Source organism: Apium graveolens, chromosome 5, assembly GCF_009905375.1.
Source record: "Apium graveolens cultivar Ventura chromosome 5, ASM990537v1, whole genome shotgun sequence".
NCBI classification, from domain to species: domain Eukaryota; kingdom Viridiplantae; phylum Streptophyta; class Magnoliopsida; order Apiales; family Apiaceae; genus Apium; species Apium graveolens.
This window is the reverse complement of record NC_133651.1, coordinates 172,454,499-172,526,587: the sequence shown is the minus strand read 5'-3', so window position 1 is coordinate 172,526,587 and position 72,089 is coordinate 172,454,499. Positions and strand designations below refer to the sequence as shown.

The 72,089-nt window shown below is 37.1% G+C and overlaps 2 non-coding genes across 2 annotated transcripts; both read left to right on the top strand.

The window, feature by feature from the left end:
• Positions 1-50,222: 50,222 nt before the first annotated feature.
• On the top strand, positions 50,223-50,329 carry LOC141662333 (small nucleolar RNA R71). The gene has a single exon (XR_012550454.1). It is a non-coding gene; the product is annotated as a small nucleolar RNA R71 (small nucleolar RNA).
• A 19,857-nt stretch (positions 50,330-70,186) lies between these two features.
• LOC141662874 (small nucleolar RNA R71) lies at positions 70,187-70,293 on the top strand. Its single transcript, XR_012550974.1, has one exon. It is a non-coding gene; the product is annotated as a small nucleolar RNA R71 (small nucleolar RNA).
• Positions 70,294-72,089: the final 1,796 nt, after the last annotated feature.

The following is a 72,089-nucleotide window of genomic DNA, read 5'->3' as shown; positions in this document are numbered from 1 at the left end:
ATGCCACTCCTGTTGCCAATCATCACAACTCAACTCGATATTGAAAGTTTCATAGTTCATGAACAAGTTGAAACGAACCATTTTTGTTTATGAAAAAGAAAAATGATGAGAATTAAAAGAGAGAGTGTTTGTGAAAAAATAGAAGATGTTTTGGCTGGGATGAATAGTCGGTTTAAATAGCCAATAGAATACCAAGGGATGCGAGGACTGTTTAACAATTACAAGTAAGAATAATGATCCCTCGACTCCCTAGACCGATGTGTAATAATAACAGTTATTGTGCACATGCAGCTTTTCCAGACCAACACATTTACCACTAACCCAAAATGATTATGACTATTTTTATTTTACCCAAATATATTCTGATTTAAACATGACTGTTTCAGATTTTACCACAAATAAGTCAAGTAAAGAATAATGCCACATAAGCATCAAAGAGTCCATCAGGATTTAATATCATAACTTAACTTATATCAGATTTTACCAGTCATCAAAATTTGGCTTCTGTACTCAAAAAGTGAATGTTTGTTTCTGTAATTCTTCGTACAAAGACTGACTTGTTTTCTTCAGAGTTAATCATCAGAACTTCCATCAGAAATTGTCCTTAGAATTTATGCAAATGACACTTAACTGTTTGTCAAAAACAACTTAATCACCACAGTAATTTTCATCATTCATATGGAGTGAAAGTGTGGGCATTCAGCAAAATATCAGATAAAGATTAAAGTCTGATAAACTTCAGTACATCTTAGAAATAAGGCATAACTCAGAAAAGTGCTTAAAATCTGTCATCAATGATGAAGTCTACTATAGAACAAATTTATGCATGAGTCCAACTCAACTGTTTGTGCTCATTTTATGCATCTTTTGAAATTCCTTTTTACAGTGGCTTCTCAGTGTAAGTGAGTCACGACTGCTTATCAGAATTTATACTGTTGTCAGAGTATTTCTCCAGTCATCAGAGAATGTGAAAAGTCATCAAGAAATTTTATTTGCTTTTCTAATGCATATTACTTAATATCAGCAATGCACTTGGGTCTTCCCTTCCACATATTTACTCTAGATCTCAAAGGAGTACCTGATTTTTATTCTTTTCTTTTCTTTTCTTTTGATAAGTGAGGCTTATCAGCATGTAATTCATCCTTAAGATTTACTGACATCAGAATCTAACAGATAGGAAACAAGATTCTAGTTTGTGACTTAGTAATAAGATACACAAAGTAAACTTGACTAAGCTCAATATCAGAATTTGCTTGTGTTAATGAGTTTCCACATGAACAACTAATTCAAACATGGGATATCTAGTATGTTAAAGACTACTAGGTCAGCATCTAGCACAATTATCCTCATTGGATTGAATAGTCACAGAACATTCAAAACACTTATCAGAGTATAAAGATCCATATCAGATAACAATCAGCATTTAATGAATTTCCAAATTTTAAGCACAGATTACATAGAGATAGTACAATCTGTAAATACTGATCATAAAGTCTGATGCATGAAAACAGAAACTAAGCAGATTTAGAGAAAGAACCTGAAACCATTCCAAGTTCATTTACCAATCTTATAAAAGTAGCTTCACAGAGTGGTTTTGTGAAGATATCTGCTAGCTGTTGATCTGTTGGAACAAAATGCAATTCCATTGTACCTTCATCCACATTTTCCCTTATGAAATGGTACCCAATGCTGATGTGCTTTATCATTGAGTGTTGAACTGGATTACCTGTCATAGCAATAGCACTTTGATTATCACAGTAAATTGGGATTTTAGAAAATTCTAACCCATAATCCAGTAACTGATTCTTTATCAAAAGAATCTGTGCACAACAGCTTCCTGCAGAAATATATTCTGTTTATGCAGTTGATGTGGAAATTGACTTATGTTTCTTGCTAAACCAAGAAACCAATTTGCCTCCAAGAAATTGGCAGCTTCCACTAGTGCTTTTCCTGTCTATTTTACATCCTGCAAAATCTTCATCTGAGTAACCAATTAGCTTAAAATCTGATTCTCTAGGATACCACAATCCCAGATCAGCTGTACCCTTAAGGTACTTAAAAATTCTTTTCACAACTATTAAGTGAGGTTCTCTTGGATCAGCCTGAAATCTTGCGCAAAGACAGGTAGCATACATGATATCAGGTCTACTTGCAGTTAAATAGAGTAAAGAGCCAATCATACCTCTGTAGTTAGTAATATCTACTGATTTACCAGTATCCTTATCTAACTTGGTTGCAGTGGCCATGGGAGTGGATGCAGTTGAACAATCTTGCATTCCAAATTTTTTTAGTAAATTTGTGATGTACTTGGATTGACAGATAAAAGTGCTTTCTTCATTTTGCTTGACTTGAAGGCCCAGAAAATAGCTGAGTTCTCCCATCATACTCATTTGATATCTTGACTGCATTAGCTTTGCAAACTTCTCACAGAGTTTGGCATTTGTAGAACCAAATATGATATCATCAACATATCTGTATACCAAAAGTAAGTCCTTTCCATGGTTGAGGTAGAATAAAGTCTTGTCAATTGTGCCTCTGTGAAATCCACTTTCCAGAAGGAATTGAGCTAAAGTCTCATACCATGCTCTTGGAGCTCGCTTAAGGCCATAAAGTGCTTTGTCAAGCCTGTAGATATGATTGGGAAATTTAGGATCTACAAAGCCTGGAGGTTGTTCAACATATACCTCTTTTTCCAATTCTCCATTAAGAAAAGCACTTTTCACATCCATTTGAAAGACTTTAAACTTTTTGTGAGCAGCATAAGCCAAAAAGATCCTTATGGCTTCTAATCTAGCAACTGGTGCAAATGTTTCATCATAATTAATACCCTCCTATTGAGAGTAGCCTTTAGCAACCAGCCTTGTTTTATTCCTTGTAATTATGCCATCACTATCAGTTTTGTTTCTGAACACCCATTTTGTGCTAACAACTAATCTATTCTTTGGTGTTGGCACTAGGCTCCAGACTTTATTTCTTTCAAATTCATTGAAATCAGGTGTGTGTGATTTAGTCCACTTTCTTGCAGATGGAAGTTGATCTCTAGATTGGATCCTCCCCCATGATCCATGCTGTCTCCATCAACATTTTCTGATGCTCCCCCTATAGTTATGCTCTCTGAGACTTCAGAATTTGAGTTTGAATTTTCAGGATTTGAAGTATTAGAGCTTCCAGAATTATCAGCATTTAGCTCATCAGAACTAGATGAATCAACACTTGAAGAGCCAGTGACAGGTTTCGATGCTTCTTTAGAGTCTTGAGATGTGGTAGGATCCTCAGTTTGCGCCCCTTGGACATGTGTATTTTCCTTTGGTGTTGTTACCACAGATTTAATGACATCAGTACTTACAGGTTCAAAGTTTCAGTCATCAGAATTTACAGAATCAGAATTTAAGTCTTCATTCTCAAATCTCAGCTGATCATGATCATTGAAATCTTCAAGTCTAGTAATCTTCTTATCATCAAAAGAGACATTGATAGATTCCATGACAACCCTTGTTCTTAAATTCTAGACTCTGAAGGCTTTTGTGGAAAGTGGATATCCAACAAAAATTATTTCATCAACTTTTAGATCGAATTTTGACAGATGATTAGGATGAGTCTTAAGAACAAAACACTTGCAACCAAATACATGAAAGTATTTCAGATTTGGCTTCTTTTTCTTCACCATCTCATATGGTGTTTTTCCATGCTTGTTTATGAGTGTAGCATTCTGTGTAAAACAAGTAGTCTGCATAACTTCAGCCCAAAAATAGGTTGGCAGCTTTGCTTCATCAAGCATAGTTCATGCAACTTCAATGAGAGTCATGTTCTTTCTTTCTACAACTCCATTTTGTTGTGGAGTTCCAGGTGCAAAAAATTCTTGTTTGATTCCATGCTCTTTGCAGAACTCTTCCATAATCGAATTCTTGAACTCAGTGCCATTATCACTCCTTATTATTTTAACAGAATCTTTGACCAACTTATCCACCTGTCTGACATGATCAGTTAGAGTAAATGCAGTTTGATTCTTCTTGTGCAAGAAGTACACCCAAGTATACCTTGTGAACTCATCCACTATAACCATAGCATATTTCTTATTTGCAATAGACATGACATTGACTGGACCAAATAGATCAACATGCAGTAAGTGAAAAGTGTAATAACCCCAATTTTTGGAATTTTTGAAACCCTGATGAATAGTAACTTTTGTTGATGATGCTGATTAAGGAAAATTATCAGACCACACTATATAGGAGTACTTTTATGGAAATTCTAAGATCGTATTAGTATTCCATAAAGTAAATGAGTGTATGTAAAGGTCGTTAGAATTCGAATCCGGACACTTTGATTTTTCCCGCAAATCCGCCAGATACCGAAAGAAAAGATTTAAATTCAAGGATTATAAGAGAGGATCATAAAAGAAATATAAAATATTGAGAAAGGTTTAGGGGAACCCAAGTAATAAGATCCCAGATATGATCCCTCAAACGACGAACGAGAACGAAAGTTAAGCGAACCATAAAACAAATAAGCGACCAAGAGACAAGCTTGTACAAGAAGCCAAGGATTATGACATCATCAAACCACAAGGAAATGACATGTGTTAAAAAGGTGACACAAGCATGGTGACATAAGCATGACAAAAAGAAGTGTTTTGTTGGTTGATTCTTGGCCATGCAAAACTTACCATGGTAAAAGATCAAAATTTGCCAAGCCAAAAAGGAAATCAACCAAGCAAAATATCATAACACAAAAATTAAAAATTTGACTTTGCTCCCATGAAGAGAAGCTCTCGGCCAAAACAAACCCAGCAACTTGAAATTGTCATATCTCCTTCAATACTCACTCAAATGTTATGTTCTATAGCTCGTTGGAAAGGTATTGAGATAGCCTACAACTCTTGTTCACAAGTATCGTCCAAATAAGCATGTTAAGACCCTCATTTTTACAGTTCTGTAAATCGTACTTATAGAAATTTCAAAGCCTAACTTTGTGTTCTTGATTTCTTTGGAAAGATCAAGCTTGTTGGAGGCTCCCTAAGGCTTCCTAGCAACTTAAAACCTACCAAGAAAGGTATAAACTTCAAACCATAGCCTTTACTTTTACTATTAGTGAGTTTGATGGTTGGTTTTCAAAATGAGAAGCATGATCTTTGATTATTAGTAGTTTAATTTGAAATTGGAGTGATTTGGTGAATGAATCTTGTTATAGTTAATAGAACTTGATTGTGGTTGGTTGAGATGAAGAATCTGGAGAATAAGGACTGATATAGTATTATGTAGTTGAGGTTTTGATGTGTTAATAATTGTGGGTTGTTTGGTGAGGTTTTGGTGTAGTGAGAAACTTGGAAAACTCGTAAATATAGCTGTCGTAATGCCCGTTTTTCTTAGACTGTTGTACATTAATATTGGACCAGATAACTCACTGACCAATCTTTAAATTTTCCATTTTTAGCTAGATCATGTCGTAAGCTTCGTTTTGGTATGTGGTTCGCTTAGATCCGATTTACGGTTTAGGAGAAACGACCGTTTTAGGTAATGGCGTTCCGCGAACGAACCATTTCCCCTCGCCTTACTTTGAAACCTTGGTTAAGGACCTTAAATGACTAATTGGGATATGAAACAATTATGTTAAGTGTATTAGGCAGTTGGTAGGGTACTCGCGAAAGAATCGCCTTAAAACCCTTAATGGTTAATTTATTAAAAATGGTGGAGCCGAGGGTACTCGAGCGACTTAAGAGAATCATTAAGCGCGAAATCGAACGTTAGGGTCTAATTGGTTAAAGTCTAGATTATTAAGCGACTTTGGTTTAATTCCAACTTATGTGTTGTTTATAGGTTACCAGACTCGTTCCAGGTCTTTTACCACCCCCATTCGCTCAGGCAAGTTTTCTACCCGTTATACTGTTGTTGTGATGTATATATGTATATGCATTATCTTGTGATAAGTGCATGATTGTTATTAGCAAATCTTGCGATATATTGGAGCATGTTGATATGGTATATATGCATGCTTGTTTCGTAATCTTGATATCTAATTGTTGATTCAAATGCTTATAGTTGCATAATACCTATACTAGAGATAAGCAGTAGTTGCGTATACCCTTAGTATAGGGGACCCAAAGGTGAACATATTTCTAAACCGGGAGTCGATGTTCCCGAGTATAATATATATATATATATATATTTATATATATATAGATATAGTTTTTAAAACTATTAATCGAATAAGGTTTATTCGATAACTTTATTTTATTTAATGAATATTATTTTGAATATTTATTCGAGGACTTATGACTCCGCTTATTTTATCTAATGAATATTACTTTGAATATTCATTCGAGGACTTATGACTCTGTTTATTCTATTTAATGAATATTATTTTGAATATTCATTCGAGGACTTATGACTCCGATTATTTATTAAATAATATTCTTTAGTTTATTAAAGAATAATGTTTCGATAATCAAACTTATTTTCGATTATTCAAATAAAGAGAGTACTTTCGTATAAGTATATCTTTGGTTATTTAATATTCATTTCAAGTATGAGTTTTAAAACTTCAACTTCAATTCTTTATATAGAGATTATCCTTATGGGAATATTATTTAAATAATAATATTCAGATATTTTGTAATATATCGGGACTGATATATGTCATTAAATCAGCATTACTCCAAACATTCTTAAAAGTGTTTTTGAGTCTTCAAAATGATTTTAAAAGTTAGAGCGGATCCCAAAACTCATTTTTATATTTAAGATCTTGCTTTCGAAGGGGATTTAAATACTCGTCAAAACCTGAGGGATCCGACTCAGTGGTGTATTTTACATTCGCAACGAGGTTCCTGTTTTGAGAAAACATCTTGATTACTTGCCCATTGTTCGGGAAGTAAGTTCATCTATTTGAGTCGGCATAAGCAACATGGGCTCAGTGGGCGTCCATGAAAGTGTAAGTGGCTCAGTGGGAGTCCATCAAATGCGTAAGTGGCTGAGTGGCAGTCCAGCATAAGGTCCTATTCCGGCCAGGGTGATGACCAGTGGGGAATTCGTCCATCTACTAGTAGAAAAGGTTACTTATTGGTATCTTTGCCTGATCAGCAAGATATCAGGTTTATGTTAAGGTTTTCTCCTTTCCAAATTCATTGGATATTGCAACTCTGTTTATAATTTTCATAACAGAGGTTTTCAAGGAGTGTATGAAATATATATATATAGATGTATATATATATATCGGGACTTAATGAAGTATCTCGTATCTTCATTATTTATAATGATATTTCAATGATTGAATCTATTCAAATCTTATCTTGTAGTCTCATCTATGTGATGAACTTTTGAAACGGATTATACCTTGAACGGTGGTAGTTCAAGTAGTATTCGGAAAAGATATAAGTGTATTGGAGTATCTTGTAACTTCATCTTTTAAACTTATATCTAGTAAATGATTATCTTGTGCATGTCAAAGATTTTCAGAAAAACGTTGAGATAAGGTTAGATATATGAGATCACCTTGCAACGATATTTTTATACAGTTATAAACTGGAACTCTGTGTATATTATACATGTCAGAGGATTTCAAAGATTGTGAAAAGTATATATGTATATATATATATGCTGAATATTTTGCGACTTGGTCGCGTTAAGATATCAACTTGGTTCATTTCATCTTGACCAAGACTTTCATTAGTACTATGAGAATGCTCATATATTGTTAATTATTATACATATTATTTCGGTGGGCTTGTTGCTCACCCTTGCTTTTTTCTTTCATCACACAACAACAGATAGACAAGATGAACATGATCAAGCTCCCAATTCGTGAGCGGATAGGAAACGTTCCGCAGTTTCCTGTAGGCGTTGATGCCGCCGTAGCTGAGGTAGGAACTACCAATAGGATAGGTTTTCAACTATTGATGTACCAAACTTATGTATATTATGAATTGTAATAATGGCAAAGAATATGTAAATTTATTCAGAAACCCTTTTGAGGTGTAATGGTTTATAATTGTGGAATAAAATGACTTGTGTTATTTTTGGTATTCATCTCTGAGACTATAACTTGTGGTGTGTGTGTGTATATTGTGGGGTCACAGTACGCAGTAGTTGGTTGACTGTTAAGATTAAGTATTGATAAGGGAAATGGAACTCGTGACAACCCGAATCCCCGACCCCGGATTTGGCGGTGTTACAGAAATGGTATCAGAGCTAAGCGTTATAAACCTCAGAGATGATGTGGCGTTAAGATAATAAGTTCACTAAGATAATAAGAACTCTTTCCAAGTTCATAGTTGGGCTACCTAACATAGTATTGACAGTTAAAACCCTTATAGGAACCCTTATAAATATCGTGATAGAAGCGTAGTTCGTTATCGTATATGGTAGCGGGACTCCGAACCCTGAGGTTGAGGAGCAACAACGCGATGATGTTTTATTACTAATTGGAGATCGGATTGTGGATCCGATAGAGCGTCCTAACGCAGGACCGGATGATGTTCATATTGAGGATGTAGCGGTTGAGGATGTTGTCCTAGAAGGGATTGTTGCTGAGGAGGATCCCCTAGAGGATCCTAACAAGAATGAATAAAGGACCACTGATGAATTGATGATCATGGTTAGGTCGACTACCAGAGGTAGGATTGGTCGGTCACTACCGGAGGTTCGTTCAAGTTTGTAAAGATAGTAGCCCCTTTAACGCGGCTTACTCATAAGACTGAGAAGTTCGAATAGACAGAGAAATGCGAGAACAGCTTTTAAGAACTGAAGCAAAGGTTGGTGACGACCCCTATGTTGGCGTTGCCGGATGGAAAAGGAGATTTTGTGATTTGTAGTGACGCTTCGCATAAGGAATTAGGGTGCTCTTATACAGCACAACAAGGTAAACGCGTACGCGTTAAGATAATTAAGGGAATATAAAATTCGATATCCCCACCCATGAGCTTGGGCTCGTGGCAATAGTTTTGCCCTAAAGATTGGAGGCACTACTGGTATGGAGAGAAGTGCGAGATTTACCTAAGCCATAAGTGCTTTAGTACATTTTCACGCAGAAAGAGCTCAACATGCGCCAGAGGAGGTGGTTAGAGCTAATCAAGGATTACGATTATGAGATTCTTTATCATCCAGGGAAAGCCAAAATGGTGGCTAATGCCCTTAGTGTAAAGGAGAGACTCTAGATGATAATGTCTTTGAGAGAGTTGATAAGAGATTTTGAGGAAATGGAAATAGAAGTGAAGGTAACCGGAGCCGGTACCGAAACGCTATTTGAGATTGCAATACAGCCCGAATTATCGAAAAAGATCATTTTGTGCCAAGAAAAAGTGATGAATGAAGGCAGAGAGTCAATGACTGGAGAAGAGATTAATACCAAGAAAGATGATAAGGGAATAACGAGGTATTCCTACAGAGTTTGGGTTCTAAACGTTTAAGAGCTTAAGGACTGGATCTTAGATAAAATCCATAGCTCGAGGAATAAGATTTAGGGCAAACCCCGAATGTGATAGTCAGGGAGGTTGCCATAAGAAAGAAGGAGCCCATAATATAATAAAGTGGAAAACAAGGATTTTAACGTATAAGATAACCCTGATTATGGGAGAAGGATGAAACATTCCATACTGAGAAAACAGAAGTCGATCAAGATAGGGAGAACCGAGATGGTACTCCTATGGGGCAATTCATGGACATGCCTAAAAAAATTATACTTTTATTCCCAAACACAACCCTGAGGAAACAATGCGGTGGGAAATTCCTTCAGGACCTTTAAGTCACTAAGCTCTCAGAGTTTCAAGGAACAAGTTGACCTAGTCAAGGCAAGAGCCTGGCTAAAGGAAATAGAGGAATCATTTGAGATTCTAAATGATTGATGAAGCGCAAAAGACTATTTTTGTCACCTACCTTCCTAAGAGAGAGGCCCCCCGCTAGTGAAAGACCAAGAAAGGCTCGGAGCCAGAGGTTAGGATAAACTGATTAAAGTTCAGTCAATTGTTCTCGGGAAAGTAATTCCCAAGGTTATGGAGATAGTGTAAAAGCTTTAGAGCCAGAACAAAGGCGGGCGAGTATAATGAATTATGAAGCTAAGTTGTAAAAGTTGTCAAGATTCATTCTGATGACAAGAATCCCAGAACGACGTGATGTTTGAAGTTAATGAGTAGTGGGTTCATGAAATGATTGTAATAGAAAAGAAAATAAAAAGAAACTGAAGTGGAAAGTAAAATAAAGACAATAGAGTTTGAGGAATGATAAGGGAGTTGGGTATGAGGAAACCCTAAAGACTCGTAGCAATAGAAATAGAAAAGTATGTAATCGTCAGGATGAGGGTGATTCCCCATGAGTTAAAGTTGATGGTTGAAGGCATAAGAGATACATATATTTTATCCCCTGTAAGTTGGGAGGATTCGAGGAAACCTTGAGATAGTCCGAAGGATAAATAATGAGACGCAGATAGACTGAGGAGACAAGAAAGTAAGAAATTAGGAAAATTGGATGAAGGAAGTGACCTTCAAGAATGTGAAGTGTAAGACCGGTGACATGATACCCAGAAAGGGAGATGCCTGGTATGAAAGATATCCCAACATTGAGATGTCTGTTAAGATAAACAACAAAAGTAAATGAGGAATTATTAAGAAGAAGTTCACATTGAACACGACCAATATCTTCTAGAACATCCCTGTTATCATTAGCAAATCAGGCAAGAAAAGTGGATAACCGTTATTATCTTTTGGAGGCCATATGGATTGACCTCATTTTGGATAAGGATATTATTATGAAATTAGGCATAGACTAGCGATGTGAGAATGATTGAATAAGATAATCTATCAAGGATATATAAATTGATTTATCCATGGAAGAGTGTAAGTATCTTTTAAAGGTGGAATTAAGGATAAAACCCCGATAACTTGAAATGAATCCTAGGGGAATGCATAAAGGTTGGCATTTCACCCTTAATAGGGACATCATGAGTTTTGACAGTATGAATTGGAAAGGATTAAGGTAACAACAACCTTTAAGGATCAGTGGAGAAATTTTTCAGAAGTATATAGACAATGATTCCGGTATTAGTAAATGGTATCTTGATATGCCCTGTGCCTAGGGCGTACCTGATGAAGGATTTAAGGATAACCTTAGAGGTTTTACAAGGAGAAAGGTAATATTCAAAGTTCTCAAGAATAGAAATTTTGATGAAGGAAATATGACGATATTATAATAATGCCAGGTGGGGCACATGTTGAACCATAAGAAAGTATAGATCGATCCAATGAGGGTCGATATTGGTGAAAACAAGAAGGACCCAATATAAGAGACGTCCTAAGTATGATCGAGAGTCAGTCGTGGCAATGCTCACATCTAAAGACTAAGGCAATGACTTATGGAAAAATGGTGATTTTTTTTTCTCACCAGGACTTAAGAAAAGCATTTTCACATAAGCAGTGATTGAAATGAGGTAGAAAATTTAGTTGAAGGTGGTTAAAAGACATTGATTATAAGGAACTATTACTATCAGGAAAGGCCAATGAGGTGGCCGACACTCTAAGTGCAAGAGACCAATTATAGGCGCTCATACCAGAGGAATGCAGTGATAATGGTTGAAGCCGTGAAGGTTGTATTATGGTTTGGAAGATTGACATTCCTTCTGATGATTGTGCAATACCCAACCGTAATAGTAGTTTGGTAAAGGTTTAATTCGTGTAATCGCCATGAGCGGGTTATCTATCTTAGAAGGAACTATCTTGAGAATAAGCCAGGACCATGTTTCAAAAAGGACTAAATGAACCTTTGAGCTTCATGTCTCCTAATATAGACATAAGATTAAGAATGGTATTAACCTATTATCGTTGCTTTCATTGAAACTCTTTTTCAATTTTATCTGCTTCATGTCATGTATGAACATCAGGATCTAGAGTGTTCTTCATGAATCATGAATGGTAATTATGTTACCTCCTCAGAAGAATCCGATACGGCAGGTATGGACTCCGTATGGTTAGCTATTAAGACTTCATGGAAAACGAACGACTACAGTAGGTCAACGGTGGACTATAGTAATGCATCAACGATTCTTTGAATAATGAGCCGATTACAACCGTGAGAGTTGTAGTGTAATGGATGTTGAGATTGGGCACCACTAATCGGGTTGTGGTGATGTATAAGTTATCATTGATAGACTAATTAAGTCGATTATCTACCTATTGAATACTTATTCCTTCTTATCAATAGAGAGTCGTATTACTATACGAGGAAGGTTGCGGTGCAAGCATAGAATTCTAGTAACGATGATGTCGAGAATTAGATCCCAGATTCAATTTTCGATGTCGAGGGAGTTTCAAAGGTGATTGTGTATAAGCTCGAGCAAGAGCATGGGTCCATAGAATGATGGACAGAATAGCAAAATATTCAGGCACGTGAAATACGATGCTATAATACTTCATGTTGATATAAATACATATATGTTTTGTTCTCCTATGACAAACCTCTATAGTTCAGAGGTAGATTTCAAGCCTGATATTTTATGGCAATATTTTTTACATATATACAATTCTCTTCAGTTCGTCCTTTTCTCTTCTTTTCATTTCATGTAAGCTGAGAAGAACAACCCTTTCAGAAGGGGAGGTATTGCCGAATGACTATCTATCTGTGTGATAGAAGCCTAGTAGGATACCACATGTTGTTTAATTGCTTGTCAAGTACTAAAGGCTGGCCACCTTCTGTACTAACTATGCGATATAACAAGTGTTCATGATCATAGTGATCTCTCAATAAATTCTTTTACTTCTATACAATGGATCAAGCTTTCAAAGATAGAAGCAGCTAGAAAGGAGTAGTATCAGTGCGGTGGTATTCCGAATCTAACGCGTTCGTGATACTAAGGTTGACGCAATTATTAAAAGGTTATAGAATGCTAACGAGCCAAAGTGTAACCATTATAGTATTATGTATGGAAGATAGTAGCGATTACGAATTGGAAAAAAATGGGTATTGAGAAGCAAAAGCTATAATGCTAGAAGCTATGATGAGATTCTGTGCAATGGACTTGAAAGAATTTGGAATGATCACTTAGCACATATCGAGTTTTCTTACGATAATAGATCGTATGTTAGTATCGAGATATCGCCTTATGAGATCCTTGAGGGAAGACAATGTCGATCTCCCTTATGTTAGGATGAAGTTGTAGAGCGCAAGATGCTCGGACCCGCAGTAGTCCAAAGGACCAAGGATATAATAGATCTAATCAGAGGACGGCTGGTAGTAGCCCAAGATGGACATAAGAAGTATGTTGATTTGACATGAAAGGACAAAGAATAGGAAGTAGGGGACCTAGTGCTGTTATAGGTATTCCTTTGGAAAGGATGGATGAGGTTCGGGAAGAAAGGAAAGCTAAGCCCATGAATTGTTGGACCCTTGGATATATTAAGACGTATTGGGAAGTTAGCACATGAGCTAGCCCTACCCCCGAACATGTATCAAGTTCATAACGTGTTCCACGTATCTGTTGGATTTTAATCGCAGCGGAGGCATGGTAAAACACTTTTTACACATACAAAATCCAAATAAAAGCATATAAATTGTGGTAAAAACATATGGATCGATTACTAACCTTTAATATGCGATCCAAAAGCAACGATCGGAGATCCGTAGCAGCTGCTCCTCAAACGTGAAGCACTCCACCGGTATCCACCAAGAAAACGACGTTAAGGAGGAGGAGGAGGTGGAGAGAATTAGGTTTTTCTAAAAAATTGGGGTTTGAATAAAAATAGGGTTTATAATAGTATATTTATAGGCAAAATTTTCAGCTGAAATTTTCCCATAAAATATTTTTATTATTAACCCATTTATTATTCTCATTAATAATTAAAACACCTTTTAATTATTAATCCTTTTTCTAAAAACTTTAGAAATAATTTTCTCTCTTGATTTAATTTCCAAAAATTAAATTCTTAATTAATAATATTAAGAACTTTTCTTAATTAATTTATAATCAATTAAATCTAATTTAATCAATTATTAAATTTTCCAATTAATTATTTATTTCATAAATAAATAATTATTAGCCATTATCAATTAATTCCTCCACCATTAAATCATTCTCTTTTTATGGTGTGACCCTGTAGGTTCAATATTTAGCCGGTAGTAGAAATAAAAAATAATAAAACTATTTTATCATTATTTATATAAATTCTCTAATTTATTAAATATGATTAATTAATTAATCATATTTATTCTACATCGTGAGGGATACTTCTCAGCATATCGCGACTATCCGGATAATATGAATTCACTGCTTAGAATACCAAGAACCTATTCAGTGAATAGTTACCGTACAATAAACTCCTTCTACCCTACAATTTCCCGATTAAATACAAGGCATGGATCTCGTGTCAAGCCTATCTAATTTAATCACCTGCTTACCATTTACTATGCTTAGTTCTATGCAAATCAGAAACTCCTTTCTAATTTCATTCACTCTGGCCAAAGATTCTTGAACTAGCATAAGTGGATCAGCCTTGAACATTCGCTTCCTTCACTGGAAGGGGTAGATCCTTTATTGATCATACACTATCTTCGTGTACAAATTCCTATACCCAGTAGAGCCCTAATAATTGTCCCTGGAGACTAAGAACTAAACCAAAGCATAGTTCAGTATACACAAGATGACTATGATGATCTCAAGTCTAAGGATACTTCTACAACTATCAGTATATGAACAACATGCTGACACGTGAGTGAACTCCATCAGTTGTTCAGCTGGGCGAGTCATGTTCAGTGAACTTATTCTATAATAAGCACCTACATACTAGCTATAGTGTCACCACACAAATGTCTATGAGAACAAACATCCTTCATAATGAAGCAAGCATAATATGTACCGATCTCTGCGGATTATTAATTACCAGTTAGTAATCCTACGACCAGGAACTATTTAAGTTTAGAGTTATCATCTTTTAGGTCTCACTATTATGATCTCATCATAATCCATAAAAGCTTTACTCTAAACTATGGTATATCTTATTTAAACACTTAAATAGATAGAGCCCGTAATAAAAACAAAACAAGTCTTTTATTAATATCAATGAAATCAAAACAGATTACATAAAAGTTATTCCTAAATCCTAATACATGGTATTCCTTTCAATCTCCCACTTGTACTAAAGCCAGTCACTCTGGTATCTAATACCCATCTAGTCTTTATGATGATCAAAGTGACTTTCATAAAGTAGCTTTGTGAGTGGGTCTGCTATGTTGTTATGTGTGTCAACTCTATTTCAATACAATACAAGAAATGTTACCGCGCTCCCACTAACCCTTTTGTAGACACATGGTTCATCTACGTTTTTGATAAAACCAAACTCTTTGATTGTCTCATCAAAACGGATGTTCCATCTATGAGAAGCTTTCTTTAAACCACATATGGTTCGCAACAGCTTACACACTAGGTTTTCATTTCCCTTGGAAAGAAAACCATCTGGCCATTTTCCAGATCTCATAGTCGTAGTAAGCAGCAATCGCAAGCAAAATCCGAACTGATTTTAACAGGGCTACAGGTAAAAGGTTTCATCAAAGTTAATCCATTGCCTTTGTTTGAATCCTTTTGCCACAAGCCTGGCCTTATAGGTCTCCACCTGGCCATCTGCTCTAATCATTCTTTCCTATACCGTATACATAGATTCCTTTTCGGATTTCATGGCACTATGCCATTTCTCTGAGTCAACACTACTCATAGCCTCATTATAGGTCACAGGGTCGTCATTATCAATGATCGACAACTCATTGTCATTCTTAATGACAAGGCCATATTACCTCTCAGGTTGGCAAGACACTCTCCCTGACCTATGAATGGGCTGTTCCACAAAAGGTTGTTCAGTCAGAACAGGTGTTTCCACTTGATCCGTAGCAGTTTGTGCTTCTTGAACTTCATCAAGTTCAATTTTGCTCCCACTGTTTCCTTCAAGGATAAACTCCTTTTCCAAGAAGGTAGCATGTCTGGAGACAAACACCCGATGATCGGTGTAAAAGTAATACCCTAAAGTCTCTTTAGGACATCCCACAAAACTAAATTTTACGGATCGATATTCCAGCTTATCTGGGTCAACTTACTTGACATAAGCTGGACATCCCCAAATCTTAACGTGTTTAAGACTCGGTTTCCTTTCTTTCCATATCTCATACGGAGTTTGAGGAACAGATTTGGAAGGCACCTTATTCAGTAAATATGCTGAGGTTTCCAATGCGTAACCCCATAGGAATACTGGAAGATTCTCATAGCTCATCATGGACCGAACTATGTCTAACAAAGTTCAATTTCTCCTTTCAGATACCAATCTGGAGGAGTCCACTGAGAGACTATACCATTTACTTTGAGATAATCTAGAAACACTCCATTAAAGTATTCACCACCTCGATCTGATCGAAGAGTTATAATACTATGTTTGGTTGTTTCTCCAATTCATACTTATACTCTTTGAACTTTTCAAAGGCTTCAGACTTGTGATTCATCAAACACATATCTGAATCTAGATCTATTATCCATGAAAGTAATGAAGTATGAAAATCCACCCATGTCTTGCGTAGACATTGGTCCACATACATCTGTGTGTACCATTCCTAGCAAATTTGTAGTCCTTTTTCCATGTCCACTAAATGGAGACTGCAGTGCCACAATAAAGTGAGATTTTCATCATCCCTTTTCTTTTATTAGTTTGTTCAATCTGAAGTAAATTATGTCACATATATACAGACCATTATTTAAAGTACCACATCCATAAAAAATATTATCTCTAAGAATAGAACATTCATTATTCTCAATAATAAATGAAAATCCAGCCAAGTCTAATATGGGAATAATATTCCTCACAATCGAGGGAACAAAATAACAATTATTTAAAATAATAGTCTTGCCCGTATGCATATGTAAATGAAATGATTCTACATCTTCAGCAGCAACTCTTGCTCCATTTCCCATCAGTAGAATCACCTCCTCTTCCTCAAGAGTCCTACTTCTCCTTGGTCCCTGCAACAAATTGCAGATTTGAGAACCACAGGCGGTATCTAATACCCAAGTAGAAATTTGATTTAATGACATATTCACTTCTATCATGAACATACCTGAATCAGAAGCGGTAGTCTCACTACCCTTCTTCTTCTTCAATTCTGCAAGGTAAACCTTGCAGTTCCTCTTCCAGTGCCCCACCTTGTTACAGTGAAAGCAAACAACTTTGCTCTTGGGGTCTTCAGCTTTTGGTGGAACCGGCGTTTTCTCACCTACTTTCTTCTTCTTGGAAGAGTTCCTCTTCTTTTTCTTAGGATTGGAACCTTCACCAATTAGAAGAACATAACTCTTCTTAGGGGGGAAATTCGATTCCGCAGTCTTCAACATGTTGTGGAGTTCAGGCAGGCTGACATCCAACTTATTCATGTGAAAGTTCACAACAAACTGCGAGAACGAACTCGGAAGCGATTGCAAGACCATGTCTTGGCTCAGCTCCCCATCCATGGCAAAACCAAGTTGTCCAAGACGTTCAATCAAATTGATCATCTTAAGTACATGGTCATTCACAGATGATCCCTCAGACATCCTACAACCGAACAACTCCTTCGATATCTCATATCGAGCTGTCCTCCCCGCCACATCATACAACTCTTGTAGATGAATGAGGATAGTGTGAGCATCCATATGCTCATATTGCTTCTGTAGCTCAATGTTCTTGGAAGCTAGCATGATGCATTGAGCAACATTTGCATCATCTACCCACTTACGATACACAACATGTTCATCATTATGTGCATCACTAGCAGGTTCAGTAGGCTTAGGTGAGTCAATCACGTATTCCAGCTTCTCAATCCTGAGAACAATTCTCAAGTTTCGAAGCCAGTCAGCATAATTAGGACCAGTCAACTTGTGAGCATCCAGTATGCTCCTGAGTGATAGTGCAGAAGACATAATGTATATTGTAAATCTGTAAATGATAAACACATAACAACACTTAGCAAATATTCGATTTCATTTTAAAACACTATATAAATCGGGTCTTTATTCATAAGTGGCTCCCACTAGTTTACCTAATTTATTCAACCCCCTACATGAAAAATTAAGCATTCATAATGCTAGTGGGAATAGGGATCCTACATTCCATTACACAACCCCGGCTGTGGCACGAAACGCCATGTAATGTTCAATAGGCAGACAACTCTTGTCAATTACATCTAATGTTATTCCCTAATCAAACTTTAGCCTCTTGAATACTTGAGTCACGGCTGTGGCACGACAAACTCAATATTCTAAGTCAAGTCTAACCCAACATTCCGTACAGTTGAAGCAGTCCCCAAAGGCCCACGGCGGTGGCACGTAACGACCTTTAGATTCTTATTCAATGTACACATCTCTATGTAATAGACAAGTATTTCTTATTTCGAAATCAAAGCCCTCGGCTGTGGCACGAAACGACAATGATTTAAAAATAAGAACTACTTTCTATCATGTTGGAAGGCTATGACCGACACAAGCCCGTTGTGTCATTGGCCAATTACTACTTGATATTATTTAATTTTAGAGGGATTATATTATATTACGTTACAATCATAATCATACTATAAAGAGATTCTTCCTTTTAAATTAAATATTTCAAATCAATAATCAATAATCAGATGATTCCCAGATCGGGTGGAGCATTGTCAAGAGGCGTCACTTAATAACCCTTTCTTACAGATAGAAATCTGTTGTTGACAGAATCATCCTTTCTCTCATATCGAAAATTCATATTCAATTACGTGTTTCATAAACACAAGAATCTCATGATTGTATTCATAATATTATTATTAAGGTTATGAAATAATTTCCCTATACTAGGTTGTCTAACAAATGCCTTATGTTCATTTAAGTTCACCTAAATCTATCATCGCATGATAAACTAAGCATATATCACATATATCAACATGAATAAACATCAAGGTAGGCATGTTATATCATCTAGCACATTAGTCTAAGCATTATACATCTCTATGTATCACATGAAGCATTTAAAAGCAGTTAAAACAGTTAAAAAATAGCTTTAAAACACTTTCGGAAATATAAACAGTTCAAAACTTTTATATAAACTAAAATTTAATCACTCCATTAGATCCTTCTCAGAAAAACGAATCCAACGATATATTGTACGCCCAAAACGGAGTTACGAAACTCCCAGAAATCAAATTTAAAATTAACAGACGGGCTGTAACGCATTACATGAACGCGTTACAAGCCCTGTAACGCATTCCGGTGATGCGTTACAACCGTTTTAAGCCATTAAAAGGTGTAACGCATTCCGTGAATGCGCCACAGGGTGTAACGCATTCCCGGAATGTGCGACACCCCTTTCCCTTCTCTTCCAGCAGCCGCCGCCTGATAGTCCTTCTCGATCAGCGTGCCGCCTGACCTATAATTATATTCCACATCAATTAGAAGTTATCTTGTAAGTGTGTACTATATAAACACAGACATAGGTTTACACTATATATGTTATCATTATCGAGAAGATCATACATTATAACCTAGCAGCTCTCGTGATATTTGTTCATCACTGAGAGATGACAGTTCCATTATAACAGAGTTTATTATATCGAATACATCTATTTTCTGTTACTTGTGTTCTAAATCGATTTGATTGTATTATACATTATATTCAACCCCCTTCTACAGTGTTGTGTGACCTAACAAGTGGTATCAGAGCCTATCTGTTAACACACATACAGTAAAGATCCAAAATAATCATGTCTATAGAAGCAGAAAATCCAACCAAGCCCACCAAAACTGAAGAAACTCCGTAGGCTCAAACCCACAATCGATATGAGACTATTAGGGTTCCCATGTTGAGACCTTCTCAGTATCCCATATGGAAAGTGAAGATGGCTATGTTTCTGGAAGCTACACATCCATAATACCTTGACAGAATTAATGAAGGACCACATACGCCAACCAAGCTCTCTGTTGTAGTTGCAGATCAGCCAGCAAAGACCGTACCAAAGGATAAAATTGAGTATACAGCTGAAGATATCTCATCTATTGCCAAGGATGCAAAGGTAAGACATTTGTTGCATAGTGCCATTGATAATATCATGTCAAAAAGGGTAATTCACTGCAAGACTGCAAAGGAGATATGGGATGCTTTAGAGATAAGATGCCAGGGAACTGATGCAATCAAGAAGAACATGAGGACTATACTCACTCAAGAGTATGAGCACTTTGTCTCAAAAAGTGATGAGTCATTAACTGACTTATATGATATGTTTGTCAAACTCTTGAATGATCTGTCACTGGTGGACAAGGAATATGATCTTGAAGATTCGAATCTAAAATTCCTTTTAGCTCTTCCTGAAAGTTGGGAATTGAAGGCTACTATTATAAGAGATAACTATGCTCTTGATGAAACTACTCTTGATGAAATTTATGGTATGCTCAAGACTTATGAACTTGAGATGGATCAAAGAAGCAAGAGATAAGGGAGAAAGTCAAGGACAGTTGCTCTTAAGGCTGAGGAGGAATTCCCCAAAGTGGCTGTCTCAAAGAAAGGCAAAGGAAAAGCTCTCATCATAAAGTCCGATTCAGAATCATCAAGTTCTGATGATGATGATTCAGAAACTGAAAGTTTACCTAAAGTAGATGCTGATGAAGAGATGATGAAATTGTGTGCTCTTATGGTGAATGGTATCACAAAGATAGCCTACAGGAAATTCAGAAGAGGAAAGAAGTTTTCCAGGAAAAGTAAAAGCTCTGATAAGAAGGGTTTCAGAAAATCTGAAGGTAGAGGAAGAAAGTCTGACATAGGAGATTACTCAAATGTTAAATGCTATAGTTGTGGTGAAATAGGCCACATATCTCCTGATTGCAAGAAAGGAAAGAGTGACAATGGTAAAGCACTTGTCATAAAGAAGAAAAGCTGGACAGACACTTCAGATTCTGAAGATGAGGTGAACTATGCCTTGATGGCAAATACTGATGGCAGTCCTGAAACTGTTGAGTTAAAGGTACCTCAAACAATTTATGTCTTTCATACTGATGATATTACTGACTTAAGATTATATCTTAAAACCATATTTATTAGCTACAGAGATCAAACTTTAACATATGAAAGATTAACTTCTGAAAATCTTGCTTTTAAGAAAAGGAATGATTATTTAGAAAAGGAGTTAGTAATGTTCCATCAAACTCCGAAAAGAGAGAGATGATGCTTTTTATGTTAGAGATGAATTGATTAAATTGAATAAATATCAAAAAACTGAGTTAGAAAAAGAAAAAGAGATTATCAGGACTTGGACTAACTCTGGCAGAACAACTCAGAATTTATTAAGTAGTGGAAACTAGAAAGAGGGCTTAGGTTATGGAGATGACAAACGTGAAAAGGGAACTGAACAAATTGAGCCAGTTGTTGTTAAACAAACTGTTAAGCCAAAGGTAAATCCTGTTAAGTTTGTAGCTATAACTGTAAAGTCTGATTCTGAAAAGATGAAAGAGTCTGGGACAAAAGTTAAGGAGAAGTCAACTTCTGACAAATTAGAACAGGATAGACCAACTGAAGTCAACATAGGCTTACTGACAAAGGAATGTCAACAAGGTTAAGGCAGCTAGGAAAAATAGGAATGGAAAGGAAGGTGTGAATAAAACCAATAATTATATGCCTGTTCCTAATGCTCCTAGAAAGAAATGTTATAACTGTGGAAACTCTAACCATCTTGCTTCTTTTTACAGGAAGAATAAGAATATAAACTCTTTATCTCCTAAGTTAGGAGTTAAGAGTTAGTCTGTTAAGTTTAAGCCACAAAATCCTTGTTTTCATTGTCGAAGTTTATGGCATTCCATTTATACTTGTAAGGAATATCATAGTTTATACTATGATTATTATCCAATAAAACCTTCTTTGAAAAAAGTTCCTTTAATTCCTTCTAGTATAAAATATGAAGCAAAGTCTAATATAAGTTCTGATAAACAGCATGTTAGCATAAACTCTGATATTAAATCCGCTACAAATGCTAACAAACTTAATAAGGCCAAAGGATCCAAGCAAGTCTGGGTCCTTAAAACTAACCATTAGTGATCTTTGTGATTGCAGGGCAATAGGAGAAACATCCTAGTACTGGATAGTGGATGTTCAGGACATATGACTGGAAATAAAGCCCTGCTCTCAAACTTTGTGGAGAAAGATGGCCCAAAAGTTTCTTATGGAGATGGAAACATGGGAAAAACTCTGGGATATGGCAATATTAATCTTGGGAATGTTATCATTGAAACAGTAGCTCTGGCCTCAGGACTTAAACACAATCTGTTGAGTATAAGTCAAATCTGTGACAGAGGTTATCATGTGGATTTCTTTGAAGAATACTGTGAAGTTGTAAGCAATTTTACAGGAAAAGTGTTTCTGAAAGGTTACATATATGGTAACATTTATGAAGCCAGACTTTCAAAAAGTACTGATGGTTCTGCAATCTATCTGTTGAGTAGAGCATCAATTGAAGAAAGCTGGAATTGGCACAAAAGACTCTCTCATTTAAACTTCAATAATATAAATGAGCTTGTAAAGAAAGATCTTGTGAGAGGACTCCAAAAATCAGTATTTGCTCCTGATGGCCTTTGTGATTCATGTCAAAAGGCAAAACAAAGAAAATCTTCTTTCAAGAGCAAAAGTGAGTCATCAATTCTTGAGTCTTTTTGTAACACCCCCAAATCCGGGGTCGGGGATTCGGGTTGTCACGAGTTCCATTTCCCTTATCAATACTTAATCTTAGCAGTCAACCAACTACTGCATACTGTGACCCCACAATACACACACACACACCACAAGTTATAGTCTCAGAGATGAATACCAAAAATAACACAAGTCATTTTATTCCACAATTATAAACCATTGCACCTCAAAAGGGTTTCAGAATAAATTTACATAATCTTTGCCATTACTACAATTCATAATATACATAAGTCTGATACATCAATAGTTGAAAACCTATCCTATTGGTAGTTCCTACCTCAGCTACGGCGGCATCAACGCCTACAGGAAACTGCGGAATGTTTCCTATCCGCTCATAAATTGGGAGCTTGGTCCTGTTCATCTTGTCTATCTGTTGTTTTGTGATGAAAGAAAAAAGCAAGGGTGAGCAACAAGCCCACCGAAATAATATGTATAATAATTAACAATATATGAGCATTCTCATAGTACTCATGAAAGTCTTGGTCAAGAAGAAATGAACCAAGTTGATATCTTCACGCGACCAAGTCGCAAAATATTCAGCATATATATATACATATATACTTTTCACAATCTTTGAAATCCTCTGACATGTATAATATACACAGAGTTCCAGTTTATAACTGTATAAAAATATCGTTGCAAGGTGATCTCATATATCTAACCTTGTCTCAACGTTTTTCTGAAAATCTTTGACATGCACAAGATAATCATTTACTAGATATAAGTTTAAAAGATGAAGTTACAAGATACTCCAATATACTTATATCTTTTCCGAATACTACTTGAACTACCACCGTTCAAGGTATAATCCGTTTCAAAAGTTCATCACATAGATGAGACTACAAGATAAGATTTGAATAGATTCAATCATTGAAATATCATTATAAATAATGAAGTTATGAGATACTTCATTAAGTCCCGATATATATATATATACATCTATATATATATTTCATACACTCCTTGAAAACCTTTGTTATGAAAATTATAAACAGAGTTGCAATATCCAATGAATTTGGAAAGGAGAAAACCTTGGCATAAACCTGATATCTTGCTGATCAGGCAAAGATACCAATAAGTAACCTTTTCTACTAATAGATGGACGAATTCCCCACTGGTCATCACCCAGGCCGCAATAGGACCTTATGCTGGACTGCCACTCAGCCACTTACGCATTTGATGGACTCCCACTGAGCCACTTACACTTTCATGGACGCCCACTGAGCCCATGTTGCTTATGCCGACTCAAATAGATCAACTTACTTCCCGAACGATGGGGCAAGTAATCAAGATGTTTTCTCAAAACAGCAACCTCGTTGCGAATGTAAAATACACCACTGAGCCGGATCCCTTAGGTTTTGAGCGAGTATTTAAATCCCCTTCGAAAGGAAGATCTTAAATATAAAAATGAGTTTTTGGATCCGCTCTAACTTTTAAAATCATTTTGAAGACTCAAAAACACTTTTAAGAATGTTTGGAGTAATGCTGATTTAATGACATATATCAGTCCCGATATAGTAGAAAATATCTGAAAATTATTATTTAAATAATATTCCCATAAGGATAATCTCTATATAAAGAATTGAAGTAGAAGTTTTAAAATTCATACTTGAAATGAATATTAAATAACCAAAGATATACTTATACGAAAGTACTATCTTTATTTGAATAATCGAAAATAAGTTTGATTATCGAAACATTATTCTTCAATAAAATAAAGAATATTATTTAGTAAATAATCGGAGTCATAAGTCCTCGAATGAATATTCAAAATAATATTCATTAAATAGAATAAATAGAGTCATAAGTCCTCGAATGAATATTCAAAGTAATATTCATTAGATAAAATAAGCGGAGTCATAAGTCCTCGATTGAATATGCAAAATAATATTCATTAAATAAAATAAAGTTATCGAATAAACCTTATTCGATTAATAGTTTTGAAAACTATATCTATATATAAATAAATATATATATATTATACTCGGGAATATCGACTCCCGGTTTAGAAATATGTTCACCTTTGGGTCCCCTATACTAAGGGTATACGCAACTACTGCTTATCTCTAGCATAGGTATTATGCAACTATAAGCATTTGAATCAACAATTAGATATCAAGATTACAAAACAAGCATGCATATATACCATATCAACATGCTCCAATATATCGCAAGATTTGCTAATAACAATCATGCACTTATCACAAGATAATGCATATACATATATACATCACAACAACAGTATAACGGGTAGAAAACTTGCCTGAGCGAATGGGGGTGGTAAAAGGCCTGGGATGAGTCTGGTAACCTATAAATAACATATAAGTTGGAATTAAACCAAAGTCGCTTAAGAATCTAGAATTTAACCAATTAGACCATAACGTTCGCTTTCGCGCTTAATGATTCTCTTGAGTCGCTCGAGTACCCTCGGCTCCACCATTTTTAATAAATTAACCATTAAGGGTTTTAAGGCGATTCTTTTGCGAGTACCCTACCAACTTCCTAATCCACTTAACATAATTGTTTCATATCTCAATTAGTCATTTAAGGTCCTTAACCAAGGTTTCAAAGTAAGGCGAGGGGAAATGATTCGTTCGCGAAACGCCGTTACTTAAAACGGTCGTTTCTCCTAAACCGTAAATCGGATCTAAGCGAACCACATACCAAAACGAAGCTTACAACATGATCTAGATAAACATGGCAAATTTAAAGATTTGTCAGTGAGTTATCTGGTCCGAGATTCATGTACAACAGTCTAAGGAAAACGGGCATTACGACGGCTATATTTACGAGTTTTCCAAGTTTCTCACTACACCAAAACCTCACCAAATAACCCACAATTATTAACACATTAAAACCTCAACTACATAATACTATACCAGTCCTTATTCTCCAGATTCTTCATCTCAACCAACCACAATCAAGTTCTATTAACTATAACAAGATTCATTCACCAAATCACTCCAATTTCAAATCAAACTACTAATAATCAAAGATCATGCTTCTCATTTTGAAAACCAACCATCAAACTCACTAATAGTAAAAGTAAAGGCTATGGTTTGAAGTTTATACCTTCCTTGCTAGGTGTTAAGTTGCTAGAAAGCCTTAGGGAGCCTCCTACAAGCTTGATCTTTCCAAAGAAATCAAGAACACAAAGTTAGGCTTTGAAATTTCTATAGTACGATTTAAAGAACAGTAAATATGAGGGTCTTACCTTGCTTATTTGGACGATACTTGTGAACAAGAGTTGTAGGCCATCTCAATACCTTTCCAACGAGCTATAGAACACAACATTTGAGTGAGTATTGATGGAGATATGACAATTTCAAGTTGCTGGGTTTGTTTTGGCCGAGAGCTTCTCTTCATGGGAGCAAAGTCAAATTTTTAATTTTTGTGTTATGATATTTTGCTTGGTTGATTTCCTTTTTGGCTTGGCAAATTTTGATCTTTTACCATGGTAACTTTTGCATGGCCAAGAATCAACCAACAACACACTTCTTTTTGTCATGCTTATGTCACCATGCTTGTGTCACCTTTTTAACACATGTCCTTTCCTTGTGGTTTGATGATGTCATAATCCTTGGCTTCTTGTACAAGCTTGTCTCTTGGTCGCTAATTTGTTTTACGGTTCGCTTAACTTCCGTTCTCGTTCGTCGTTTGAGGGATCATATCTGGGATCTTATTACTTGGGTTCCCCTAAACCTTTCTCAATATTTTATATTCCTTTTATGATCCTCTCTTATAATCCTTGAATTTAAATCCTTTTAATCATGTTACCTTATACTCATTTCTTTCGGTATCTGGTGGATTTTCGGAAAAAATCAAAGTGTCCGGATTCGAATTCTAACGACCTTTACATACACTCATTTACTTTATGGAATACTAATACGATTTTAGAATTTCCATAAAAATACTCATATATAGTGTGGTCTGATAATTTTCCTTAATCAGCATCATCAACAAAAGTTACTATTCATCAGGGTTTCAAAAATTCCAAAAATTGGGGTTATTACAGTCTCCCCTCCTTAAAAGGATTCCGTCCCGGAATTAGATAGAAAATGAATAGGGATACTATCTTAGCATTGCACTTTCTAACTCTCAAGTAAATTTTCCCACATTGTGGTTCTACCATCAAACTCTGACTAGTTTGATAACCGTTCTCCAAAGCACTTGTTCATTTTCAATCTATAACCCTTCCTGGTTGCTCCATATAGGTTACGTCTGGTTGCATCTCTATGCGCTCATATGCCCCTATTTGTCTGGCATCCGAATTACACTTCCTTAACATTGATACTGAAAGGAATATGTCCTAAGTCCAATCATGTATTAGGATTTAGGAATAACTTTTATATAATCTGTTTTGATTTCATTGATATTAATAAAAGACTTGTTTTGTTTTTATTACCGGCTCTATCTATTTAAGTGTTTAAATAAGATATACCATAGTTTAGAGTAAAGCTTTTATGGATTATGATGAGATCATAATAGTGAGACCTAAAAGATGATAACCCTAAACTTAAATAGTTCCTGGTCATAGGATTACTAACTGGTAATTAATAATCCGCAGAGATCGGTACATACTATGCTTGCTTCATTATGAAGGATGTCTGTTCTCATAGACATTTGTGTGGTGACACTATAGCTAGTATGTAGGTGCTTATTATAGAATAAGTTCACTGAACATGACTCGCCCAGCTGAACAACTGATGGAATTCACTCACGTGTCAGCAGTTGTTCACATAGTGATAGTTGTACAAGTATCCTTAGACTTGAGGTCATCATAGTCATCTTGTGTACACTGAACTATGCTTTGGTTTAGTTCTTAGTCTCCAGGGACAATTATTAGGGCTCTACTGGGTATAGAAATTTGTACACGAAGATAGTGTATGATCAATAAAGGATCTACACGTTCCAATGAAGAAAGCGAATGTTCAAGGCTGATCCACTTATGCTAGTTCAAGAATCTCTGGCCAGAGTGAATGAAATTAGAAAGGAGTTTCTGATTTGCATAGCATAGTAAATGGTAAGCAAGTGATTAAATTAGATAGGCTTGACACGAGATCCATGCCTTGTATTTAATCGAGAAATTGTAGGGTAGAAGGAGTTTATTGTACGGTAACTATTCACTGAATAGGTTCTTGGTATTCTAAGCAGTGAATTCATATTATCCGGATAGTCGCGATATGCTGAGAAGTATCCCTCACGATGTAGAATAAATATGATTAATTAATTAATCATATTTAATAAATTAGAGAATTTATATAAATAATGATAAAATAGTTTTATTATTATTTATTTCTACTACCGGCTTAATATTGAACCTACAGGGTCACACCATAAAAAGAGAATGATTTAATGGTGGAGGAATTAATTAATAATGGCTAATAATTATTTATTTATGAAATAAATAATTAATTGGAAAATTTAATAATTGATTAAATTAGATTTAATTGATTATAAATTAATTAAGAAAAGTTCTTAATATTATTAATTAAGAATTTAATTTTTGGAAATTAAATCAAGAGAGAGAATTATTTCTATAGTTTTTAGAAAAAGGATTAATAATGGGAATAATAAATGGGTTAATAATAAAACTATTTTATGGGAAAATTTCAGCTGAAAATTTTGCCTATAAATATACTATTATAAACCCTATTTTTATTTGAACCCCAATTTTTAGAAAAACCTAATTCTCTCCACCTCCTCCTCCTCCTTAACGTCGTTTTCTTGGTGGATACCGGTGGAGTGCTTCACGTTTGAGGAGCAGCTGCTAAGGATCTCCGATCGTTGCTTTTGGATCGCATATTAAAGGTTAATAATCGATCCATATGTTTTTACCACGATTTATATGCTTTTATTTGGATTTTGTATGTGTAAAAAGTGTTTTATCATGCCTCCGCTGCGATTAAAATCCAACACTGGCATCAGAGCTTAGGTTGTATGCATATAGATCTGTGGTAAAAATTTCAGAATTTTATGTGCTTGTATGAATTAATTATGATTTTTACAAATTATATCATGGATTATTTTTTTCTGATGAGAAATCATTTCTCAGAATAATTTTGAATGTTGATCTGGGTTCTACAAGTGTTATAGATCGTCTGGGTATTTTTCCATAATTTTATGATGTATAGATTTTTTATTATGAATTTTTGAAGTTCTTGTAATTAAATTCGTAATTAAATAATCACACATATATATATATATAAATTGTAAGTATGTATATATATATATATGATGTTGCCTCTGTGATGTCTGACTGTTGGCACGAGAAGCAAAGCAAGGAACAGAGTGTCTCCTAAAATATATCAATCAGATATCTTATATAATTCTTCTAGTCCTCTAACTCTTTCCTTGCATATCTTGTTCTGTATTAGTCTCGATCTTCTAATGTTAATCAGTTTCCTTCCTTAACTATAAGTCCTCTCATACTTAAGTTCTGACATGACCTTAAGTCCTGATATGACACTAAGTCCTGATTTCCAATAAGTATTGATTCCAGTAAGTACTGATATTTCCTGTTTGTTAAGATCTGAAAACTAAACATGAAACATATTAGACATGACATCTCAAATATATTAAACAACTGGCTTTTAAAACACTGTTTGAGCTGTACGGGTTTTGATATAAAACCTATAACTTATAATAAAATAATCATTAAACACCCGAAACATATTCTGATCAAAACAGATAACATGCAACACATAGCAGTTAGGGTTTTAAGACTCAGCACATTTAATTACATAAAAATACACATAAATTATCTTTATTAGAGTATAATACAAGCGTAATTTTCTCGGACGTTACATGCATCATTCAGATCGGTGAAATCAACACACAACCTCCATTTTCCATTAGCCTTCTTTACCATTACAGGGTTCGCTAAGCATTCCGGAAACTGTATCTCTTCAATGAAACCAGTCTCTAAAAGCTTCTCTACTTCTTTTTTGATAGTTTCTTGCCTCTCTGGAGAAAAGCTTTTTTTCTTTTGCTTCACAGTCTTTCGATTTGGATCCACATTCAGCTTGTGAGTGATCAATTCTGGGTTTATGCCTGACATATCAGCTGCTGACCATGCAAACACATCACTATTTTCTTGCAAAAATTTCACCAACTTCCCTCTAAGGAGCTCCTTTAGTGTTGCTCCAATAAAAGTCACTTCCTCAGGATCCTCGGGAGCCAAAGGAATCGGGACCAAGTCTTCTGCTGGCTTCCCTCTTTTCTCATCATTCTCACGGATATCCAGATCTTCAATAGGCAGAACCTGCCCCCAACTCCATCTTCCCTAAACGAGGCCACATAGCAACTCCTTGCCATCTTTTGATCTCCTATCTCTTCTCCAATCCCATTCCGGGTGGGAAACTTCATCACTGAATGGTAGGAGGAAGGGAGTGCTTTGAAGGCATGTATCCCTGTTCTTCCCATGATCGTGTTGTAAGTTGAACTAGCCTTCACCACCACAAAGTCCAACATCCGTGTTGCTTGCCTTGGTTCCTGACCTATGGTCGTTGGCAACTTAATTATCCCTTCCACGGGGCACTCCACTCCTGCGAATCCATATATCGGCATATCGGTCGGGGTTAATTGAGAATCATTGTAACCCATCCTTAAAAAGGTATCATGGAGTAAGATGTTCACCGAGGCACCGTTATCTACAAGGACCCTCTTCACCGGGATGTTCCCTATTATTGGTGTTATGACCAGCGGGTCGTCATGAGGAAATTTCACACCCTCCAAGTCAGAATCATCAAATGCCATTGTCACTCCTGTCCTGGCCCTCTTCGGGACTTCCCCAACAATATGCATAACCTCTCTAGTATACGCTTTCCTGGAGTTCTTGGATAATCCAGCAATAGTTGGTCTTCCAAAGATTGTATTTATCACAGGCCATCGGGGTTACGGTCCTCCAAAGATTGCATTTATCACCGGTCCCCTAGGCTGGGGATTCCGCCCCTGATCATCCTGGTCCCTCCTACGATCTTCAAAGTTCTTTCTCCCATTGTTATTCCTATCTCCTCCATCTCCAGTGTACTTGCTCAATCTTCTTTTTCGAATGAGGAACTCTATTCCATCTTTCAATTATCTACACTCATCGGTGTCATGACCGACATCCTTGTGAAACCTGCAATATTTTCTCTTATCTAGCTTGGTAGGATCAGCCTTAGGGGTTTAGGCCAACGAATATCTCTATCTTTCTTGATTTCTATCAAGATCTGGCTTCTAGGAGCATTCAACTTAGCATATTCAGTGAACATTTTCCCAGGTTCTCCCTTCTTCAGGGTTGAATCAGAGTTTTGCTCAGTTCTAGGATACTTATCCTTAGCAATATATTCCAGATCAGTCTTTCACTTCTTGCCTCAAGCAGGCTCATTATTCACTACTGTCTTCCTCATGCTCTCTTCCACTTTGATGTATTTCCCGGCCCTATCTTGGAGCTGTAACATACATTCAGGGGGGCCCTTGGCCAAGGACATCTTGAAGAAATCGTCCCTAGTTCCCTGTTGCAGTGCTATCATAGCTACCTTGTCATCAAGGTCTGGGACTTCTAAAGCTTCCTTTGTGAAACTATTCAGATAGTCTCTCAAGGATTCCTTTGCTCCCTGCACGATGCTCATGAGAGACGCTAAACTTTTCTCATGCACTCTCCCGCTGATGAATTGCTTAATAAAAGCCTGACTTAGTTCTCTGAAGGACCCAATAGAATTCGGGGGCAAACTATACCATCTTAGAGCCATCCCCGATAGGGTTTGAGGAAAGGTCTGACATTTAATAGCGTCGTTCACGGGATGCAACAAAAGTGCATTAGAGAATGTCCTGACATGATTAGCGGGATCTCCTGTGCCATCATAAACTTTGATGGTGGGCATCTTGAACTACCTTGAGATGTGGGCGCTCATTATTTCTTCAGTGAATGGTGGAGTAGGATCATTAGGATCTCCAAGGGTAAGAAGATTGCTTGGATCAGCCCTTGGGACAATAGTCCTTCTCTGTAGCAGAACCTCCAGGTCTACGATTGGAAGAAGATTTCTCCCCCTTGGAGGTAGTGGGGGTCTGGGGGTCTGGTGCGCCTCCAAGTCGCGCTTCAGCCTTTGAATCTCAGCCTCGTGAGCCTTGATTATGTCCTGTACTTCTTGGGGATTCGTCCCTCGGGTGCTCCTAGGATGTTGGTTACCATCAGGCATCGGCTCTTTACCATCACACCTCCTTCTTGGGGGCATATCATCATCTGAAGATTCAGAGTCTCTCTCAGTATAAGGACCAAAAAATTCCTGATCCTCCGTGATAGGAGCCAAACCTCGTATGTAGGGGGTGTTTACCCCCGTGCTTCAATCCGTCCAGCATGTCCACTTCCTCCAACCTTGGGTTACAGGGGCGTCCCGTAGGGGGGATTAGTGGTAACAATAGTTGAATATTCATACCTTGCGGGCTGAGAGTTCACAGGTACATGTATCTGCTGAAGTTGGGGATTCATCCTTTGAGGAGCCGGGGGATTCGTCCCTTGTAGAGTCGGGGGATTCTCCCCTTGTGGCTGAGGGACAGTTGCCCCTATCGGGGTTCCTCCTTGGGTGGAGGTGTAGGATGAGTGTGGGGGTATCTCCACCATCGACAAAATCGTTTGAGTTATCCCAGCTGGTGTTCCCTCAGGGGCATTGTGTCCACTCCGTGTTCTCGCCATGGTTGTTGTTACAGATTCCCACAAAAGCTAGGGTATATTAATTGCTGTATTTATTACTAGGGTTCGTGAGCCTCGAGGCTCGATTTGACTGCTCTTGTGTCTCGTGACTCGATCTGCCTTAACAAGATGCCTACGTACCTTGCTGATTGCCAATGATCAAGTCAAAAAATGTAGTTCTGATTGGTGGGGGTGAGACCCCTTATATAGGTGTTGGGAGTCCTTGAATTAGACTAGATCAAGGAGACTTGGTGGGCAAGTCTCAGAATTAGAATGGACTTTGGAGTCCTATGAAGCAGGAAACTGATTCCTTATCCTTTTAGGTCCCTTGGAGGCTAATCTACAAGGATTTATATCCTTACTGGGACTCATCTTAACAGCTAATTTCTCCCTTATTAATTAATTACAAAATTAATTAATATTCAAGATTTTGGGCCCTTTCTAATTGGGCTTCGTTATTGGACCATATCAGGTCACCTAATTTTAACATTAATTATATTCCTAGGTTTATTTTTAGGCCCATATCAAATTTATTAAAATAGAAGTACTCTCTATTAAGTTTTCTATTTTGAGAACTTGAATGTTTTTTTAGAAAAAATATTTTACTTTTTAAAAAATATCTAAGATATTAATTTTTACAACAAACCTTTTTTAAAATATTTATATAATAGCATATGTCGTCATTTATAATACGCTATCTAATTTTCATATATCTTTTTTGTTTACTCAACTATATATGTTAATCATACTAGCTTAGAACATGTGCGATGCACATATTATTTTTAATATTATATATATTTTATATATAAATTGAATTGCAACTTTTTAGATGCGGAATGTAATTATTCAAAAAATTTATATGATGTGATTTGATAATTATTATACATATAAACATATTTTCAAAAGGATACAACGGTCTATATTAAATTTGCAATACATGAATCACAACTATAAAATTTTTGGATAAATTCCCATTATGCATATTATATAATAAGAACATAATTTGATTTTTGCTATTTTGAGGTATTTAAATTTAAAAAAAATATGATTAAATTGAAATATATAGTATTATTGTTATTTACATGCGTGTTTACGAAATATAATTATTTTTTTAATTTAAACGATAATTTTTTTTATCCTGATTCAATAGTATACAAATCACATTTAGTTTTATTTTAACATCTTTTTTATGACAAGACCCATTATACTAATCAAATTCAACTAATTAGATTTAACTACGTGCCACGCCCCGAAGCACAACAAACCCACAGTTATAAATAGGAAATTATTTAAATATAATGCGACTGGTCTAAAATTCAGTAATGTTATGTTATTCATCTAAAGTAATTGAATACTTTATGCAAAAATTTGTATATGTCTTTTCTCTCGATTTCTGAATACTTTTAGTTGTACAATTCTGTTAGATATTAAGTGCAACACAGGGGGGGGGGCGAATGTGTTTTCTTGATTTTTAGCCTTTTTAAAACTTGTATAGATATGGTGAACAAAGTAGTTTATGATTGTAGAGATATTGTGTTAGCAGAAATAAAATAACAAGCACAACAAACACAATATTTCAAAACTCGCTTAATTTGTATTAATTAAGTTTATCTTGCTATAAATTATGGGCTCTTAAAGATATAAAAACTCAGCTTCTTTCTTGAGAGAGTACAATAAAATTTAGATATGTTTATTACCTCTGAAAATAAAGGACCAGTGTTTACTTTATAGATTAGTAAATATATGTTTACACAGCATGCAATAAGATGTACTAATCCCTTTTCTAAGCTATCTCTGAATCTTTTTATTTTTGGCTTAATAAATATTTGCAAAAATTGTAGGTCTGTGACCATCCTCTATCAGTTAATCTTGGCCCTTGATCTTGCACTCTTCAAGCTGCTTTTGTAGACTTTCCAGTCTAAGTGAATAGATCATTTGTTGATTAATAATCTTGAATCTTTAACTTGTCTGCATTACTGTATTTGAGGTTCATACTAAGATCTCCAATTTATTCTATAGAGAAGTGACATCTCAATAAGTATAATAACTTATCGAGATCTCTGACTTCTCTATAAGTGTATTTGACTTGTCGAGGTCTCTGAGTTCTCTATACATGTACTTGACTTGTCGAGGTCTCTAGATCTCTACATGTAGAAATGACTTGTGGATATCTATGAGATCTCTATATGCATTCTGACTTGTCGATATCTCTTAGATCTCTAATAAGAAATTGACTTGTCGATATCTCCAATCTTCACATCTTCATTTAACTTGTCGATATCTCTGAATTCTCTACATGTAAATATGACTAGTCGATATCTCCAATCTTCACATCTTCATTTGAATTGTCGATATCTCTGATACTTCTCTATAATCCATTTTGGACTTCTCGATAAGTCATTCTGGAGTTCTCGAATGACTTCTCCATATAACTCGATCTGTGAGTTGTCGATATCTTGACTTAGAACATTTTTCATAAAACAAAATTATTCAACTCCAAGCTTCTACATCTTTTCGTTGAGGCATGATCTTTGTTTGATCTTCTTCCAGAATTTATTCTTAGGCTTGAAAGTATTTACAAAAAAATATACCAGTCTAATCTTCTAACCTTTTTACAGACTCAAGAAATACAATACATAATACAGATTTAGATCATCATAGGGTTGCCAGTGTGACTTAGTCTTGTTATTATACATGCATGTATTGAACAACAATCTCCCCCAATTTGTGAGAAGATTGCTTATTAAATATTCATGCATGATAACAAGACTCCTAAGTTAAAAATAATTACATAGAATTTGACAAATTTGACAAATTTCAACATTTATACATTGAGCAGTTACATTAGTTCAATAGTACAAAAACTAGATGAAATCTTCATATCTTGGTTCTTTCCTAATGAGGTCCTTGAGATTCATAAGCACATTGAGTTCAATAATTTATGTCCCTCTCAAGGCTTCTACCAGTTTGAGCCAATCATCCAGCTTGTAACCATTGGGGTAATTAACTATGAATCTTGTGTAACTTCCAATCTTTATATTTAGAAAGTGTCCATCTTTTGAAATTCTACTCATCCTCTTTTCCTTGAGCTCATTTGATCTTTGTTCAAATATAGCAATTTATTCTACATACTTCCTATCCTTTTCTTCCTTTTCAGCCCTTGCTTTTGTATTTCTTTCATCCCTTTCTCTCAGCCATACACACATCACTGCCTTCCATGCCCATGCACTTATGTCCTTGTCCTCCATTAAGCTAATCATCCACTTAAATTATGTGGTTGAAAGTGTATCCTATAATTCCCTGCTCAGTAGAGTGAAGGAGCCATTGTTAGTCGCTAAAAATGCGCTAATATTACACGCAATTATACAAGTTCGCAAGTAGTATAAGATATAAATCAAATTTGATCCCATAGAGACTGTATTGGTTAACTATCTAAATTATGCACCTAAGAAACAATGTATGGTTATTATTCAATTCTAAGACGATAACAAATTGAGAATGTTTATAACTAAGAATTATGCTAACTATTATAACTAAGAGAATAAAATAGATTGGATTAATATATATGAAAAATATGGGATTCTAACTTCATTAAGTACTTTACTCAATAGCCTTATTATTCTCAACCTTAGCATGCAATGGTGATGACACTAATCAGATAACACGAAACTGATGAACGCCAACTTTCGTTGCGCAAGTACCATTCTACCAGACATCCACAAAAGAGATAGAAGTTGAATAGGCACCAATTATATTGAGACCTATATGTCTATAGAATTTGACAACATAACGGTTTAAGCATAAGTTATCTATCTTGATTACATAGGGCAAGTAAGATGGTTAAAATTACCTACGAATCATGTATAACAATACATGAACCTATGCTAGCATGGCAAGTTCTAAATCCTTAAATTCACTTTCGCTTCATTAAGAATTAACACACTATCTTATAAGTTCGCGATGCTCACAAGACGAATAAGAAAAACCAATGCTAGGATATCATACAATCACCACATACTAAGGCATCAAACAATTTAACTAAAGAAATCCATAAATAAATCCGTTAGAACCCCACGATAACGATTAGCCCATAATCGAACTCATCGCCAATATGGGTTCCAATGAAAACATGATATAGCAAACGTAATCTTTATCCGAATAAATAAAACCAAGTACACACGATAATATAGGTTCAGCAAAACAAGAAACAAGCATCCAAATTACAACTCAAAACAAAGATTCACAACAATAAACTAGATCGTCTTCGCCTTTGTTGAATTGTGCCAAAAGGTCTCTTGTCGTCTTCTCCCTCCTTGATGTCTTGAAAACTCTGAATCTCTGAATATATCAATATCTCTAAAAAAAATGACCAGAATTCCCAGGAGTCCAGAATTCGAATTTCACAAGAATAAGGATTTTTAAATCCCGACCCAGCGCGGCCGCGCGCTTCACCAGCGCGGGCGTGCTGACTTTTGGTTCTTCCGGCTCGGCCGCGCGCAACACCAGCGCGAGCGCGCAGGCCTTCTGCCAAAACTTTATTTTTTCTTCTTCTTTATTCCTTACAGCTTTGAGCCAATCTTTCAAGCTTTTATTTCAACACATCCTAAACACCATATTAGCATCAAAATAATGCTAATTCACCTGATTCACAATGTAAAGCCTGAAATACAAAAACACTTGAAAACACGTTAAAACACAAACAACTTGAGTACAAATACACCAACTCAAAGCTTATTAGAGCATAAATAAGTGTCATAAATGCCACTTAACACACCCCAAACTTGAATCGATGCTTGTCCTCAAACATAAGAGACTCAAAGAACAAGAAATAAAAAAATGCATGAATGCAACGATCCCCAGAGAATAACTAAACCAGTAAACTAGCAACACCTCAGCAAATGCAATTATTCGCATAATGATCCATCACATCTCACAAATAAATCTACATAACAGAGACGTGCGTGTGTGCGAATGCGTACATATGTACTATCACAACTAGATCGACAACCATGACTAACTACTTATCAAGACAATCGCAAGTTTATAAACAGAATAAAAGCTAGACTCAAAATAACTCATAATACTTCAATTCTTCTATCGAAGTTAATCATGGATTCATGCTTTTATTCATAAAAAGCAAAACACATATGCCTATTTGATCGTGCAATGAGTGAGGTCCACAAAAGACTTATACAATAGCACCCATGTAGCGAGCGTTAGGTTAGCGGATCCCAGACTATATAAGCCTTAGGTCATTAGGCACAAAGTCCCCTAAGAACTTAATAACTCGAGTACTAAAGAGCCCACTTGTGATCAATTATACATAACACTTATTCTTTTTTTTTTTATTTTTTTTTCTTTTTTTTAACAATTTCTGAATGAGTGCATTTCGCTCCATCTTATTCAACCCTAGACTACTCATAAAAATATGAGCCGACTACTAGCCATTTGACACCTAGCCACACAATTAGCAATAAAATCTAATTTCTTCCAATTTTTAAATATCCATGTCTTTTATTATTAAGAGAATATCCTAAATTCTAAATATAAATAAGCGATTAAACCTCGACAAACCAACAAATCATGACTATGATCTAGTACTATAGCAACCTATAAGACTTAGTGAAATACAAATGTCTCTAGCATGCAAATCAATCCAATAAGACTCAACATTACTAAATACGACATCACTACACTAGCATCAATATCACCAATTAATCGGAAAAATTATCTAAGGAAATCATAATATAATGCAAATGTATGAAACTACATGAACAAATTATCATAAAAACTACCAAAAATAAAATAAAATAAAATAAAAACTACATGGCAAAATATATGCAACTATATGAAATAAAACTATCATGAACATGCAAATTATATGAGACTCACACAAACATATTCCTTCAACTACTACCCCCAAACTTAAAATATTCACTGTCCTCGGTGAAGGTAATAGTAAGGAATCAGGCATACCTACTCAGAATCAGAATCATCACCCTCAACGGGTGGAGTGTCAGATGTGTTTGGAGGTGGATACACGGAATCCTCACCAAAAACTGGCCACTAGATGTCAACTTCCGTAGCTCTAAATGTAGTCCCAAGTGCCTGGGTGAGATCGTATGCAAACTGACTGTGGATGTCGTGCATCGCATCCATCCTCCTCCCAAGACGCCTATACTGTGTCGAACTCAAACCAGCTCCCATATCTACTCCTGCGGCCTCATCTTGCTACTGCTGCTGCTGCGATGGACCGACCTCCTCTCTAAACTCGGCTCTCCAAGCTGCCTTGTTAGCCTACTGCGTACCACTGGCATATGACTGAGGGGTTGGACGTCCTCCTGGTAGATGATCATAAGAATAACCAAGCCCCTTAGGATCGGGCTTGCCTCCATAACACTCAACCATGCTGTGTAGCATAGAACTGTCGATAGGAGCACTGGGAAGCTGCAACTGCTCATGTGCGGGCCAATGAACACCAACCGCCACACACACCTTCTTCACAACAGACGCATAAGAAATAGCACCTATAGTACCTCCCCTCAAAAATCTCAAGATCCCCTGATAGATCACCATCCCCAAATCAATGTAATTACCCTGCAGAATACCCCAAAGCAGATGAGCACGCTCCACAGTAATCTCATGCACATGCGAAGATGGCATTATGTTAGCACAAATAAACGAGGTCCAAGATCGTGCAAACCTGTTCATGCATGAAGCAAGGAACGTGGAGTAATTGAAAGGAATATGTCCTAAGTCCAATCATGTATGAGGATTTAGGAATAACTTTTATGTAATCTATTTTGATTTCATTGATAGTAATAAAAGACTTGTTTTGTTTTTATTACGGGCTTTATCTATTTAAGTGTTTAAATAAGATATACCATAGTTTAGAGTAAAGCTTTTTATGGATTATGATGAGATCATAATAGTGAGACCTAAAAGATGATAACTCTAAACTTAAATAGTTCCTGGTCGTAGGATTACTAACTGGTAATTAATAATCCGCAAAGATCGGTACATACTATGCTTGCTTCATTATTAATGATGTCTGTTCTCATAGACATTTGTGTGGTGACAGTATAGCTAGTATGTAGGTGCTTATTATAGAATAAGTTCACTGAACATGACTTGCACAGCTGAACAACTGATGGAGTTCACTCACGTGTCAGCAGTTGTTCACATAGTGATAGTTGTACAAGTATCCTTAGACTTGAGGTCATCATAGTCATCTTGTGTACACTGAACTATGCTTTGGTTTAGTTCTTAGTCTCCAGGGACAATTATTAGGGCTCTACTGGGTATAGGAATTTGTACACGAAGATAGTGTATGATCAATATAGGATCTACCCCTTCCAGTGAAGGAAGCAAATGTTCAAGGCTGATCCACTTATGCTAGTTCAGGAATCTCTGGCCAGAGTGAATGAAATTAGAAAGGAGTTTCTAATTTGCATAGAACTACGCATAGTAAATGGTAAGCAAGTGATTGAATTAGATAGGCTTGACACGAGATCCATGCCTTGTATTTAATCGGGACATTGTAGGGTAGAAGGAGTTTATTGTACGGTAACTATTCACTGAATAGATTCTTGGTATTCTAAGCAGTGAATTCGTATTATCCGGATAGTCGCGATATGCTGAGAAGTATCCCTCACGATGTAGAATAAATGTGATTAATTAATTAATCATATTTAATAAATTAGAGAATTTATATAAATAATGATAAAATAGTTTTATTATTATTTATTTCTACTACCGGCTTAATATTGAACCTACAGGGTCACACTATAAAAAGAGAATGATTTAATGGTGGAGGAATTAATTAATAATGGCTAATAATTATTTATTTATGAAATAAATAATTAATTGGCAAATTTAATAAATGATTAAATGAGATTTAATTAATTATAAATTAATTAAGAAAAGTTCTTAATATTTTTAATTAAGGATTTAATTTTTGGAAATTAAATCAAGAGAGAGAATTATTTCTAAAGTGTTTAGAAAAAGGATTAATAATTAAAAGGTGTTTTAATTATTAATGAGAATAATAAATGGGATAATAATAATAATATCTATGGGAAAATTTCAGCTGAAAATTTTGCTTATAAATATAATATTATAGACCCTATTTTTATTGGAACCCCAAAACCCAAAAAGTTTGGAAAACCCAATTCTCTCCACCTCCTTCCTCCTCCTTAACATCGTTTTCTTGGTGGATACCGGTGGAGTGCTTCGTACTTGAGGAGCAACTGCTAAGGATCTCTGATCGTTGTCTCCGAATTATTTTAAAGGTCAGATTCGATCCCTATGTTTTTTACCACGATTTATATGCTTTTTATTTGGATTTTGTATATGTAAAAGTGTTTTGCCATGCCCCGCTGCGATTAAAAATCCAACAGTAATTAGTAGTGCCCCTCTTGAACTTCCAATGAGTCTAAGGCACATAGAGAGTAGCACCGATCAGATCCAAGTTAAAGTCCTCCGGAGTCTTATGGTTCCAAGTGTCCTGGCCCACCTTCCTCGCAGGCTGCTCAATCACTGTTCTGATAGCCTCAGCACCGTACTCGATAGTCATCCCCCTCACCACCGTAAAGCCATTCTTCTCCACTTTAGCATTGACATAAAATGCCTGCACAACACTCATGGGGACAGGAGCGGGAGCCTCACAAAAAGGTACCCAGCCCATCTCGAGAATCATCTCCAACAACTTACCATCCTTCCCGGATGGAAGAAATCCTCTCTCCTTAGAAATAGGCTTAGAGAGAAGCCTCGTATACTCCTCCCCCGCCTCAGGAGTAGAGAACCTGTGCCTCACACCACCAACAGATGATGAATCGGTGGTGCTGCTTCCAACTTGAGTTCTTGTTAGGGCGAAATCACACACTAATATCCACGCAAGTATACGCGTTCGCAAGTAATATAGAATACTTTCTAGTTCGTTCCCTCAGAGACTCAGACTAAGTTATTGTCTAATTTTACTCACTCACCAATGTATGACTACTTCTCAATGTTAAGATAATAACACTTAAAATTGTTGATTAAATATTAACTATAATTAACTACTTAATTAACCACTTAACTAACACTTCAAATTATCAATAATAAAACACTCATGAGATCACAACTTCAGTATTACTTCCTTCTATAGCCATAGTTATTACATTTAGCATGTGACATTGATGATATTAATCGAATAACACGAAACTGATAAAAGCCAACTTTCATTGTACTAATATCATTCTACCAAACATCCACAATTAAGATAGAAGTTGAATAGTCTTCAATTATGTTGAGTTCCTATATGTCTACAGAAATTGACAACACAACGATTTAAGCACAAGTTATTCCTTTTTGATTAAATAGGGCAAATAAAACTGTTAGAGTTACCCACTAATCATGCACAACGTACATGAACCTATGCTAGCATGGCAAGTTCTAAATCTCAAGATCCACCGTCGCTTCACAAGAGATTAACACCCTATCTTATATGTTCGCGACGCACATAAGACGAATACGCACAACCAATACTAGATATCATGCAATCATCACACACTAAAGTATTAAACAATTAACTAAAAAATTCCATAATAAATCCGTTGCAACCCCATGATCACGATTAGCCCATAATAAAACTTATCGCCATCATGGGTTCATATGAAATCATGATAAACAAACACAAGAAAATAACAACTAAACTAATTATATTAAAACAGAGTACGTCACAAGAGTAAATAAGTCAAAGCAAGAAAACTAGCATCCAACGTTACAACGAAACAAGAATCACAAGAATATATGCTTCCTCTTCGTTGCTGTGTGCTAAATCGGTCTTCTTCCTTATCTCCTTCGCTTCTTGCAAAACACAATCTAAAACATAATCTTCTCTTAACACTCTGTGAAAAACGTCTCAAATCCACCTATATAATAGTCCCATAAAACTCAGATTACATAGAAGTTGGAAGCCAAACAGAAGTAGAAGTCTAAAATAATATATCTTTTTCCCCGACCCTGCGCGGCCGCTCTGTATTTCTGCGCGGGCGCGCAAGGCTGCTGCGCGGCCGCTCAGCATTGCTGCGCGGGCGCGCAGGACCCTACTGGAAAATTTCCAGGTTTACTCCGTTTCTTCGCCGTAATCTGCCCGTTCTTTTCCTCGCACAATGGTGAACACATGCCAAGGCTTATTCTTGATGATTCTTTCTCCGAAATGCAACTAATACCCTGAAATGCATAAACACTAGAAAAACGCATCAAATACACAAAATACTTGATTTCAAGACACCAATTTAAGCCATTTTAAGATGTTCTAAGTGGTATAAAATGCCACTTATCACACCCCCAAGCTTAAATCGATGCTTGTCCTCAAGCGTCACAGACTCACAAACAAATAAAAATATGCATGAATGCAATCTATATGAAAATGCAACGATCCCCCTTACTACAATTAACCAACCAAATTGTCACGTCTCAACGAATGCAGTTAGACACTAAAGATCAATAAACTCTTGCAAACAGACATACAGCCAGAAACGTGGTGTGTGCAAATGCTTAACAGATATGCTTTGGAACTAGACCAATTACTATGACTAGACTATCCTCAAGGCAATCCTATGATTATACAAAGAATAAAAATTCTAGGCACAAAGTGATATACAACACTACAAGAACTCTGGAGCTTACTACGGAATCGTGCTTTTTATTTACACTCAAATACTTATTTGACCGTGCAATGAGTGAGGTCCACAAAAGACTTATACAATGGTATCCATATAACGAGCGTTAGGTTAGCGGATCCCAGACTCTAAAAGCCTTAGGTCACTAGGCACAAAGTCCCCTAAGAACTTAATAACTCGAATACCAAAGAGCCCACTCTTGATCAATTTTGCAAATTTTTTTTTTTTTAATAACTCTGAGCAAGTGCGTTTCGCTCCATCTTGCTCAACCCTAGACTATTCGCATAACATGCGAGCCGGCTACTAGCCATTTGACGCCTAACCACAACTAGCAACAAATTCCATTTTTACTCCATTTTTTTTTCTTTTTCATGCCTTTACCACTAAGAACCTATTATCAAATTCTAAGCATAATAAATAGATTATCCTCGAAAATAATCAGATCATAACAACAATCTAGTCCTTAAGCATTCTCTAAGACTTAGTGACAATACAAGTGCTTCTAGCATGCATATCAACCTACACAACTTAATATCACTTTAGTGCTATCACTACACTCGCATCAATATCACAATTCAGTCGATAAATCATTGCAAAAGGGATCATGGTATATGCATGAGCTATATGATATGACAAACAAATAAAGCTATATATATAAAAAAAACTATATGGCAAAAATTATACAACTATATGAACTAACTATCATGAATATACAGCTATATGACACACACAAAATATTCCTTAACTACCACCCCCAAACTTAAAATCTTCACTGTCCCCAGTGAAGGTAGTAGAAAGGAACACAGGGTATACCTACTCGGAGTCATCATCATCATCACCCTCAGTGGGTGGAGTATCAGGCGGCGGGTATGCAGAGTCCTCACCAAAAACTGGCCACTGGATATCAGCTCCAAGGCCTCGAAAAGCAGTCCCTAACGCAAGGGTGAGCTCCTGAGCAAACCTGCTCTGCGTCTCATACATGGCATCCATCCGTCGTGAAAGCCTCCTATACTGGGCATCACCCATCCCAGCACCCTCCCGAGCTCTCGAAGAACTAGCCTCACCACGCCCTGGCCTGACCATAGTAGCACCTCGTGCTGGACGCCCTCCTGGAAGACGATAACCCAGCCCATGCTCCTCAGGCTCACCACCGGTCCACTTCTGCATCCCATTCAGAGTGCCAGAATCTATAGGAGCTGCTGGCAACTGCAACTGCTCATGAGCCGGCCAGTTCACTCCTACTGCACGGCATAGCTTTGTAACCGTGGATGCATAAGGGATGTTCATATGCTTTGCTCCCCTCAAAAACTTCAGAATTCCTTGGTAGATAAACTCACCAAGGTCCACATAGTATTCCTCATTCAGAATTCCCCACAACAACTGTGCTCTCTCAACTGTGACCTCGTGTGCATGTGAAGAAGGCAAAATATTAGCACATATAAATGCATTCCATGCACGGGCATACCTGTTCATGGCGATCGCCGGAAAGTGACGATACTCATTATTGGCTGGACTGCGGTTCCAAACTGTGCCCGGTCGACAGAGAGTCGCACAAATCAAATCCAAGTCAAAGTCCTCAGCAGTCTTTTCATTCCAGTTCTCCTCCTCGGGCTTCCTCTCTCGCTGTCCAATCACACGGCGAATCGCCGCAGGATGATAATCAACCGTCAGCCCACGAACTATAGAAAACCCATTCTTTTCAGCCTTCGCGTTCGCGTAGAACTCGCGAACAACACTCATCGGTACTGCTTCGGGTGACTCACAAAAAGCTATCCACCCCTTCTCTGCAATCATGGGCAACAACTCACCATCCCTCCCTGATGGTAAAAACCCCCTCTCCTTCAGAATCGGCTTCCCCAACAGCCTAGTGTACTCCTCCTCCGCGGCTCTGTCAGTTAACCGAGGCCTTGCAGCAGTACCCCTTGATGAATCAGCAGTAGGAACTGTGCTGCTGCTGTCAATAGTGCGTGCTCTCTTGGGTGCCATTGATTTGTGAATAAAAGTGTGTAAGAACTGATTTTTGATGTTTATGTGAGGGTTTAAGTGTAGGAAGTTTGTGGGAGATATGTGGGATAGGTGTATGTATATATAGGGTGTGGAGTAGGTTAAATTAGATTAGGAGTGGGGTTGAGGGATAAAATCATGGGGTAATGGGAAAAGAATTCGTGGGTTTATGGGCTGTGATGGGTTTTTTTTTTTCTGAACTGTAAAAAAAAATTTCTGGACTCGACCCCTGCGCGGCCGCTCAGCATTTCTGCGCGGGCGCACAGCAAGCTGCGCGACCGCTCAGCATAGCTGCGCGGGCGCGCAGAGAGTCTCTGGAAATTTTTTTTTTTCAGCCCCTGTTTTATGATTTTTTTTGTGTTTTTGGATAGGTTATTAACTTCTAAGGGTTCTTGTAACAACAATTCATGGGTTGCCTCCCACGCAGCGCTTCTTTTTCGTCATTAGCTTGACGTTCCGTACCTTTCTCACGTAGTCAACAACATGGCACTAACCACCTCTCGGTTTGCCATGTCCCCATAGTAGTGCTTCAACCGCTGACCGTTAACCTTGAATGCTTGGTCCGAATCATTCTCAAAAATTTCCACCGCTCCATGTGGAAACACAGTTTTGACAATAAAAGGTCCAGACCACCTTGATTTCAACTTCCCAGGAAAAAGTCGGAGCCGAGAGTTGAATAACAGAACTTGTTGCCCTGGCACAAATAACTTAGGATGTAGCTTCCTATCGTGCCACCTCTTCACCTTTTCCTTATACATTTTGTTATTCTCGTACGCTTGAAGTCGAAATTCATCAAGTTCATTAAGCTGAAGCATTCTTTTCTTACCAGCTGCATCTAAATCCAGGTTCAATTTCTTCAATGCCCAGTAGGCCTTATGCTCAAGCTCCGCCGGTAGATGACATCCCTTACCGTACACCAACTGAAACGGTGACATCCCAAGTGGAGTTTCGTATGCTGTTCTGTAAGCCCAAACAGCTTCATCGAGCTTTAAAGACCAATCCTTCCTTGACGGACAAACAACCTTCTCTAGAATGCGCTTTATCTCTCTGTTAGACACTTCCGCTTGACCATTTGTTTGCGGATGATAGGCAGTAGCTACTCGATGATTCACATTATAACGCTGCATCATAGAAGTGAACTTACGGTTGCAAAAATGCGATCCTTCATCACTTATGATTACCCGAGGTGTTCCAAACCTTGTGAAAATTTGCTTATGAAGAAAATTTAGCACTGCCTTTGCATCATTTGTCGGTAAAGCTTTAACTTCGACCCATTTTGAGACATAATCGACTGCCAGCAAGATGTACTGATTATTGCAAGACGAGATAAAAGGCCCCATGAAATCGATTCCCCATACATCAAAGACCTCGACTTCAAGCATCACATTTAATGGCATCTCATCCTTCCTTGACAAATTTCCCACTCTTTGGCAACGATCGCACCTTAAAACAAACTGATGAGCATCCTTGAACAAGGTGGGCCAGAAAAAACCTGCTTGCAGAATACGAGCTGTCGTCTTCTCACCTCCATAGTGTCCACCATAAACCGTGGAATGGCAGTCTCGTAATATCCCCTCCGTCTCACAGAACGGGATACATCTCCTGATGATCTGGTCAGCTCCCTGTCTAAACAAATATGGTTCATCCCACATATACCACTTCACCTCATGCAGAAACTTCTTTTTTTGCGCGGATGTCAAATTAGGAGGCATTATATTGCTGACAAGATAGTTTACAATATCTGCAAACCATGGTTCTTCCTCCTGAATTGCAAACAACTGCTCATCCGGAAAAGATTCATTAATTAACGTCCTATCTTGTGAAGTAGAATCGGGATTCTCCAACCTAGAGAGATGGTCAGCTACTTGATTCTCGGTACCTTTTCTATCTTTGATCTCTAACTCAAATTCTTGAAGTAAAAGCACCCAACGAATGAGTCTCGGCTTCGAATCCTTCTTAGAAACCAGATAGCGAATAGCTGCATGATCAGTGAATACTGTTACTTTCGTACCAAGCAGATAAGATCAAAATTTCTCAAAGCCAAAGACTATAGCCAAAAGCTCCTTCTCAGTAGTGGTGTAGTTCAATTGGGCCCCATTTAAAGTCTTACTCGCATAGTAGACCACATGGAAGAGATTTTTCTTGCGCTGTCCCAGAACTGCACCTACCGCATAGTCACTCGCATCACACATCATCTCAAACGGTTCTGTCCAATCTGGTGCTGTAATAACTGGTGCCGTGATCAAACTCTCCTTGAGAGTCTCGAATGCTGCCAAACATTCATCATCAAATTTGAAAGGCACATCTTTCTCAAGTAAATTGCACAACGGCTTAGATATCTTTGAAAAGTCCTTGATGAATCGCCGATAAAAACCGGCATGACCGAGAAAACTACGGATTCCTTTCACCGAATTAGGTGGGGGAAGATTTTCAATGACTCCCACCTTGGCCTTGTCCACCTCCAGACCTTTGCTAGAGACCTTATGCCCAAGGATAATGCCTTCACGCACCATAAAATGACATTTCTCCCAATTAAGCACCAAATTAGTTTCCACGCATCTTTTGAGTACGGCGCGCAGATTATTCAAGCATTCATCATATGAGTGTCCAAAGACGGAGAAGTCATCCATGAACACTTCGACGTTATTTCCAATCATGTCAGAGAATATAGCCATCATACATCTCTGAAAGGTGGCCGGGGCGCCACATAACCCAAACGAAACTCTACGAAAAGCAAATGTGCCAAATGGACAAGTGAAGGTAGTCTTTTCCTGATCCTCTGATGCAATACAAATCTGATTATACCCGGAATAACCATCCAGAAGACAAAAATACTCATGTCCCGCCAATCTGTCAAGCATTTGATCAATGAATGGGAGAGGGAAGTGATCCTTCCTTGTGGCTTTGTTCAATTTTCTATAATCCATGCATACTCTCCATCCTGTAACTGTTCGAGTAGGGATGAGCTCATTCTTTTTATTTGTGACCACAGTGATACCTCCTTTCTTAGGAACACATTGTACAGGGCTCACCCACGAGCTGTCAGAAATAGGATAAATGATGCCTGCATCTAGCCATTTCAGAATTTCTTTCTTCACCACCTCCTTCATGATGGGATTCAGTCTTCTTTGTTGTTCCACAGTTGGCTTACTACCTTCCTCTAACAGAATTTTATGCATACAATATGAAGGACTTATCCCCTTGATGTCTGCTATGGTCCATCCTATAGCCGATTTGAATTCTCTCAAAATCCTTAAGAGCTTGTCTTCCTCACTACCTGAAAGGTCAGCTGAAATAATAACATGTAACGTAGATGAATCACCTAAAAAAGCATACCTCAAGTGTTCAGGTAATGGTTTGAGCTCCAAGGTAGGTGCTTCCTCTATTGATGGTTTGAGCTTCCCTTCAGCGTTCTTGAGGTCAGAAGTACCAAGAGATTCAAATGGTATATCCAGCTTTTGCTTCCAGGAGAAGCGTTCAGATATTGTAATTGCTCGTTGCTATCTTCATCATCACTGTCAAATTCCCCCACTAAGGCCTTTTCCAATACATCAGACATTAGCATGTGATCGAGTTCCGACGTAACCGCAGAATCAATCACATCCACTTTTAAGCACTCCTCATCTTCTGTAGGGAATTTCATTGCCTTGAATACGTTGAAGGTCACATCCTGATCTTGGACCTGCATAGTAAGTTCCCCTTTTTGCACATCTATCAAGGTACGGCCAGTAGCCAAGAAAGGCCTCCCCAAGATTATGGGAATCTTCTTATCTTCCTCAAAATCCAGAATAACAAAATCTGCAGGAAAGAAGAGCTTATACACCTTGACAAACACATCCTCAACTATGCCCCTTGGGTAAGTAATGGAACGGTCCGCCAATTGTAGCGACATGTATGTGGGTTTTGGATCAGGCAGATCCAGCTTTTTAAAGATCGACAAGGGCATCAGATTAATGCTTGCTCCCAAATCACAAAGGCACTTGTCAAAAGTTAGATTGCCAATGGTGCAAGGAATGGTGAAGCTTCCTGGATCTTTCAGTTTTGGTGGTAACTTTTGCTGCAGAACAGCGCTGCATTCTTCCGTGAGAGCAACGGTTTCAAGGTCATCCAGTTTCACCTTCCTTGAGAGAATAGTCTTCATAAACTTCGCATAACTAGGCATTTGTTCCAGAGCCTCAGCGAAAGGTATATTGATGTGAAGTTTCTTGAACACCTCCAGAAACTTCCCGAACTGTCTATCCAGCTTTTGTTGCTGCAATCTCTTAGGAAAAGGTGGTGGAGGATAGAGCTGTTTCTCCCCTGTATTAGCCTCAGGAAGAGTGTGTTCAATAGTAGTCTTCCTTGGTTCTGCCGCTTTCTCCTTTTGCTTAGATTCTTCATCCCTAACTTCAGCTTCGACTTCTTTTGCCTTTTCAGCATCAGCTACTTTTCCAGACCTTAAGGTAATAGCCTTGACTTGCTCTTTGGCTTCCTTCCTGCCTGGTACTTCCGTGTCACTGGGAAGAGTGCCAGGTTGATGATTGAGCACTGCATTGGCTAATTGACCGATTTGATTTTCCAAGGTCTTGATAGAAACCGCCTGACTCTTGCACAACAACTTAAGTTCTTCAAAATCAGCACTAGTAGGTGCAGCTGCACTTCCCTGTTGAGGATATGATTGCCTTGTAGCATACTGCTGTGGTTGCTGGAATCCAGGTGGGTTAAACTATTTACTTACTCCTTGCTGATATGGTGGCTGAATAGCATTCTGATTATTCCCCCAGCTGAAATTTGGATGATTTCTGTTGTTAGGATGATAGGTCGCTGGCACAGGCTGCTGTTGTCGCTGATAATTATTCACATACTGAACAGATTCATTGACAAGAGAACACTGATCCGTAGCATGAGAACCTGCACAAAGCTCACAAACCATAGCTATTTGATTAACTCCATACGTAACCAGAGAATCAACCTTCATTGATAGCGCTTGGAGCTGGGCTGCAATAGCGGTGGCTGCATCAACTTCCAGAATACCTGCTACCTTGCCTGACGTCATCCTCTGAGTTGGGTTTTGATGCTCATTTACAGCCATCGTCTCGATAAGATTATACGCCTCAGTATAGCTTTTAGCCCATAAGGCGCCTCCAGCTGCTGCATCGAGCATGGGCCGAGATTGGGCCCCAAACCATTATAAAAACCAGTGATTACCATCCAATCCGGCATTCCATGATGTGGACATTTTCTCAACATTTCCTTGTAGCGTTCCCAAGCCTCGCACATAGATTCTGTAGGTTGCTGTGCAAATTGAGTAAGAGCACTCCTCATAGCAGCAGTCTTTGCCATTGGATAAAACTTCACCAGAAACTTTTGCGCAAGATCTTGCCACGTAGTGATTAACCCAGCTGGTTCAGAATGTAACCAGTCTTTAGCCTTATCCCTCAGTGAGAATGGGAAAAGCCTCAACTTGATAGCCTCATCAGTCACGCCATTATACTTAAAAGTGCTGCAGATCTCGACAAAATTCCTTATGTGCATGTTGGGGTCTTCAGTTGCCGCTCCTCCAAAAGAAACAGAATTCTGCACCATCTGAATAGTGCCCGGCTTGATTTCAAAGGTGTTAGCTTGAATAGCCGGATGAAGGATGCTTGACTGAATGTCATCAATTTTAGGCCGAGAAAAATCCATAAGAGCTGGATCACCTTGAACAATACGATCTCCCATGTTTACTGGTTCTTTCTGCTCAGTTCCTGAATCCGAATCCTCAAAATCTAACTTCTCCGGTGTATCAAGAACTTCGTCTTTCTCCTCAGCTGTATCTAAGGTCCTCTTGCGAGCACGAGAACGAGTTTGCACAAACGTTTGCTAAAGTACCTGAAACACAACCGAAAAGAGTAATTAACTACTATGTCCTAATCACTGAGTCCTAATGACCAATGATGGTAAGTACATAAACTAAACAAATACGCCGAGTCCCCGGCAGCGGCGCCAAAAACTTGTTAGGGCGAAATCACGCACTAATATCCACGCAAGTATACGCGTTCGCAAGTAATATAGAATACTTTCTAGTTCGTTCCCTCAGAGACTCAGACTAAGTTATTGTCTAATTTTACTCACTCACCAATGTATGACTACTTCTCAATGTTAAGATAATAACACTTAAAATTGTTGATTAAATATTAACTATAATTAACTACTTAATTAACCACTTAACTAACACTTCAAATTATCAATAATAAAACACTCATGAGATCACAACTTTATTATTACTTCCTTCTATAGCCATAGTTATTACCTTTAGCATGTGACAGTGATGATATTAATCGAATAACACGAAACTGATAAAAGCCAACTTTCATTGTACTAATACCATTCTACCAAACATCCACAATTAAGATAGAAGTTGAATAGTCATCAATTATGTTGAGTTCCTATATGTCTACAGAAATTGACAACACAACGATTTAAGCACAAGTTATTCCTTTTTGATTACATAGGGCAAATAAAACTGTTAGAGTTACCCACTAATCATGCACAACGTACATGAACCTATGCTAGCATGGCAAGTTCTAAATCTCAAGATCCACCGTCGCTTCACAAGAGATTAACACCCTATCTTATATGTTCGCGACGCACATAAGACGAATACGCACAACCAATACTAGATATCATGCAATCATCACACACTAAAGTATTAAACAATTAACTAAAAAATTCCATAATAAATCTGTTGCAACCCCATGATCACGATTAGCCCATAATAGAACTTATCGCCATCATGGGTTCATATGAAATCATGATAAACAAACACAAGAAAATAACAACTAAACTAATTATATTAAAACAGAGTACGTCACAAGAGTAAATAAGTCAAAGCAAGAAAACTAGCATCCAACGTTACAACGAAACAAGAATCACAAGAATATATGCTTCCTCTTCGTTGTTGTGTGCTAAATCGGTCTTCTTCCTTATCTCCTTCGCTTCTTGAAAAACACAATCTAAAACATAATCTCCTCTTAACACTCTGTGAAAAACGTCTCAAATCTACCTATATAATAGTCCCATAAAACTCAGATTACATAGAAGTTGGAAGCCAAACAGAAGTAGAAGTCTAAAATAATATATCTTTTTCCCCGACCCTGCGCGGCCGCTCTGCATTTCTGCGCGGGCGCGCAAGGCTGTTGCGCGGCCGCTCAGCATTGCTGCGCGGGCGCGAAGGACCCTACTGGAAAATTTCCAGGTTTACTCCGTTTCTTCGCCGTAATCTGCCCGTTCTTTTCCTCTCGCAATGGTGAACACACGCCAAGGCTTATTCTTGATGATTCCTTCTCCGAAATGCAACTAATACCCTGAAATGCATAAACACTAGAAAAACGCATCAAATACACAAAATACTTGATTTCAAGACACCAATTTAAGCCATTTTAAGACGTTCTAAGTGGTATAAAATGCCACTTATCAGTTCTCTATCTTGTGGGTGCCATCGGATTGAAAAAGAGTGAATAAAAGCTTAAGTGTTTAGAGAGAATCTGTATTTGAGAGTTTGTGAATTGGCGGAGAAGTTGTGTCAAAGTGTATGTATTTATAGGTGGAGGGGTGTGAATTTGATAAGGAATAGAAGTGGGATTGATTATTGGAATCGCGGCAATAATGGAATTGATTAGGAGAGGGAATTATAGGGTGTGGAAGAGTAAAAATCGGGTTAGAATTGATTTTGGAATTAAAATCCTGATTTTACCTTATAAACTGCCACCTTAAAAGAATTTTCTGCACAGGGACCGGCGCTGTCGCGTGCTAAGACAGCACGGGCGCGCTCTACTTCTGGAAAACCAGTGCGGGCGCGCGCTAGGACAGCGCGGGCGCGCTCAGCTACTGGAAAAACGGCGCGGCCGAACACTAGAACAGCGTGGGCGCGCCCAGCTTCTTTACTTGGCCCTGAGTTTTTTTCTTTTTGTGATTTTTTCCTTTCTTCTTGCTTCCTCTACCTACTAATGTACAACATACTTGGGTTGCCTCCCAAGAAGTGCTTCTTTTACGTCGCTAGCTCGACGTAGAATCTCGAGATCAAGTGGACAATAAAACAGCACTAACAACGTCACAGTTTATCGTATCACCATAATAATGCTTCAACCATTGACCATTTACCTTGAATGCTTGTCCCGGATCATTCTCAAAAATTTCCACCGCTCCATGTGAAAACACAATTTTGACAATAAAAGGACCTAACCATCTTGACTTTAACTTTCCATGTTAGATATATTTGAGATGTCATGTCTAATCTGTTGTGTTTAGTTTCAGAACTTAATATCAGAACTTACTGGAAATCAGAACTTACTGAAGACAGAACTTATATCAGAACTTAAGGCCGTTAGAATTTATATCAGGACTTAAGCGCGGATACTTGAGATAAGGAAAGCAGCTGATTTACAGGAAATGATCGTGACTAAAACAATATAAGATATGCATGAAGAGTTAGAAGACTAGAAGACTTGTAGAAGATAATATCTGATTGATATATTTTAGGAGACAGAATTATATTACATATCAATTAAAAAATATCTTGTAACTGTGTACTATATAAATATAACTTAGGGTTTACACTATATGTGTTATCATTCACGAGAAAGATTATACATTGTAACCTAGCAGCTCTTAGTGATATTTTTTCATCACTGAGAGAGAACATCAATTCATATTGTAATAGAGTTTATTTTATTGAATATACTTGATTACTGTTACATACTTGTGTTGATAAATCGATTTGATTGTATAAACACTATATTCAACCCCCTTCTATAGTGTTGTGTGACCTAACAAGTGGTATCAGAGCTTCTCTGTTGATATACAAACAGTGAGATCCAGTTTACAATCACGTCTAAAGAAACACAAACCCCAACTAAGCCCACCAAAACTCAAGATACTCAAAACAATCAAACCCACAGTTGATATGAAACCATTAGGGTTCCCATACTAAGAGCATCTGAGTATCCTATATGGAAGGTAAAGATGGCTATATTTCTAGAAGCCACATATCCATAATACCTTGATAGAATTAATGATGGACCATATAAGCCTACCAAGCTTTCTATTGCAGTTGCTGATCAACCATCAAAGATGATACCAAAAGATAAAGGTGATTACACAGCTGAAGACATCTAATCTACTGCCAAGGATGCAAGGGTTAGGCATCTGCTGCATAGTGCAATTGACAATGTCATGTCAAACAGGGTAATTGGATGCAAGACTGCAAAGGAGATATGGGATGCTTTGGACACAAGATGCCAGGGAACTGAGGCAATCAAGAAGAACAGGAAGACTATACTCACACAAGAGTATGAGCACTTTGACTCAAAAGCTGATGAGTCATTAACTGATTTATATGACAGGTTTGCCAAACTCTTGAATGATCTGTCACTGGTGGACAAGGAATATGATCTTGAAGATTCAAATCTAAAATTCCTTTTAGCTCTTCCTGAAAATTGGGATTTGAAGTCTACTATCATAAGAGATAATTATGACCTTACTGAAACTACTCTTGATGAAATTTATGGTATGCTCAAGGCTCATGAACTTGAGATGGATCGAAGGAGCAAAAGGTAGGGAAGAAAGTCAAAGATAGTTGCTCTTAAAGCTGAGGAGGAATCACCTAAAGTGAGTGTCTCAAAGAGAGGCAAAGGAAAGGCTCTCATCATACAGTCTGATTCAGAGTCATCATAGTCTGATGAATCTGAATCTGAATCTGAAAATTTATCTGAAATGGATGTTGATGCAGAGATGATGCAATTGTGTGCTCTTATGGTGAAAGGTATCATAAAGATAGCCTACAAGAAATTCAGAAAGGGAAAGAAGTTTTCCAAGAAAGGTGGAAGTTCTGAAAAGAAAGGGTTCAGAAAGTCTGATGGCAAAGGAGAAAAGTATGACAGAGGAGACAACTCAAATGTCAAGTGCTACAATCGTGGTGAAAGAGGCCACATCTCTCCTGACTATAAGAAAGGAAAAAGTGATAAAGGCCAGAAACTTATCACCGAGAAGAAAAACTGGGCAGACACTTCAGATTCTGAAGATGAGGTGAACTATGCCTTGATGGCAAATGCTGATAGCAGTACTAATGCTGCTGAATTGAAGGTACCTCAATCAACTTTTTCTTTTCATACTGATGATATTTCTGAGCTAAGATTATATCTTAAAACCATGTTCATTAGTTTTAGAGATCAGACTTTAACATATGAAAGATTAACATCTGAAAGTCTTGCTCTAAGAAATAGAAATGACTATTTAGAAAAAGAGTTAGTTATGTTCCATCAAACTCAGAAAGAAAGATATAAGTGCTAAAATTAAATAAATCTCTTAAATATGATCTGGAAAAGGAAAAGGAGATAATCAAAACTTGGACTAACTCTGGAAGAACAACTCAGAAAATCTTAGAAAATGGAAATTGGAAAAAAGGTCTAGGTTACCTAGATGATAAGGAAGAAAAGGAAACTATAACATCTAAACCAAACTTTACCAAGAAAGCTGAAAAGCTTAAAGTCAGCCTTGTTAAATTTGTAGCAAAAACTGATGTGTCAAAGTCTGAAATGATAAATGATTCTAAAATAGAAGTTAAATAAAAGTCAACTTCTGACAAATTGAAACAGGACAAACCAGCTTCAGTAAACATATGTTTAATGACAAAGAAGTAACTTAAGCATAAGCTAAAAGAGATTAGAAATGTGAACAAGGTAAAGGAAGCTAGGAAAAATAGGAATGGAAAGGAAGGTGTGAATAAAAGCAATAATTATATGCCTGTTCCTAATGCTCCTAGAAAGAAATGCTATAACTGTGGAAACTCTAACCATCTTGCTTCTTTTTGCAGGAAAAATAAAGATATAAACTATTTACCTCCTAGATCAGGAGTTAAGAGTCAGTCTGTTAGGTTTAAACCACAAAATTCTTGTTTTCATTGTGGTAGTTTATGGCATTCTATTTATACTTGTAAGGAATATTATAGTTTGTACTATGATTATTATCAAATAAAACCTTCTTTGAAGAAAGTTAATGTAATTCCTTCTAGTGTAAATTCTGATGCAAAGTCGGATATAAAGTCTGATAAGAAGCATGTTAGCATAAACTCTGAAATTATATCCGCTACAAATGCCAACAAACTTAAAAAGGCCAAAGTATCCAAGAAATTCTGGGTCCTTAAAACTAACCAATAGTTGTCTTTATGATTGCAGGGCAACAGGAAAAACATCCTAGTTCTGGACAGTGGATGTTCAAGATATATGACTGGAAATAAAGCCCTGCTACCAGACTTTGTGGAGAAAGCTGGCCTAGGAGTTTCTTATGGAGATGGCAATATGGGAAAAACTCTGGGATATGGCAATATCAATCTTGGGAATGTCATCATTGAATCAGTAGCTCTTGTCTCAGGACTTAAACACAATCTGCTAAGAGTGAGTCAAATCTGTGACAGAGGTTATCATATGGATTTCTTTGAAGAACACTGTGAAGTTGTAAGTCATTCTACAGGAAAAGTGGTTCTGAAAGGTTATTGACATGGTAACATATATAAAGCCATACTTTCAACAAACTCGGATGGTTCTGCAATCGGTCTGTTAAGTGGAGCATCAATTGAAGAAAGCTGGAATTGGAACAAGATACTCTCTCATTTAAATTTCAACAACATAAATGAGCTAGTAAATAAAGATCTTGTGAGAGGACTGCTAAAATCAGTATTTGCTCTTGATGGCCTTTGTGATTCATGTCAAAAGGCAAAATAAAAAAAAATCTTCATTCAAAAGCAAAACTGAATCCTCGATTCTTGAGCCTTATCACTTACTGCATGTTGATCTATTTGGTCCAGTCAATGTCATGTCTATTGCAAAAAAGAAATATATTATGGTCATAGTGGATGAGTTCACAAGATACACTTGGGTGTATTTCTTGTACAAGAAGATTGAAACTGCATCTACTCTAACTGATCATATCAGATAGTTGGATAAGTTGGTCAAAGATTCTGTTAAAATAATAAGAAGTGATAATAGCACTGAGTTGAAGAATTCAATCATGGAAGAGTTCAGCAAAGAGCATGGAATAAAGCAGGAATTTTCTGCACCTGGAAATCCACAATAAAATGGAGTTGTAGAAAGAAAGAACATGACTCTCATTGAAGCTGCACGAACTATGCTTGATGAAGCAAATCTACCAACCTACTTTTGGGCTGAAGCTGTGCAGACTGCTTGTTTTACACAGAATGCTACACTCATAAACAAGCATGGAAAAACACCATATGAGATGGTGAAGAAAAAGAAGCCAAATCTGAAATACTTTCATGTATTTGGATGCAAGTGTTTTGTTCTTAAGACTCATCCTGAACAACTGTCAAAATTTGATCTAAAAGCTGATGAAGGAATTTTTTTTGGATATCCACTTTCCACAAAAGCCTTCAGAGTCTATAATTTAAGAACAAGGGTTGTCATGAAATCTATCAATGTATCTTTTGATGATAAAAATATTACTGGTCTTGAAGATTTCAATGATCATGATCAGCTGAGATTTGAAAATGAAGATTTATATTCTGATTCTGTAAAGTCTGATGACCTAAATCCTGATCCTGTAAGTTCTGACGGGTTAAATTCTGATGTCATTGAAACTGTGGTAACTGCTCCAAAATAAAATGCACCTGTTCAGGGGGAGAAAGCTGATGATCATACCACATCTCAAGCATCTCAAAAAGCGTCAGAACCTGTCACTGGTTCTTCAAGTTCTGATTCATCAAGTTGTGATGAGCCAAATTCTGATAATTCTGGAAACTCTGATTCTTCAATTCCTGAAGGATCCGACTCAAATTCTGAAATTTCAGAGAGCATTACTTCAAGGGGAGCATCAGAAAATGCTGATGGAGACAGCATGCATCATGGGAGAGGATCCAGTTCTAGAGATCAACTTCCATCTGCAAGGAAGTGGACCAAATCACACACACCTGACTTAATAATTGGAGATCCTGAAGCAGGTGTCAGAACTAGAATAACAACATCAAATGAATGTCTCTATCATTTCTTTCTATCTCACACTGAACCAAAGAAAGTGGAAGAAGCTCTTCAAGATGCTGATTGGGTGCAAGTAATGCAGGAAGAGTTAAATGAATTTGAAAGAAATAAAGTCTAGACCCTAGTACCAAGACCGAAGAACAGATCAATTATTGGCACAAAATGGGTGTTCAGAAACGAAACTGACAGTGATGGCATAATTACAAGAAACAAAGCAAGGATGGTTGATAAAGGTTACTCTCAACAGAAGGTTATTGACTATGACGAAACATTTGCTCCAGTTCCTAGATTGGAAGCCATAAGAATCTTTTTGGCTTATGCTGCTCACAAAAAGGTCAAAGTCTTTCAAATGGATATGAAAAGTGCTTTTCTCAATGGAGAATTAGAAGAAGAGGTATATGTAGAACAACCTCCAGGCTTTGTAGATCCAAAATTTCCAAATCACGTCTACATGCTTGACAAAGCACTTTATGGCCTTAAGCAAGCTCCAAGAGCATGGTATGAGACTTTAGCTCAATTCCTTCTGGAAAGTGGATTTAACAAAGGGACAATTGATAAAACATTGTTCTACCTCAACCATGGAAAGGACATACTTTTGGTACATATATCATCTTTGGTTCAATAAATGCCAAACTATGTGAAAGGTTTGAAAAGCTAATGCAGTCAAGATATCAAATGAGTATGATGGGAGAACTTAGCTATTTTCTGGGACTTCAAGTCAAGCTAAATGAAGAAGGTACTTTCATAAATCAATCCAAGTACACCATTAATTTACTCAAAAAATTTGGAATGCAAGATTGTTCAACTGCATCCACTCCCATGGCCACTGTAACCAAGTTAAATAAAGATACTGGAGCATCAGTAGATATTACTAACTATAGAGGTATGATTGGCTCTTTACTCTATTTAACTACAAGTAGACCTAATATCATGTATGCTACCTGTCTTTGTACAAGATTTTAGGATGATCCAAGAGAACCTTATCTAATAGATGTGAAAAGAATTTTCAAGCACCTCAAAGGTATAGCTAATCTAGGATTGTGGTACCCTAGGGAATCAGATTTTAAGCTAATAGGTTACTCAGATGCAGATTTTGTAGGATGCAAAATAGACAGGAAAATCACTAGTGGAAGCTGCCAATTTCTTGGAGGCAGATTGGTTTCTTGGTTTAGCAAGAAATAGAAATCAATTTCCACATCAACTGCAAAAGCAAGAATATATTGTTGCAGGAAGCTGTTGTGCACAGATTTTTTGGATGAAGAATCAACTACTGGACTATGGGTTAGAATTTTCTAAAATATCCATTTACTGTGATAATCAAAGTGTTATTGCTATGACAGGTAATCCAGTTCAACACTCAATAACAAAGCACATCAGCATTAGGTACAGTGGAATTGCATTTTGTCCCAACAGATCAACAACTAGCAGATATCTTCACAAAACCACTATGTGAAGCTACTTTTACAAGACTGGTAAATGAACTTGGAATGGTTTCAGGTTCTTTCTCAAAATCTGCTTAGTTTTTGCTCTCATACATAGACTTTATGATCAGTGTTTACAGATTGTCTTATCTCTATGTAATCTGTGCTTAAATTGTGATATATTAAATACTGATTGTTATCTGATGTGATTTTCTATACTCTGATAGTGTTTTGAATGTTCTGTGACTATTCAATCCAATGAGGATTAATTATTAGATGCTGACTTAGTAGTTTTTAACAAACTGTGTATCCCATGTTTGAATTAGTTATTTATGTGGAAATCCATAACATAAGCAAACTCTGATTTTGATCTTAATCAAATTTACTTTGTGTATCTTATTACTAAGTCACAAACTAGATTTTTGCTTCTCATCTGTCAAATTCTGATGTTAGTAAATCTAAAGGATGAACTACATGCTTGATAAGCCTCACTTATCTGAAGAAAACGAAAAAAAATAAATTGAAGTTAGGTACTCCTTTGAGATCTAGAGTAAATATGTGAAAGGGAAGACCCAAGTGCATTGCTGGTATTAATTTATATGCATTAGAAAAGAAAATAAATTTTTCTTGGTGACTTTTCACATTCTCTCATTAATGGAGAAATACTCTTATAATAGCATAAATTCTGATAGCAGTTGTGACTCATTTACATTGAGAAGCCACTGTAAAAATAATGTCAAAAGATGCATAAAATGAGCACAAACAGTTGAGGTGGACTCTTGCATAAACTTATTCTATAGTACACTTCAAAATTAAAGACATATTTTAAGCACTTTTCTTAGTTATGCCTTATTTCTAAGATATACTGAAGTTTATCAGACTTTAATCATTATCTGATCATTTTTAAATGCACACACTCTCACTCCATATGAATGATGAAAATTACTGTGGTGATTAAGTTGTTTTTGACAAACAGTTAAGTATTATTTGCATAAATTCTGAGGACAAGTTCTGATGAAAGTTCTGATGATTAAACTCTGAAGAAACCAGTCAGAATTTGTGTGAATAATCACATAAACAGACATTCACTTTTTGAGTACAGAAGCCATGTTCTGATGAACGTTAAATTCTGATAATAGTCAAGTTCTGATGCAAATCCTGATGGAAACTCTGCTGCTTGCATGGCATTAGTTAATTATTTGGATTATTTTTAGTATTTACTGTAACGGTTATATTTTGTCAGGAAATAAATATGTGAGATAAAAACAGTGATAATCATTTGGTTAATGGGTTGCGTGTTGGTTATTGCATATACATGTGTGCAATAATTACTGCTTATTTCCCGTGCCCACTAACTACTGCTTTGACTATTTACTGGATGACAGGTGTAAAGTGTCTATTTTACTTCCAAAAAGAGTCGTTGAGTGGAAAGAGTATAAATATTAGAGATAAAAGATTACCCAAATCTTTTACTTTCTCTCTTATTTACTCTCTTATTTCTTTTAGTCTCTCTCTCTCTTTTACTCTCTATTTTCTGAAGGACTTTCATACATGCATTTTAACAAACATCTTGTGAACACACAGTTTCTCACTTATTTCTTTACAGAAATGGAACCCAAAGATCTAATCTATGATGGAGCCAAGTTTGTTCCTAATAACTACATGTTTATTCTTTCTAAGGACGAGGCTCCTTCAGAACTTCATTTCATCCAAGACTTTCTTGCTCGAAGTGAAATAGGCTATGCACTAACCCAACTCCAGGTACTCTCAGGAAAGCAAATACTGGAGTTTTGGAGGACATGTTTTTATGATGATGGTGGAAAAGGTGGGTCCCCAAGTATTTTCTTTACAACAGGGGAGGATGAGCATGTGTTGACCTTGTCAACTGTTCGACAAGCACTACATTTTCCAGAAGATTGCACTTTCAATTCAACAGTTGAGGAGCCAACTCTTCAAAAAATGATGGCAAATCTGGGCTATGAAAAGTCTTTGGCAAAGCTGGGATAATTGAAGAGACCCCACATCAGGAGGGAGTGGAGTTTTTTCTTTGACTGTATTACAAAAGCTTTCGCCAACAAGTGCTCAAACTTTGATGTTATACCCATTATAAGTCAGCAAATCGGGTATGCCCTTTTGAATCAAACGTATTTTGATTATGCAAGTGTTATTTTAGGGTTTATTGGTGATAGGATGAAAGAAGATAGCAATATAGTCTATTTTTCTAGATTTTGTCAACTTATTTATACTTTCCATTGTCCTAATACACCATAACCTTTTAGTGAGAAAATTGAACCCTTTAAGCTACACAAAAGGGCTTTCACTGACTTATTATCTATTGATAATAAGAAAACTACACTAAAACCCCTCCAAATTCCTCATTAGTTAATCAATTCCTAGTAAATGTTGATCCTCACACATACAGTTCCATATATCCTGATATAGCACCAGTACAATCTCAACCTCCATCAGCAACTACAACAAATACTCAACCAGCTCAATCCTCACAACCACAACCAACCATCAGAACTTATTTCCAACCTGCACAATCTTCTCACCCACAACCATCTGCTATAACATCAAGACCCAAACCCACAAGGGCAAAATATGTTCCTAAATCTCCACCAAGGAGAAGAAGGATGATTCTTAGAGATGAATCAGATGAAGAGGAGCAAGTCCAGGTTTATGCATCAGAACCTGTGACAATAAAGCTGAAAATGTAATTTTTCAGAAGAAGGTAGCAGCTGAAAAAGATATTTCTCAGAAGGAAACTGAAGCTGAGAATTCTGGTATTTTAAAGAGGAAAAGAACTTCAAGTTCTGATGTTGCTCAAGCAACTCCTCCACTATCCAGGAGATCTAAGAAAATGAGAGCAGGAAGGCATATGGAAAAACCTCTATCTAAGGATGCTCAAGAAGCTGAGGAAGGGGATCAGGAATCTCTGATCTCATCAAGATTAATAATGATTGAAGCCTTTCCACCTCCACCTCAATCTAAAAACACTGTTCCAGACACAGTGATCACACCTCCTATCTCTCCTATCAAAGAAAATATTCGAGTTAAAGATTCAGGATTAAGTCCTGAAATTGACCTTCATAGGCTGATCATTCCATCTGTCCTATTTCTGGAAGCTCCACAAGGACAAGTGACAACTCCACTTGTTTGCCCACTACATACTGAAGTTCCAAATACCCCGATTCTGGATGTGGGAACAGATGAAGTTGTACCAGAATCTCCAACAGCTACACACACACACTTGTGTTGTCAGAATATGATGAGTTTCTTGCAAGTTATGGAGAGTCAGCTCCAGTTAACACACCAGCTCAAGTTCTTGGAAATGAGGCATTGATTAAAAAGTTTGTTGAACAAGATGCTCCTGTTCCATGGGAAGAAACTCATAGAAGTTGAATGGACTAAGAAGTGGAATGAATCTGATTTTGTTCCAAGCTCCAAAGTTCTATCAGAACATATTGCTAAAGCTGATGAGTTGATGATAAACTCTGACTTTAAAGCTCAACTTAAAGTCACAGCTCTCGGTACTAAAAGCCTTCAAGGTCAACACTCCATTACTCATGCTAAGGTTGATAAGCTACAGGAAAATGCTGATAAGCTGGACCTGATGATCAAGCTGGACAAGAACAGGTTTATCAGACCTATTCATGAGAAGGTAGAGGCTATTGAAAAGGTTCAAGAAAAGCAACAGGCCCAACTGACTGAGGTCCTGCAGAATCAAACCTCTCAACAAGCTCAACTGAATGAAATTCAATCTTCAGTAGAACTTCTTCTATCTCTACTCCTACTAGATGATGCCAAAAAGGGGGAGAAGGTAATGAAGTCCAAATGCTCAACTAGTCAAGTACTGAAGAAGAAGGATTATAAGGAAGATGACCAGGGAAACCCAAGCAAGGGCCAAGGTCAACGGAAAAGCAGCAAAGTTTTTTTAAGGAAACTAATTTCTGACTCAAGCAAATCTTCTACACAGAAGAAGAAAAGTTCTGAAGCTGTAGATGCTCAAGTTCTGAAAGCAAGTTCCGATGATCAAACTTTGATATCAAGTTGTGATCTTCTCATTCAAGGTGATAGTCAAGACTCTCAGAAGTTTTTGCAAACTCTAAAGCTCAAGGGAAGGGAGACTACAGTCTATTATAAAGATCCCAAGATTCAGACACTTGATGAGGAAATTGCTAGAAGATTATTTCTCAAGCATAATCCTTGAATGGATTTAGAGACTCTCAAGGAGGAAGAAGCTAGATTTGCAGCTGAGAAGACAAATCTTAAGTCTAAAGCTTCTGATGCAAAGAAACCTCCAAGGCCTAAGGTAAAAGGCATTGTGATCAAAGAAAGGTCAAATTCTGAGGCTTCATAGCCCAAGATAAGATCAAAAGTTGATCCCAAGGATAAAGGGAAAGGAAAGATTGATGAACCAACAAAGCCACATGAGATGAAGATTCCTCAAATCCTGATGAAACTAGTGTGCAAAATGGTTCAAGTTTTTGATGATACAGCTGCTGAAGATGAAACTATTGAAACTCTAAAAAGAAGGAAGATAAATGAAGAATCTAAGACAACCTCTGACACAACTCAAGTTGTTCAGAGTGAAGAACATCAAGCTACAAAAGAAATAGCAAATTCTGATCAAGTCATCAAGACATCCACATCTGACAGTGCTCAAGTTGATTTGAACAAATTGATAGTTACTGATAAGAGAAAACTCTTATGGGAGAATGTTAATCCATCAGATCCTAAGAAAAGCTAGCTATTATCTGATTTCATGACTGTTGGATTGAAAGCCACAGAAACAAGAGACAGAGCTGGATTAGGTTCTGAAGAAGCCAAGATCAAGACAGGAGTTGAAGTACTTACAAGAGATCCATTCTTATTGACTGAAAAACCTCTAGAATAAGTTACACAGAAACACCTTGATAAGGTTATATCTATTAAAGTGGTACTGGATGCTCATGATAAAAGTAATGTCAAAGAAAAGATGATTATGTTTCTTGAAGATGGAAGAACATACAGAATGTCAGAATCAGATGTGCTGAATAAATCTCTGAAAAAACTTCAATTCTTTCATTATCTTTTGGAGATAAAGTCTGAGATTACTAGGAGATTGTCAAATTTCTTCATGAAGACCATAAGGGATAAAGAAAGAATTTCTGGATCAAGGGTTACAAAATTCATTCCAAACATTGTTGAAGATGATGGAAGTGAAATTCCAATGAAGAAGGATTCTATTAAACTTGAGGTTATTTTGAAAGAGAAATGTTTGTGCTATAATGAAGACTCATCCCATCCAAGAGTAATCAGACTTGGTGATGGTTTAGAAAGAAATTATATCTCAGCACTAAGGACTGCAATCTAATCCACTGGAAGTCAAGATGAAGAATTGAAGCAAGTCAAAGCTATACTAGCTCAAGTCCCGAGGAATACAGAAGAGAAGTTGATATCAAACTTTGTCAAGAATCACTTTGGATTCAGATTGACTCAGTAAAATTGGTAAAAGATATAAGGACTGTAAGTTGTAGTTAGTTGTCTAATTAAACTCTTATAGCATTTGTACTTAAATATTTTTGACATCATCAAATCTATTAACTTGTATATTTTCATAATTTACAAGTTGGGAGAGATTGTTAGATATATTTGAGATGTCATGTCTAATATGTTATGTTTAGTTTCAAAACTTAATATCAGGACTTACTGGAAATCAGAACTTACTGAAGACATAATTTATATCAGAACTTAAGGACGTCAGGATTTATATCAGAAATTAAGTGCAGATACTTCAGATAAGGAAAGCAGCTGATTTACAGGAAAGGATCGTGACTAAAATAAGAGAAGATATGCATGAAGAGTTAGGAGACTAGAAGACTTATAGAAGATAATATCTGATTGATATATTTTAGGAGACATAATTATATTCCATATCAATTAGGAGATATCTTATAACTGTGTACTATACAAACACAGCTTAGGGTTTACACTATATGTGTTATCATTCACGAGAAACATTATACATTGTAACCTAGCAGCTCTTAGTCATATTGTTCATCACTGAGAGAGAACAACTGTTCTATTATAACAAGTTTATTATACTGTATATACTTGATTACTATTACATACTTGTGTTGATAAATCGATTTGATTGTATAAACACTATATTCAACCCCCTTCTATAGTGTTGTGTGACCTAAATTCCAGGAAAAAGACGGAGATGCGAGTTAAATAAAAGCACTTGTTCCCCCGGCACAAATTTCTTGAGCACTAGACCCCGATCGTGCCACCTCTTGACTTTCTCCTTGTACATTTTGTTGTTCTCATAAGCTTGAAGTTGAAATTCGTCAATTTCGTTCAATTGAAGCATCCTTTTCTTTCCAGCTGCATCCAAGTCCAGATTTAATTACTTTAAAGCACAGTATACCTTATGCTCGAGCTCCAAGGGCAAATGACACCCCTTGCCATAGACCAATTGAAATAGTGACATTCCCAATGGAGTCTTATATGCTGTTCTATATGTCCAAATAGCTTCATCAAGCTTCAAAGACCAATCCTTCCTTGATGGACACACTACTTTCTCTAAAATGCGCTTGATCTCTCTATTAGATACCTCAACTTGACCATTTATCTGAGGATGATAAGCCGTAGCAATGCGATGATTCATATTATACCTTTTCATCATAGCAATAAACTTTCGATTGGAAAAATGCGACCACTCATCACTGATTATGACTCTTGGAGTTCCAAACCTTGTGAATATCTGCTTGTGAAGAAAATTAAGCACCACTTTCGCATCGTTCATTGGCAACGCCTTAAATTCAACCCATTTTGACACGTAATCAATTGCCAACAAGATATACTGATTGTTGTAGGATGAGACAAATGGGCCCCATGAAGTCAATTCCCCAAACATCGAAGACCTCAACTTCGAGAAGCACATTAAGAGGCATCTCATCCTTTTTAGTCATATTACCCACACATTGACATCGATCACATTTCAAAACGAACTGATACACATCTTTAAACAATGTTGGCCCAAAGAAACATGCTTGAAAAACATGAGCTGCTGTATTTTCTCCACCATAATGTCCTCCATAAGCTGTTGAGTGACAATCTCGCAAGATCCCCCCTATTTTATTGTAAGAAATACATCTTCTGATGATTTGGTCAGCTCCTTGTCTAAAAAGAAATGGCTCATCCCACATATACCACTTCACTTCATGTAGAAACTTCTTTCTTTGGGCATAAGATAGGTCGGGAGGCATGATATTACTCACAAGGTAGTTCACAATGTGTGTAAACCACGGCTCTTCTTCTTGCACTCCAAATAGCTGCTCATTGGGAAAAGACTCATTTATCAATGTCTTATCCAATAAAGTAGCATTAGGATTCTTTAATCATGAGAGATGATCAACAACTTGATTTTTAGTTCCCTTTCTATCCTTGATCTCTAGTTCAAATTCTTGGAGAAAAAGAACCTATCGAATCAATCTAGGCTTAGAGTCCTTCTTCGAGACAAGATATCGAATTACAACGTGATCAATGAACACTGTCACCTTAGTTCCAAGTAGATAAGATCGAAATTTCTCAAAACCGTAGACAATAACTAAAAGTTCTTTCTCCGTAGTAGTATAATTTAGTTGAGCACCGTTGAGGGTCCTACTAGCATAGTAGACCACATGAAATATGTTGTTCTTCCTCTGCCCAAGAACTGCTTCAACTGCATAATCACTTGCATCACACATCATCTCAAAAGGCTCATTCCAATCAGTTGCGGTTATGACAGGTGCCGTGATTAGACTCTTCTTCAATGTCTCAAATGCTACAAGGCACTCATTATCAAATTTGAAAGGGACATCTTTCTCTATTAAACTGCATAATGGCTTTGAAATTTTCGAGAAGTCTTTGATGAAATGCCTGTAGAAACCCGTGTGACCAAGAAAACTACGAATTCCTTTGACAGAAATAGGAGGGGGGAAGATTCTCAATGACCCCCACCTTGGCCTTATCCACCTCAAGACCCTTAATAGAAACCTTGTGCCCGAGAATTATGCCTTGACGTACCATGAAGTGACATTTCTCCCAACTGAGAACCAGATTAGTCTCAACGCACCTCTTGAGGACGTGTCCAAGATTTTGCAAGCATTCATGAAAAGAATCGCCAAAGACTGAGAAGTCATCCATGAACATTTCCACATTCTGGCCAATCATGTCAGAAAAGATGACCATCATACATCATTGAAATGTGGAGGGTGCACCACACATACCATAAAAAACTCGTCTAAAGGCAAACATATCGAATGGATAAGTGAAGGTAGTTTTCTCTTGATCTTCTGGAATGATATAAATCTGATTATAACCCGAATACCCATTCAGAAGACAATAGTACTCATGACCAGCCAACCTGTCAAGCATCTGATCAATGAAGGGTAAGGGAAAGTGATCCTTTCTAGTAGCCTTGTTTAGCTTCCTGTAGTCCATACAGACTCTCCACCCTGTGACTATCCGTGTAGGAATAAACTCATTCTTCTCATTTGCTACCACAGTGATACCATATTTCTTTGGTACACATTGAACCGGGCTTACCCATGAACTGTCAGAGATAGGATAAATGATCCCTACATCTAGCCACTTCAGAATTTCCTTCTTTACTACTTTCTTCATGATTGTATTAAGTCTTCTTTGTTGCTCGACTGTAGGTTTACTACCTTCTTCTAACAGAATTTTATGCATGCAGTAAGAAGGGCTGATTCCCTTGATATCTGCTATAGTCCATCCAATTGCCGATTTGAACTCTCTCAGAATTCTCAAAAGCTTTTCCACATCGCTACCTAAAAGGTCAGATGCAATAATGATAGGCAAAGTAGATGCATCACCTAAAAAACATACCTCAAATGTTCAGGTAAAGGCTTAAGCTCAAGAGTGGGAGCTTCCTCAATAGAAGGCTTGAGGCGGTTAGGAGCTTTGTTCAATTCTTCCATTCCAAGAGATTTAAAAGGCATATCGATCTTCCTTTTCCAGGGAGAAGCATTCAAATACTGTAGTTGCTCATCACCTTCGTCATCTTCACTGTCTGAATTCCCCACCAAGGCTTTTTCTAAGGCATCAGACCTTAGCTTTTGATCAAGTTCCGATGTGACCACTGAATCGACCAACTCAACTTTTAAGCACTCCTCATTATCAGTAGGGAATTTCATAGCATTGAACACATTAAAAGTCACATCTTGATCCAACACTAGCATTGTAAGCTCACCCTTCTGTACATCAATCAAGGTTCTGCCAGTTGCCAAGAAAGGCCTTCCCAAGATTATAGGAATCTTCTTGTCCTCCTCGAAATCAAGAATGACGAAATCAGCAGGGAAGATGAGTTTATCCACCTTGACCAAGACATCCTCCATAATACCTTACGGATATGTAATAGAACGATCGGCCAATTGCAAGGTCATGTAAGTTGGTTTGGGATCTGGTAAGTCCAATTTCTTGAAAATTGACAAAGGCATCAGATTGATGCTAGCTCCCAAGTCACACAAGCATCTGTCGAAAGATACTTTTCCAATGGTATATGGAATAGTGAAGCTTCCTGGATCTTTAAGCTTCAGAGGAAACTTCTGCTGCAGCACATCAGTACATTACTCGGTGAGAGCGACAATCTCTAGATCATCTAGCTTCATCTTCCGTGAGAGAATACCTTTAGTAAACCTTACATAACTAGGCATCTGCTCGAGAACCTCAACAAAAGGTATGTTGATATGAAGTTTCTTGAACACGTCCAGAAACTTCTCGAATTGCTTATCCAGTTTTTTCTTCTGCAGTCTCTTAGGAAAAGGCGGTGGAGGAAAGATCTGTTTATCCCCTATATTACCCTCAGGTAGAGTGTTCTCAACAGTAGTCTTCCTTGGTTCCACTTCTTCATCCTGCTGCTCTACTTCTTTCTCAGCTTCAGCTTTTTCAGTCAACTCTTGTGTTTGTTCGGGATTAGCAACCATTCCAGACCTCAAAGTGATTGCCTTTACCTAATCCTTAGCTTCCTTCTTCTCTGGCAGTTCAGTGTTACTAGGTAGTGTACCAGGTTGACGATTTAGCAGGGCATTAGCAATTTGCGCAATTTGATTTTCTAAGGTCTTGATAGAAACGGCTTGGCTCTTGCACATAAGCTTCAACTCCTCTAATTCAGATTTTTCATTAACTGGTTGTAGCTGGAGTTGTTGTTTTGGTGCATACTGCGGTTGCTGAAAACCAGGGGGTTGTACTGCTTAGCTGAATACTGATGATAAGGTTGTTGAACCGCATTCTGAGCATTGCTCCAACTGAAATTAGGATGATTGTGATTGTTTGGATGATAAGTGGTTGGCACAGGTTGCTGCGATCGCTGGAAGTTGCTCATGAACTGAGTTGATTCATTCGAAATTGTGCACTGATCAGTCTCATGGGCACTAGCACAAAGCTCACTGACACTAGTCATTTGATTAACTCCATAGTTAGCCAAAGTGTCCACCTTCATTGTCAAAGCCTTAAGTTGGGCAGCTATAGCAGTTGCTGCATCCAACTCCAGAATTCCTGCAACTTTTCCATGAGTCAGTCTCTAGGAAGGATTCTGGTACTCATTAGCAGCCATCAGTTCAATAAGTTCATAAGCTTCATCGTAGCTCTTAGCCCACAAGGCACCTCCTGATGCTGCATCAAGCATGGGGCAAGAAGTAGGACCCAATCTATTGTAGAAAAAGGTTATAATCATCCAATCAGGCATGTCATGGTGTGGGAACTTCCTTAGCATCTCCTAAAATTGATCCCAAGCCTCACACAGAGATTCTCCAGTTTGCTGCGCAAACTGGGTAAGAGCATTCCTCATTGATGCAGTCTTCGCCATGGGAAAAAATTTAGTGAGAAACTTTTGAGCAAGATCTTCCCAAGTTGTGATAGACCCTGCCGGTAGAGAGTGTAACCAGCACTTAGCTTTGTCCCTCAAAGAGAATGGGAAGAGTCACAGCTTGATAGCATCTTCAGTCATACCATTGAAATTGAAAGTGCCGCAGATCTCGATGAAATCCTTAATGTGCATGTTGGGGTCTTCGGTAGGAGAACCCCCAAGCTGAACTGAGTTATGTATCATCTGGATCGTGCTTGACTTGATCTCAAAAGTGTTAGCCGCGATGGCCGGTCTAATGATGCTAGACTGAATGTCATTAATCTTAGGCTTTGAATAGTCCATCAAAGCCTTCGGATTTTCTGCTTCATCACCCATAGTACTACAATTGGATCTTCAACTTTCTCTTCTTTTTCTACCTTCTTTTCTTCCTCAAAAACTTCCCTACAAACTACCACAAGTTTTTCCTCGTCTTTATCTAGTGTTCTCTTACGAGTACCCGAACGCGTATGCATACACCCTCGCTAGATCACCTAAAATAAAACAAGGAAAAAAATAAGTAACAATGTCCGAGTCAATGAACTTTAATGACCACTGATGGAAAGCACATAAACTACTAATTAACACTGCAGTGGCGCCAAAAACTTGTTAGTCGCTAAACACGCGTTAATATTACATGCAAGTATACGAGTTTACAAGTAGTATAAGATATAAATCAAATTCGATCCTACAGAGACTGTATTGGTTAACTATCTAAATTACGCACTTAAGCAACAATGTATGGTTATTATTCAATGTTAAGATGATAAAAAATTGAGAATGTTTATAACTAAGAATTATGCTAACTATTACAACTAAGAGAATAAAATAGACTGGATTAATATATATGACAAATATGGGATTCTAACTTCATTAAGTACTTCACTCAATACCCTTATTATTCTTAACCTTAGCATGCAATGGTGATGACACTAATCAGACAACACGAAACTAATAAACGCCAACTTTCATTGCGCGAGTACCATTCTACCAGACATCCACTAAAGAGATAGAAGCTGAATATGCACCATTTACATTGAGACCCTATATGTCTATAGAATTTGACAAAATAACGGTTAAAGCACAAGTTATCAATCTTGATTACATAGGGCAAGTAAGATGGGTAAAATTACTTATGAATCATGCATAATAATACATGAACCTATGCTAGCATGGCAAGTTCTAAATCCTTAAATTCACTTTCGCTTAATTAAGAATTAACACACTATCTTATAAGTTCACGACGCTCACAAGATGAATAAGCACAACCAATACTAGGATATCATACAATCACCACATACTAAGGCATCAAATAATTTAACTAAAAAAATCCATAAATAAATCCTCTAGAACCCCACGATAACGATTAGCCCATAATCGAACTCATCGCCAATGTGGGTTCCAATGAAAACATGATATAGCAAACATAGTCTTTATACAAATAAATAAAAGCAAGTACACACAAGAATATACAACTCAAAACAAAGATTCACAAGAATCAACTAGATCATCTTCGCCTTTGTTGAATTGTGCCAAAAGGTCTCTTGCCGTCTTCTCCCTCCTTGATGTCTTGAAAACTCTGAATCTCTGAATATATCAATATCTCTAAAAAATGACCTAAGTTATGTTTATATAGCAGTCTATGCATTCCCAGGAGTCCAGAATTCGAATTACACAAGAATCAGGATTTTTAAATCCCGACCCAGCGCGGCCGCGCGCTTCACCAGCGCGGGCGTGTTGACATT